Source organism: Oryctolagus cuniculus, chromosome 11 (genome assembly GCF_964237555.1).
Source record: "Oryctolagus cuniculus chromosome 11, mOryCun1.1, whole genome shotgun sequence".
In the NCBI taxonomy this organism is placed as follows: domain Eukaryota; kingdom Metazoa; phylum Chordata; class Mammalia; order Lagomorpha; family Leporidae; genus Oryctolagus; species Oryctolagus cuniculus.
Genome location: NC_091442.1, coordinates 78,544,692 through 78,616,485, shown reverse-complemented (window position 1 = coordinate 78,616,485; position 71,794 = coordinate 78,544,692). Strand labels below are relative to the sequence as shown.

The 71,794-nt window shown below is 40.9% G+C and overlaps 1 protein-coding gene across 20 annotated transcripts; it reads left to right on the top strand.

Annotated features, from left to right (window-relative positions):
* Positions 1-23,991: 23,991 nt before the first annotated feature.
* On the top strand, positions 23,992-62,915 carry NAP1L1 (nucleosome assembly protein 1 like 1). 20 transcript variants are annotated; one of them, XM_070052645.1, is made up of 17 exons: positions 24,330-24,497; positions 27,410-27,578; positions 39,304-39,340; positions 43,314-43,399; positions 44,746-44,848; positions 50,380-50,521; positions 50,758-50,838; positions 51,817-51,942; positions 52,856-52,927; positions 54,301-54,440; positions 54,922-55,067; positions 55,169-55,188; positions 56,621-56,743; positions 57,417-57,446; positions 57,949-57,999; positions 59,466-59,509; positions 60,196-62,915. In XM_070052645.1, exons 3-16 carry the CDS (start codon positions 39,324-39,326, stop codon positions 59,499-59,501), a joined length of 1,173 nt encoding a protein of 390 aa, XP_069908746.1. In that variant the 5' UTR covers positions 24,330-24,497; positions 27,410-27,578; positions 39,304-39,323; the 3' UTR covers positions 59,502-59,509; positions 60,196-62,915. The 20 variants fall into 20 exon arrangements, 17 of the variants coding, with proteins under 17 accessions (XP_069908745.1, XP_051701660.1, XP_051701661.1 ...); XM_070052643.1 differs by having other exon boundaries at positions 51,814-51,942; XM_070052642.1 differs by having other exon boundaries at positions 51,814-51,942; positions 59,466-59,537.
* Positions 62,916-71,794: the final 8,879 nt, after the last annotated feature.

Sequence of the window (71,794 nt, the reverse complement as noted above, 5' to 3'; positions counted from 1 at the left end):
CCGTCAGAGTAGTGTAGAAAAATTAGCCAGAGATAATATACAAACAAATGGATGTGACTGTGTTCCAATAAAGCTTTACTTAACAGAAAAAAATAGGCTGAGTTTGGCCTGTGACCTATATTGTGCCTGTCGTAAACTAGACCAAAGTTGTCCAACAGAAATGTAACGCAAGCCATAAAAGTAATTTTAAAATGTTTAGTAGCCACATGAAATTTAAAAAAAGAGAAATGGACTTTTGACCCAGTGGTTAAGATGCTGATTGGGATGCCTGTGTCCCATTTTGGAGTCCATGGGTTTGATACAGAGCTCTGGTTCCTGACACAGCTTTCTGAACACGTACACCCTTGGAGGCACTGGTTGATGCCTCAAGTGACTGGGTTCCTGCTACCCATATAGGAGATCTGGATTGAGTTTCTGGCTCCCAGCTCTGCCTTCAGGCCAGCTCCAGGCCATTGCAGACATTTGGGAAGTGAACCAGAGGATGGGGGCTCCATCTCCCTCTTTCTTTTCCCCACCTATCTCTCTCTCTCTCTCTCAAATAACTTTTTAAGGGAAAGAGAAATGGGTGAAAGTAGTATTAATATTTTACTTTACCCAATATATAAAAATATTATCATTAACATATAATTAATATTAAAAATATAGATGAAATATCTTAAATTCTTTGTGCTTCTGAAATCCAGTGGGGGTTTGATGCTTACTTCACACTAACAACATTTCACCTGCCCAGTACCACATGTGGGGGGTGGTTGCTGTGTGGGACCAGGTGGTTCAGGACTCCTGGTAGGTGTGTCTAATTCCCCATCTTGTTCCTGTTTCCCTGGGCCTATCCGTCTGCATATTCATGCTCTATCCACAGGCCATCCCAGGATCCTTATTCCTTCCCGTGTCCAAGTTGCTTAGGGGCACTGCCTTGGTGCTGCCAGTGGTAGATCTTCATCATTCTAAATCCCCTAGAACAGTGTGTATGTGTATGCGGAGGGCCTGGGGTGTCTCAGGAGAAATGCCCAGCAATCTTAAAGGCAAGCAGAGTATGTGTGCACACAGCTAAGCCTGGCATCTTCTGAGGTTTCTTTGTCAGAAGGAATTCTAGATCCTCCTTTTTACCCACCCCACCCCTACCCCCCAATTATCCAGAGAATAACTGTTGCTATAGCTTTGCCCTGTGGGATTCCTTCCCTTAGGTTATTCCATTACCTGTGGGGGCATGTCCTCATGTGCCTTGCTGAAGACTGTGAGCCCTGCAGCTAGACCGTACCTAAGGCAGGAAGCACAAGGAAAACATGGAAAATGCCAGCCAGTGTCTTAAAACCCAAACCCAGCGGTGAGCGTTTGGTGCAGAGGTTGAGACACCACTTGGGACAACTGCATGCCATATTGGAGTGCCTGATTTGAATCCTAACTCCTCTAGTTCTAATCCAGCTTCCTGGAAATGCAAACCCTGGGATGCAACAATGATGACTCAAGTACTTGTGTCCTTGCAACCCACCATGGGAGACCAGATGGAATTCTGGACTACTGTTTTAAGCCTGGCCCAACCTTGGCTGTTGCAGGCATCTGGGGCAGTGAACCAGTGGATGGGAGATTTCCTGCTGTTTGTCTTTCTGTGTCACTCTGCCTTTTAAATAAAGTGAAAATAAATTTAAAAATAAGAAAAACGGGGCTGGTGCCGTGGCATAGCGGGTAAAGCCGCCGCCTGCAGTGCCAGCATCCCCTATGGACTCTGGTTCAAGCCCTGGTTGTTCCACTTCTGATCCAGCTCTCTGCTATGGCCTGGGAAAGCAGTACAAGATGGCCCAAGTCCTTGGGTCCCTGTACCCACATGGAAGACCAGGAAGAAGCTCCTGGCTTCCGGCTTCAGACTGGCACAGCTCCAGCCGTTGCAGCCAATTGGGGAGTGAACCATCAGATGGAAGACTTCTCTCTCTCTCTTTCTGCCTCTCCTCCTCTCTCTGTGTAACTCTGACTTTCAAATAAATAAACAAATATTTTTTAAAAATAAAAAAGTAAGTAAAACAAGTCCAGGCACATCACATATTGTTTCTCTTCATGCTCTATTGTCAAGATCTTAGTAACACAGCCACACCTCCGTGTGCTTGAGAAAGCTGGGGAAGTAGTTCAGGAAGGCAGCTGTACACCCAGGAAGGCCAGAAGAATGAATTTTCATAGCAAATAATGCCTGCCAAGAGATATTCTCCTTCCAAGGTTGTCTGGGCTGTGACTGTGTGGCAGTCAGTCTTCTAATTCCAACTTCATTATCTTTCTTAATGATTTTAATCGTCTAATGAATAGGAATTATTTCTGTTTCACAGATGAGGACATTGAGGCCTTAGGTTATGTAACAACATTCATAGTATTTTTACAGAACGTTTTCCTTTTGTTATGTTTACTTGGGATTATCTTCAACTAGATCATAAACTATGTTCCCGGCCGGCGCCGCAGCTCACTAGGCTAATCCTCCGCCTTGCGGCGCTGGCACACCGGGTTCTAGTCCCGGTCGGGACGCCGGATTCTGTCCTGGTTGCCCCTCTTCCAGGCCAGCTCTCTACTGTGGCCAGGGAGTGCAGTGGAGGATGGCCCAAGTCCTTGGGCCCTGCACCCCATGGGAGACCAGGAGAAGTACCTGGCTCCTGCCATCGGATCAGCGCGGTGCGCCGGCCATAGCGCGCCGGCCGCAGCGGCCATTGGAGGGTGAACCAGTGGCCAAGGAAGACCTTTCTCTCTGTCTCTCTCTCTCACTGTCCACTCTGCCTGTCAAAAAACAAACAAACAAAAAAACTATGTTCCCAACATTACAAAATTCATCATCTAAATATTGCTGTGGTTTAACAAAATTTTGGCAAGAAAATAAATGAATTAACAACGAACATATATTTATGTGCTGATGCCAGAAACTGATAGAAGCAGATTTCTTACTACCTTCAGGTAAATTCATGAGAACTAATGTTTTAAAAGCTACTGGGGCCGGCTTTGTGGCATAGCAGGTAAAGCCACCACCTGTGATTCTGGCTTCCCAAATGGGTGCTGGTTTGTATTCTGGGTGTTCCGCTTCCGATCCAATTCTTAGCTAATGGCCTAGGAAGGCAGCTGAGGATTGCCCAAGTGCTTGGGCCCTTGTGCAGGGTAAACTGTGTGATAGGTCCCTTAAGAAATCCTCACAAAATGCTTAGGTAAACAGCATGTAATTATTCACTTATTCAGAAGGTTATTCAGAAAGATTAAGTTACTTGTCCAGGTTTACTGAGGTAGGGAAGGCAGGACTCTGGAATTTCAAGTCACCGTCTGTTGGCTTCCACAGTTTCTTCTTTTAAAATGTAAACATTCAGAAAAGCTGTCTGGTTTCCCTATTTATTTACAATTCATACAAATGTTTCATCCAAAAGAATAATTGCTTCTTTTAGAGTAGCATGGTTAGCATGATGCTGGTTCAAAATTATTTTATGAAATATCTCGTTTGATCCTCTAGGACTAGCTGGTAGAAAAAGCAGGACTTGCTAAACTGGTTTCACTGATGAGGCAACTGAGATAAAAGAATTTGTTGACTTGACCATGGCCATGCAATCAGTTTATAACGTTGTTGCAGCCATGATGTGAGCTTTCTGAATCCAAGAATCAGCCTTTTGGAGGGTACTTCATTATTGTTTCTTCCCTTTCTGATCAATTCATTTAAATGGAATTATTTCATTTAACCAAAGACCTCTGGGGCGTAGCCTCCCAGGTTAGTATGAGGGTCACTGCTCTCAGGTCACAAGGCCTGGATTTGAGTACAGATTTAGTCCCTTACTAGCTGATGTGGTTGAAGTGTGTCCCCTAATAGTTCACATGTTGGAAGTTTGGTCCCCAGTGTGGCAACATTAAGAGCTGGTGGAACCTTTAGGAAGTGGCATGTAGCGTAAGGTGTTTAAATCTTTGGGAGCTCTGCCCTTGGAAGGTGTTAATGTAATTCTCAGAAAACCTTGGTTTTTCTCACAAGAATAGGTGGTTATAAAGACACACACACACACACACACACACACACACACTTGAGTCTTCTGCACATGGCCAAATTCCTTTTCTCCTTATCTACCACAGTGAGATGCAGCTAAGAAGGCCCTTCTCAGAGCCCAGACAGACAGACATCCAATCTTGCACTTTTCAGCCCCTAAAACCATGAGGTAAGTAAACCTCTTTTCTTTACAAAATACCCAACCTGGGGCCGGCGCTGTGGCATAGCAAGTAAAGCCACCACCTGCAGTGCCAGCATCCCATATGGGTGCTGGTTCAAGTCCTGGCTACTCCACGGCCAACCCAGCTCTCTGCTATGGCCTGGGAAAGCAGTAGAAGATGGCCCAAGCCCTTGGGCCCCTGCATCCACATGGGAGACCCAGAAGAAGCTCCTGGCTCCTGGCTTCGAATCAGCACAGCTCTAGCTGTTGGGGACAACTGGGAGTGAACTGGCAGATGGAAGACACCTCTCTCTCTGCCTCTCCTCTCTCTATGTAACTCTGACTTTTTTTTTTTTTTCAAAAATTTATTTATTTTACTTGAAGGCAGAGTTACACAGAGAGAGAGAGGCAGAGAGAGAGCTCTTCCATCCGCTGGTTCACTCCCCAATATCCGGCGCTGTGCCCATCCGAAGCCAGCAGCCAGGAGCCTCTTCCAGTCTCCCATGCAGGTGCAGGGGCCCAAGAGCTTGGGCCATCTCCCACTGCTTTCCCAGGCCACAGCAGAGAGCTGCATCAGAAGTGGAGCAGCGGCAACTCGATGCCGGCACTGCAAGTGGCAGCTTTACCTGCTACGCCACCGTGCTGGCCACATAAATAAATCTTTAAAAAAGAAAAAGAAATACCCAACCAAGATATTTTGTTATAGCAACAAAAAAAGGTCTAAAACAAGGGTCCTTTACAAACTTTGTAGGGGCCACTGTTGTGGCGCAATTGCTGCTTGCATTGCCAGCATCCTATATTGGAGTGCTGGTTCTAGTCCCAGTCCAGTTCGGCTCCCTGCTAATGCACCTGGGAAGGTAGTGGAAGCAGGCCCAAGTACTTAACCCTCTGCCACCCATGTGGGAGACCCAGGAGTTTCTGGCTCCTGGTTTGTCCTGGGCTAGCCGTGGCCGTTGTGGCCATTTAGAGAGTGAACCAGTGGATGATCAATCTCTCTCTCTCTCTCTCTCTCTGGGATTGTGTATATGTCTCCCTCTTTCTCTCTTTCAAATAATTAAATAAATTCATCCTTTTTGGAAAGTTTGTTGGAAATGGAATTGAGATATAAGGTTAATTTTGTATAAAAACAAAATCAAAATATATCCATGCATAATTTTTTCACAGTATGCATTTCCAAGGACTTTGTGAAGGCCCCTCACACGCTACATGTGAGAACGTGACCACGGGGATAAAGAACCACCCTGTGGGGTGAGCGTGAAAGGAGTTAAGGTGACGGGGAGTGTGACAGAGCTTCCTCATTTTCTCGGGCCTCAAGGACCTCCTCCACCAGTAGAACCTGCATTACTCTTCCTCTTTCAGTTGCTTATCCTGAGGGCAGGAGGAGAGATGTATTTGACTCAAGAGTTTGGAAAGAACATCTTGTGTTCCTTTTCTTCAGAACTTATCTCTCCAACTCTGTATTCTGCCTTGCTGTAGGATAAGGAGAGGCCTGCGCTTGCTGTTAGTCAGAGGTAAAGAATTAGCAAAGCCAATCCACTGCAGACACAAAGCCATACTCTCTAACCTACCTTATCTCTAAGAAAGGTGATTTTTTTTTTATCTCTACTTGTCTACTTCCTGAATCTCCCTTTCAATTGGTTCCAAACTCAGGCAAGGAAAATGAGTTTTATTTACTGGCTTCCTGGAATCCATTTTCCTTGCTCAGAGAAATGTCCTAACTTCACCATTAAATTGTGTCTGAGCTAAGTTTCAAATAAATTTTGAAGTGTGAACCAAATTTGAACTTGTATATGTGAAGAATTCGTCTGTGTAATTATAAACCTAAATGAATACTGCTTTTCCACAAAAATCACAGTTTTTGTTATTGGTTCTTATGAAATTTGGCATTTCAGAAGTTTCAAAATGTCCTAAGAGCAAACTGAATACAAAAAAGAACACCAAAGAAATGAAATAATCATTATTATGCTAATAAAATGCCACAAAAATACTTCTACTTTTAAAATTAGAGTCATCAGAGTGATTGACAGAAGAAAAATGCCTACATTCTTCACCAGTGCTGAATTTTTGGCTCAAGAAGCTCATTAACAATTATGCTTTCAACTCTACTATCTCTTCTTCCTGAGGTCCAGGGAGCAGCACCTTGACTGTCACCATGATGAGGCTGATGGATGTTGCCTGGGTCTTCTCCCTTCTTCGCCATTCCAGACACCGTTCTCCTGCCCCTTTCGTCCTACTCCAGGTCTTCTTTACTGACTTTTTGTGTTGTCAGCACGCTAAGTGCTGGGGTTCCTAGTCTGTGTACTGTTATTTTTTTTATTCTCTACTTTTTCATGGGCAGTGCTATGGATTTGGGTGTTGTTTGTACTCTTTGAAGTTCATGTGTTGTAAGCTTGGTCCCTTGGGTGGTGGTACTGGGAGGTGAGAGAACCTATTGGGAAGACCTAGGTCAATTAGGGGCCCTAGAAAGAGATAAAGGTATCCCTCATGGGACCATATTAGTTCTTGTGAGAGAATTCTCATAAAAGCCTGAGCCTGGGCACACTCAGCTCTCTGGCTTCCAATTTCATAATATGATTTCTTCCTCACTCAAGCGCTCCTGCCGCTCAGGAAGGAACCATCGCAAGAGCCTGAGCCATGCCATTTGGGCTTTCAGCACCCAGAACTGTGAGCTTGGACAGATGGTGTGCTCAGAGGTTAAATTGCCTCATGGCGCAGTAGGTTAATCCTCCACCTGCGGCACCGGCATCCCACATGGGTGCCGGTTCAAGACTCGGCTGCTCCTCTTCCAATCCAGCTCTCTGCTATGGCCTGGGAAAGCAGTGGAAGAAGGCCAAAGTGCTTGGTCCCCTGCACCCACATGGGAGACAAGGAAGAGGCTCCTGACTTCAGATCGGTGTAGCTCCAGCTGTTGCGGCCATTTGGGGAGTGAACCAACGGAAAGAAGACCTTTCTCTCTGTCTCTTCCTCTCACTGTCTGTAACTCTACTTCCCAAATAAATAATATTAAAAAAATTGCCTCATGGGATGCCTGCATCCTAGCTCTACTCTCCATTCCAGCTTTCTGCTAATGCGCACCCTGAGAGGCAGCAAGTGATGGAACCAGTTCTTGGGGACCTGCCACCCACGTGGAAGCTTCATCCTGGCCCAGCCCTGGCTGTTGAAGACATTTGAGGAGTGAACCAGTGGATGGGAGATCTTTGTCTATCTTTGTCTCTCTGTCTGCCTTGCTCTCTGCCTCTGCTTTCCAAATAAATAAAAGAAAATACATAAAAAATTTTAAAAACCCTGTGAGCTAAATAAATCTCTTTTCTTAGTAAGGAGCTTGCCTCATAAATTTCATTATAGTGCCAAAAAGCTGACTAATACAGACAGCCTCATTGACACTCCTTTCTACCTACATCCTGAAGAGTTCTAAATCTGTTCTTGCCCCCAAAATTATTTTCATGAATCATACATTCAATTTTCTAACTGTTGGAGGCTCCACAGTTATTGCAAATACAGCATGCCTAAAACTGAACTCATTTTATGCACTGTTTCTCCCAAATTGGAGGATTTCACATAAAAAAGTTTCTCCAGCTTCTCTTGAAAAATTGAAAATGTGATAACACTGAACCACAACTGAGGTTGGAAGTGAGCAGAAGCTATCTTCTTTCATTAAAGTCTATATTCTTCCATTGCTCATAATCCCTACACCGTCCTACTGTAATACACCTGGCTGAATTCACACAATGTTTTTCGACTGGCTGTTATAGATGTTCACGTTTGTGATCATTGAGCTAGACCATATAGATCATCTGTTGAATTAAGAACTGAATTAAAGAATAAACGACCTCACCCTTTTCTGTTCAAACTGAAATTACTGGATTTTATTGAATCCTGACTTTACCAGTAATTAAACTGGTTGAAGTTATATAAGTTATCAATTTTTTAAAATGTGTTATTTATTAAAGGCACACAAACTTTTTTTTTTTTTGACAGGCAGAGTGGACAGTGAGAGAGAGAGATAGAGAGAAAGGTCTTCCTTTGCCGTTGGTTCACCCTCCAATGGCCGCCGCTGCCAGTGCGCTGCGGCTGGCGCACCGCACTGATCTAATGGCAGGAGCCAGGTGCTTCTCCTGGTCTCCCATGGGGTGCAGGGCCCAAGCACTTGGGCCATCCTCCACTGCCTTCCCGGGCCACAGCAGAGAGCTGGCCTGGAAGAGGGGCAACCTGGACAGAATCCAGCGCCCCGACCGGGACTAGAACCCGGTGTGCCAGTGCCCCAAGGCGGAGGATTAGCCTAGTGAGCCGTGGCGCCGGCCATATAAGTTATCAATTAAGTAACTCTGTTACTTCATCCATGAAACAGGGATAGTTGGGGCCGGTGCTGTGGCATAGCAGGTAAAGCTGCTGCCTGCAGTGCTGGCATCCCCTATGGGCACTGGTTCGAGTCCCAGCTGCTCCACTTCTGATCCAGCTCTCTACTGTGGCCTGGGAAAGCAGTAGAAGATGGCCCAAGTCCTTGGGCCCCTGCACCCACGTGGGAGACCTGGAAGAAGCTCCTGGCTCCTGCAACCAATTGCAGAGTGAACTCTGACTTTAAAATAAAATAAAAGTAAATATTTAAAAAGAATAAAGCAGGGATAGCAATAGTAGCTGTCTCTCAGGGTTGTTGTGAGAGTTAAATAAGCCTAAACATATAGGCAACTTAGAACAATGCCTATCACATAGAAAACTATAGTTCTTGCTGTGTTAACCTCCACTGTTTCAGTTACTCTTTTCAGGATTTATGTAACATATTTTCAAAAATATTTAGGAGCAGCATTTAGTCTAATGGTTAAGACATTAGTTAAAATGTCTAGGTCTCATATCAGAGTGCACAAGTTCAATTCCTGGCTCTGGTTCCTGGCTCCAGGTTCCTGCTAATGCAGACCCTTGAAGGCAGCAGGTAATGGCTAAGTAATTGGGTTCTAGGCACCTATATGGGAGACCTGGATTGAGTTTTTGGTTCCCAGCTTCAGCCTTGGCCATTATGGGCATTTGGGGAGTGAACTAGCAGATGGAACACACTCTCTGTCTCTCAAATAAATAAATATTTTTAAAATGATTACAAGAAATTGATTTGTGATCCATAAAGAATATAACCCTATTATGTGGAGCTATGTTAATGCATTTTTTATGATTAAGTAATATTTCTAATAGAGGTTCAGTTTTGGCGCATGAGACAAGTGTTAGCAGTAGGCTGGCCATCATGTTCTTTTAGGAACTTTGATGATGTCAAAGTAGGCTCCAGTCATTTGGTAGTTGTGTACAGGTGATAGTTTACTCATGGCCTGGGAATCTTGGAAAAAACCGCAAAGCCCAACTTCAGATGTTACCTATAGAGCAGAGAAATGACCTTGTGAATCTTGTAGACCTGGGACCCCCTGGGGACCAGCTGGTCCTAATACACCACTCCCTCAATGTAGTGAGTTAATTTGAGTAAGAAGTTATTTGCAATCACTAAAGTAGGTCAAACAAACTTTAAGCTAAGAGAAGGAGACAGACAGACGGTGGGAGGCTAGGGCCCAATAGTATCCAGTGCCTATATCAAAGGCACTCTCTATGGGTTTGATTTCTATTACAACTAGTAAAAAATTTAATTTTACTATTCTTCATTTCTTCTAGATTCAAGAAATAACCCTTCAAAAATAAAATTACAATTTGATACTGCAGAGATAGAATGTTGACAAGTGAGGTGTTGAAGTCTGGTATGGAAAATGTACATAGCTATATTCTACTTTTTTTTTTTTTTTTGACAGGCAGAGTGGACAGTGAGAGAGAGAGACAGAGAGAAAGGTCTTCCTTTTGCCATTGGTTCACCCTCCAATGGCCACCGCTGCCGGTGCGCTGCGGCCGGCGCACCGCGCTGATCCGATGGCAGGAGCCAGGAGCCAGGTGCTTTTCCTGGTCTCCCATGGGGTGCAGGGCCCAAGCACCTGGGCCATCCTCCACTGCACTCCCTGGCCACAGCAGAGGGCTGGCCTGGAAGAGGGGCAACCGGGACAGAATCCGGCGCCCCGACCGGGACTAGAACCCGGTGTGCCGGCGCCGCTAGGCGGAGGATTAGCCTAGTGAGCCACGGAGCCGGCCCTATATTCTACTTTTTTAAAAAAATTATCATATAACTACTGCTTACTCCCATTTAGAATCTTTTTTTTTTTTTTTTTTGACAGGCAGAGTTAGACAGTGAGAGAGAGAGAGAGAGAGACAGAGAGAGAGACAGGGAGAAAGGTCTTCCTTCCATTGGTTCACCCCCCAAATGCCCGCTACGGCCGGTGCACTGTGCTGATCCGAAGCCAGGAGCTAGGTGCTTCCTCCTGGTCTCCCATGTGGGTGCAGGGCCCAAGCACCTGGGCCATCCTCCACTGCCTTCCCGGGCCACAGCAGAGAACTGGACTGGAAGAGGAGCAACTGGGACTAGAACCTGGTGCCCATATGGGATGCTGGCACCGCAGGCAGAGGATTAACCAAGTGAGCCACGGCGCCGGCCCCAGGATCATTTTTGATCAATAAATTGACACTCTTTCATTTCTGAACTCTACTCCCATTCCCTTCTAACCCCCATTATCATATATCTGTTTATATTTAATTAGCAAAAATACTTTTCTCACTTCATCACATCCTGGGGAACTTGATATTAACATAGTTGGTAACCCATGATGTTAACTTAAGGTGGAATTTTCAGATTTCTCCAGTATAAGGCTAATATTTTCCCCACTGCAAACTCTGTTTTAAAAATGAGTCATTAAGGCTGGCGCCGCGGCTCAATAGGCTAATCCTCCACCTTGCGGCACCGGCACACCAGGTTCTAGTCCCAGTCGGGGCGCCGGATTCTGTCCCGGTTGCCCTTCTTCCAGGACAGCTCTCTGCTGTGGCCAGGGAAGTGCAGTGGAGGATGGCTCAAGTACTTGGGCCCTGCACCCCATGGGAGACCAGGATAAGTACCTGGCTCCTGGCTTCGGATCAGCGCAGCGTGCCGGCCGTGGTGGCTATTGGAGGGTGAACCAACGGCAAAGGAAGACCTTTCTCTCTGTCTCTCTCTCTCACTGTCCACTCTGCCTGTCAAAAAAAAAAAAAAAAAAACAAACAAACAAACAAACAAACAAACAAAAAAGAGTCATTAAGTCCGGCCCACAAACAAGTGGAAAAAACTAATCACCACCCATAGAAGGAAATATCTATATTTATTCTTTAGATTTCTTCCATAAGGAAGTTTTCTCCTTTCTCTATCATTTACTTATTGATTCAGTAATTTTTTTTTTTTTGAGATTGTATTTTGTTTATTTGAGGAGTAGAGTTACAGACAAAGAAAGGGAGAAACAGAGACAAAGGTCTTCTATCAGCTGCTTCACTCTCCAGTGATCGCAACTGCCAGAGCTGAGCCGATCCAAAGCCAGATGTCAGGAGCTTCCTCTCAGTCTCCCATGCGGGGCAGGGGCCCAAGCACTTAGGCCATCCTACACTGCTTTACCAGGCCATAACACAGAGAGCTGGATAGGAAGAGGAGCAGCCGGGACATAAACTGATGCTCATATGAGATGCTGGTGCCACAGGCAAAGGCTTAGCCTACTAAGTCACAGTGCCAGCCCCCTGATTCAATAATTTTTTGAGATGTATTTATTATTTATTTGAAAGGTAGAGTTACAGAGAGAGAGACAAAGAGAGAGGGAGAGAAATATCTTCCATCTGCTTGTTCACTCCCCAAATGGCCTCAACGCAACGGTGGAGGCTGGGCCAGGACAAAGCCAGTAGCCAGGAGCTTCATCTATGTCTCCCATGAGGGTGGCACTGGCCCAAGCTCTTGGGTCATCTTCCACTGCCTTCCCAAGCACATTGGCAGGAAGCTGAATCAGAAGTGGAGCAGCTGGGACTGGAATTGATGCCCATTTGGGATGCCAGCATCACATGGGGCAGCTTAACTAGCTATGCCACAGTGCCAGCCTCTGAGTCAATAGTTTTATGTCATTATGGGCTCATGGATATGTATTTCATTCTTTGGTTATAATCCAGTAGTGTACTATTTTGTTTCTAAAATTGGCCCAACTCTTTCAGATTGCCTCCTGCATCCTTTTGACATGCCTCCATCTCTCTCTTCTACTTTTATTTTTTTCCTTTCTGGCACTATAAGTTGTTCTAGAATTATCTTTTATTTTCCTCCCTTTAACTGGAAATTGGTATTTAGATAGCTAAATTTGTGTGCTGGTATGCTTGTTTGTACCGGGATGTCAGCACTTCTAGGTCCCCTCGGTGGACAGAACTAGAAAATGTATGTATGTATAATAACCTAGGTATACGTACATTTCTTTCCATCTTTCTATTTACCTATTAATCATCCATCTGTCTGTCCTTGGACTTGAATTTGTACTGATATCCCTGACCCTAATCTAGCACCATAAATTTCATTCTAACCTTTTCCCCTTGCTTATTTTTAACTTTTTCTCTGATAGTGAGATATTTGGCTCATGTTATCTATAACTATTCACTAATTTTCTCAACCCTAGTATTCTTTTTAAGATTTTATTTATTTGAGATGTAGAGTTACAGACAGAGAGAGGGAGAGACAGAGATAAAGGTCTTCCATCTGCTGGTTCACTCCCCAGGTGGCCACCACAGCCAGAGCTGCACCCATCCGAAGCCAGGAGCCAGGAGCTTCTTCGGGGTTTCCCACACGGGTGCAGGGGCCCAAGGACTTGGGCCATCTTCTACTGCTTTCCCAGGCCATAGCAGAGAGCTGGATCAGAAGTGGAGCAGACAAGAATGGTCTGTAACTGACCAGAATGTACCTGGACTTTCTCAAGAAACATTAACATTCAAAAGAGACATTCCAGGTGTCAGATAAGAGACATTCCAGGCAACAGATAAGAATAGTAGATTATCTTAATGACTTTGTACCACTGGGTTTAGGATGACTGCCGGTCATTTAGAGGGCAAAATGGTGGTTACAACCAAGAAGACAGTAGCTATGTCAAGCTGGATCCCTACTGGTGTCTTTGTCAAAAAGGGAAATTTGGGGGTTGGCGTCTGCAGTGCCAGCATCCCATATGGGTGCTGGTTCGAGACCCAGCCGCTCTACTTCTGATCCAGCTCTCTACTACGGCCTGGGAAAGCAGTGGAAGATGGCCCAAGTCCTTGGGCCCCTACACCCGCCTGGAAAACCGGAAGAGGCTCCTGGCTCCAGATCGTCTCAGTTCCAGCCATTGTGGCCAATTTGGGAGTGAACCAGCAAATGGAAGACATCTCTCTCTCTCTCTTTCTTTGTCTCTCTTTCTCTGCCTCTCCTTCTCTCTGTGTATAACTCTGACTTTCAAATAAATAAATAAGTCTTAAAAAAAAAAAAAACACACAGGGAAATTTGGACACAGGCACATACGTAGAAGAGCCACACAGGGAGAAGAGGGTCATCTGTGAGCCAAGGACAGAGCTGGGAGCTGGGAATTCATTCTTCCTACAGCAAGCGCTCAAAAGGGACCAATCTGCTGACAAATGATTTTGGATTTCTACCCTCCAGAACACTGAGAAAAATGGTTATTTAAGTAGCCAGTTTGATACTTTGTTATGATAGCTCTAGCAACTAGTGCAGATTTCTTAGTATAGAGGTAAGTTGGTTTCAGAATTTCTAATACCCCTATAAGAAACAAATCCACTAACTATAGCATGAAGTTTTTGTATAAATCTTTTTGCATTTTGTCTTATGTAAGTATTCTTTCAAAACATTGTGTCACAAAGTCAACTCTTTGTTTTAAAACTTACCTCTTTTAAGATTATATTGTATGTTTGTAATACAGTTTTATTAATTTGTCATAGTCCATATTCCATCCTAGGAACTCCCAAAATCAGGTGCGTTTTCTAAAATTTTAATATAACAAATGAATTTTGATAAATTTTTGAATCCATATATCTCCTTACCTATACATTACAGAACAATTCCTTTACTTAAGAAAAAACTCTCTTGGGGCCAGAGCTGTGGCATAGCTGGTAAAGCCACCACCTGCAGTGCTGGCATCACATATGGGCGCCAGTTCGAGACCCAGCTGCTCCACTTCCAATCCAGCTCTCTGCTGTGGCCTGGGAAAGCAGTAGAAGATGGCCCAAGCTCTTGGGCCCCTGCACCTGTGTGGGAGACCCAGAAGAAGCTCCTGGCTTCTGGCTTTGGATTGCTGCAGCTCCAGCCTTTGTGGCCAGTTGGGGAGTGAACCAGGAGATGGAAGAACTCTCTCTCTGCTTCTCCTTCTATCTCTGTGTAACTCTTTCAAATAAACAAAAAGAAATCTTAAAAAAAAAAAAAAGAAAGAAAGAAAGCGAGAGAGAGAAGAAAAAACTCTCTATAACCCCCCCCCCTTTTTTTTCTTGAGTTTTCACATCTTTTGTTACAAACAGCAGCGTCCACGCATCCGCAAGCCGCCATCCGGCACAGGACGTCGGCCGGCGTGCATGGAGCCGAAGCTGGAGCCGGAGGGCCGCTGGCCGGGCGCTGCCCGCCTCACTTTCCCGGCCACGTGATGATGCATGTGCAGAAGTGGAAGAGGTCACGGCTGATCTTGCGCAGGCTCCGCACCTCGTCCTCCAGCGTGGACACACGCACGCGCAGCCAGTCCTGGCCGCCTAGCACGCTCTTCTCCATTCTGCAATCCCTATGAAGTCAGCTCTTCATGTGTTCTCCAACCCCTGGAAACCGCTGATGCCTCCCGTCCCTACAGTTTTGCCTTTTCCAAATGCTGTGCTATGATTAAGAAGTGGTTAGTCCTCAAAAGTCTATATATGTTTGACCTCTAGTGTGATAGTGCGAGAGGTGGTAGAACCTTTGAGGGTTAGAGCCTAGCAGGGGATGATTAGGTTATTGGTGGTGCTGCCTTCAGAAGGAATTAGTGCTTGTCTCATGGAATGAGTTAATGCTCATGAGAGCGAGTTGTCATAAACAGAGCTAGCCTGACCCCTCCCACTCTTTGGCTTCCTGTCTTTCCCTCATGCTCATGTTCTTGTCATCTTGCCAGCTGCCGTAATGTGACACATCCAGGGGAGCCCTCAAGAGGCAGAAGCACCATGCTGTTTGGATTTCCAGCCTCCAAAACTGAGTTCAATAAACTTCTTTTGTTTATAATGTCTTCAGCCTCAGGTTTTTTGTTGTAGGAATAGGAACAAAACCAATGCACATTGTATAAATGCAATTAAAGTATACATGCTATTGAGTCTTGCTTCTCTCATCTTGAAAATGCATTTTAGATTCATCCATGTTATTGAGTGAGTCAGTAACTCACTCCTTTTTTGTGCTGACTTAGTTTCCATTGTATGGATGCACAACTGCTTAGCCATTTACCTATGAGGAAAAAAATCTCAGTTGTTTCCTGTTTTGGGCAATGAGGAATAAAATTGCTACAAATATTCACATATAGATTTTTTTTTGTTATTGTTGTTGTTTTAGTTTTGTTTGTGTCTATGTGTGTGAACATAATTTTCAATTGATTTTGGAAAATACTGAACACTAAGATTGCTGGGTCACATGGCAAATATATATTAGCCTTTATAAAAAAAACTACTGTACTGTCTTCTGATGTGAAAGGACCATTTTGCATTTCTACCAGTAATGACTTACAAACTCCCTGTTATTCTACATCTTAGCATTTTGTGTCATTAAGCTTTTTTTAAATTATAATTTGAGCTATTCTAGTATGTGTGTCATGGTTATTGTGCAAGCCTTGCATTTGTAAAAGATTGATCGATTCTTGCCAACTAACATCCAATCTTCTACCAAAAATATCCCATGATGTGGACTGCTATGGCTTGGATATGTTTTGTCCCAAAAGGGTTTATGTGTTGGAGGCTTGGTCCTCAGTGTCTTGTTAAGGTGGTGGAAACTTTAAGAGGTGGGGCCTAGTAGGGGCGGGCCTTAAACCACGGAGGGTGCTGCCCTCGGAAGGGATTAAGGTAGATCTCATGGCAACTTTGAGTTAGCTCTCAAGAAGACACGTTGTTATAAAAGCCTGAGCCTGACCCCTGAATCCCTATTTGGCTGTCTGCCTGGTGATCTGATCTGTTCCTTTCACATCACTCCTGCCTTGAGATTCTCACCAGAATGGGGCTCATGCTACCACTATGTCCTTGAACCCCAGAGCAGCGAGCTGAATAAATCTCTTTTCTTTATAAGACTTCTTGACCTCAGATATTTCCTTAAAATAACAGAAAACTGGTTAATAATTGTATCCACCACATTTAACTATCAGTTCTCTCAGTAATCAGCATTCTATCTCTGAATTATACCATGTAACTTGTTTTCCTTATTATTATGATCTCAAATATGTCAATTTTTCTTTATTTCTTTTTGCCAGCAACTTTTTTCAGTAATAGGAGAAATTAAATACCAAAATAGACTAGATTACCAAATTTGTCTCATATAGACCATGTAAATGTAGAACTGGAGTATTTATCTTCAATAAATGATTATTTATGAAGTACTATGACTTTCTGTTTATTTCCTTTGATCTCTTTATTTACTTCCTCCCTGCTTCCTCCCTGCTTCCTTCCTTCCTTTCATTTACTCCTTTCAAGCTTATAAATATTTACTGATGACCTTTCCCCTGCACTGTCAAAGCAAGGCTATACAAAAGCAAGGTCACTGTCCTGTAGCAATTAACACTCTAGTATAGTATGTGTTGTGGGAGAAGGAAATGTGGACTTATGAATGCATTAACTACCTCTGCGGTGTTTTCAAAAAAGTTCATTGAAAATGAAATTAATGGGGCCGCTGTTGTGGCTTACTGGGTAAAACTGCCACTTGCAGAGCTGGCTCCCATATGGGTACCTGTTCAAGTCCCAGCTGCTCCACTTCTGATCCACCTCCTTGCTAATGTGCCTTGGAAAGCAGTAGAAGATGGCCCAAGTACTTGGGATCCTGCACCGATGTGGGAGACCTGGAAGAAGTTCTTGGCTCCACCCAGCTCTGGCTATTGTGGCCATTTCGGGAGTGAAACAGCAGATGGAAGACCTTTTTCTCTCTTCCTCTCTCTCTGTAATTCCCTTTCAAATAAATAAATAAATCTTAAAAAAGAAAATGAAATTAAAAGATGAGTTTATCTGGTGCAAAAATTTTAGAAGTCAGAGCAGGCATAAGACACTACTTGATTTGCCCACATCCCATACTGGCAATGTCTGGGTTCTGGTCCAGGCTTTGCTTCTAATTCTAGCCTCTTGCTCATGTGTACCCTGGGAGACAGCAGGTTATGGCTCAGATAGTTGGGTCCCTGCCATCTATAGGGAAGGTTCAGATTGAGTTCCCAAGCTCTTGGCTTTGGCCTGGCCCAGACCCTGCTGTTGCAGGCACTTGGTGAACCAGTGGATGGAAGATCTCTATCTCTTTCTGTCTCTCTGGCTTTCAAAAAAATGTTTTAGAAGTCCATGCATACTTTTCATAGCACATATGTTCTATGAAGTTTCATTTTTAAAAAAAATTTTTTTGAATGTTTATTTATTTATTTGAAAGAGCGAGAAGGAGAGGCAGAGAGAGAGAGGTCTTCCGTCCACTGGTTTACTCTCCAATTGGCCTCAACAGCCAGAGCTGGGCCAATCCGAAGCCAGCAGCCAGGAGCCTCTTCCAGTCTCCCATGTGGGTGCAGGGGCCCAAGGACTTGGGCCATTTTCTACTGCTTTCTCAGGCCATAGCAGAGAGCTGGATGAGAAGTGGAACAGCAGGGAATTAAACTGGTATCCACGTGGGACACCGGCACTGCAGGCAGTGGCTTTTACCTACTATACCACTGTGCTGGCCCCTCTATGAAGTTTCTTAGGTTCCATGTATGCCTGGATTTCAAAATTTTGTTGAACTGGCCGGCGCCATGGCTCACTAGGCTAATCCTCTGCCTTGTGGCGCCGGCACACCGGGTTCTAGTCCCGGTCGGGGCACCGGTTCTGTCCCGGTTGCCCCTCTTCCAGGCCAGCTCTCTGCTGTGGCCAGGGAGTGCAGTGGAGGATGGCCTAAGTGCTTGGACCCTGCACCCCATGGGAGACCAGGATAAGTACCTGGCTCCTGTCATTGGATCAGTGCAGTGCACCGGCTGTGACGGCCATTGGAGGGTGAACCAACGGCAAAGGAAGACCCTTTCTCTCTGTCTCTCTCTCTCACTGTCCACTCTGCCTGTCCAAAAAAAAATTTTTTTTTGTTGAACCAAAATAAACTTATTTATTTATTTTTTATTTTTTGACTGGCAGAGTTAGACAGTGAGAGAAGACAGAGAGAAAGGTCTTCCTTTTGCCATTGGTTCACCCCCCCAAGTGGCCGCTATGGTGGCGCGCTGCGGCCGAAGCCAGGAGCCAGGTGCTTCCTCCTGGTCTCTCATGCGGGTGCAGGGCCCAAGGACCGGGGCCATCCTCCACTGCACTCCCGGGCCACAGCAGAGAGCTGGACTGGAAGAGGAGTAACTGGGACAGAATCCAGCGCCCCAACCGGGACTAGAACCCAGTGTGCCGGCGCCGCAGGCGGAGGATTAGCCTAATGAGCTGCGGCACCGGCCTTTAACTCATTTTTCACAACTTTCTGAACTACCCTCTTACATAAATACATGTATCAATTGTCTGGGGTCAGCGCTGTAGCATAGTAGGTAGGTTAAGCCTGTGCTGGATACATGCTGTTTGGTGTCCCTGCTGCTCCTCTTCTAATCCAGTTCTCTGTTTATGGCCTGGGAAAGCAGTGGAGGGTGGCCCAAGTACGTGGGCCCCTGCACCTGTGAGGGAGACCCAGAGGGAGTTCCTGGCTCCTTGCTTTGGATCAGCTGAGCTCCGGCCATTGTGACTATTTGAGGAGTAAACCATTGGATAGAAGATCTTTTTTCTGCCTCTCCCTCTGTCTAGAACTCTGCCTCTCAAAAAAATAAATAACATCTTGAAAAAAATAAAAAGGATTGTCTGAAGAAGAGAAGAAAATGAAGGCCACTTTGCCTTGATGAGTTAGGGAAGGGTCCTCAATGAAGATAAGATTTGAGTTAGATGTCGAAGGGTGAGTAGGAGGGGAGAACAGAGGATGTAAATACACCTGCCATGGTGAGAGTCTGGTGAGTGGTCCCAAGTCATAAAGTATGATGTTTATGGCAGGCAGGCAGTGGAAGGTATGACTAGGAAAACAGAATGGATTCGAATTACAATGTCTTTGCAGTCCTTATTTTGTCATGTAGACATGAAGGAATCATTGAAGCTTTTATGGCAAAGTAGGCTTGATTAAGGTTGTATTTGAGAACAATAATTTTGGCTATGTAGAACAGAGTGGAATGAGAGATTGGTATTAAGGAAACCAACTGTGAGGCTACTGCAAATAGTTTAAGTATTATTAAGGCCCATAAAAAGGGATGGCCTATATTATGCCTAAGTGGTCTATTTGTGAGAAACAAGGAAAAAAAAATCTGGGGAAGGTAGAAACATATTTGGCAAGTGAAAAACAAACACAAGAAACCCAACCGTACAAATAACAGTAGCAAAAGGGATTTTTATAGTGAAACAAATGTCTGTATCTTGACTGTGGTAATAGCTATACAACTCACACATGTGATAACACAGTACAAAAGTAAACACATGGCCGGCGCCGTGGCTCACTAGGCTAATCCTCCGCCTTGCGGCACCAGCACACCGGGTTCTAGTCCCGGTTTGGGCGCCGGATTCTGTCCCAGTTGCCCCTCTTCCAGGCCAGCTCTCTGCTATGGCCCGGGAGTGCAGTGGAGGATGGCCCAAGTCCTGGGGCCCTGTACCTGCATGGGAGACCAGGAGAAGCACCTGGCTCCTGGCTTCGGATCAGTGCAGCACGCCAGCCGCCCTTTCTCTCTGTCTCTCTCTCTCACTGTCCACTCTGCCTGTCCAAAAAAAAAAAAAAAAGGAAACACATAAGCACATACAAATGGATCTAAAGGAACCTCAGGAAATCTGGATAAGATCATTATTGTTGTTATCATTTTGGTAAATTTGGTAAAGGTTAAGAGATCTTTGTGTGTTGCTTATTATAACTGCATGTGAATATATAACAATAAGAAAATAAAGATATATTAAAACAGGAAAATTATTAATCTGTTTTTGAATATACAGGGTGAAAGTTAAGGCATCATTTCTATCATTCCCCATTGGAATTTGATTACTTTTGTGCTATAGTTATAATTGGTTGAAAAACAAAACCAATCATACCTAAAACTAAGATGTTATTTATTTATATCTTGTCCAGTTTTTAGTTTCCTTTAGACATTTTACATACAGATTAATTGGGGAGGAAGAAAATAAATATTTACTAAATACTTAAATTGCAAGTCATTGCTCTGGGATTTACATGCATTTCTCTAGTTCATGCTAATAAGGAAGGCTTTGAAAAATTTATTTACTTTTATTTATTTAAAAGACAGAGACATTGACAGATATCTTCCATCTGCGAGTTCATTCCCCAAATGCCCGTATCAGCTGGACTTGGCCAGGCCTGTCAGAAGCCGGGAACTCAATCCAGGTTTCCTATGTGAGTCCAGGGACTCAAGTATTTGGACTGTCCCTTGCTGTCTCTCAGATGTGCATTAGTAGCATGCTGGATCAGAAGACTACAGTAGCCCGGATTTGAACCAGGAACTCTGATACGGGATTCAGGTTCCCAAGCAACATCTTAAGCATTCTGCCAAGCATCTGCCCTAAAGAGGGTGGCTTTATTAGAATTATTAATGCATTTTTCAGGTGGGAAAGCTTGAGGATCAGAATGGGTAAATTCTTTTGTGGTTCACAGAGTGTTGGACAGAAACTATGCCAGTGTGATTCTCAAAGCATAAGCTTTTTCCTATTCCTTAGAGGCTGCAGTACAGCCATAGCACATTTAAGATGCTGTCTCTGTTTTTAGCTTTCTTTTTTAATCTCTACAGTGTCTGTATATAGTATTTAGAAATACTGAATATATATAATATTCTTGTGGCAACTGGTATGGATTATTTCAGCTCAGCAAAACATCTTTTAAAATTTGTGACTAGACAGCTTTTAATCAAATATTAATCAGATACTATCAGAAGACTTCAGAAGAGTTAGTTCCTTCAACTTTTAAATAAGATAAAAACAAGTCCTCAGTAAAAGGTTGATAATGGTTAACTTCTATTGAGTGTTTGGTATTTACATGCACCATGTTGAACAACTTATTTAAGATCTCACAATGGGTGCTGGCATTTTTGTTAGGGACTAGAATGCAGCTTTGGCCACTTGCATCCCATGCTGGTGTGCCTGAGTTGGAAGCCTAGTTCTGCTTCTGATTTTAAGTCCTTGCTAACATGTACCCTGGAAGGTAACAGGTGATGGTTCAAATATATTGGTCCCTGCCACCCTTGTGGGAGACCCAGAAAATCTGTTTGTGGCGCAGCAGGTTAGGCTTCTGCTTGCATTGCTGGCATCCCATATTGGAGCACTGGTTCAAGTCCCAGCTGTTCCATGCAACCCGTGTGGGAGACCTGATGGAGTTCTGGGCTTTTGGCTTTGGCCTGACCCATCCCTGGCTGTGTGGCCACTTGGGCAATGAACCAGTGGATGGAAGATCTATTTCTCTGTCTCTCCCCCTCTTTCTTACTCTTTCAAATAAGCAAATCTTTAAAACAAACAAAAAAGATAGCTACCTGTCTCTTTCTTCTGAGTCTCTCAGCCTTTCAAATAAAATAAATTTAAACTCTTTTTAAAAAGTAACTATTTAAAAAAATACAAAGTAAAATCTCATAATGATCCAATGAGGAATGTATACTTATTGCCCTCATTTTACAGATTTGGAAACTAAAATTTGGGGTGGCTAACCTTATTCCAGGGTACATAGTTGTCAAGTGGTAGAACAGGAACAAAACAGACTATTCAACTCTAAAGCCACACCTCTAAGCCACTAGAAAACAATGTTATAAAAATCTGCAGGATACAAACCATGGAAAATGAAGAGTTTGATATGGTCCAAGACCAGTAATGAGGGCCATCATTTATGTAACAAAATTAAATGATTTAAATACATTGTGTGATTAGGGGTCAAAGAGAAGTCAATGTGAGAAGCTCAACGGTACCTTTGGGTGAGCCACCTTCTGCTTTGTCTCATTTTATTTTCTTCATAGCTCTTTCACTTACCAGTATCAGAAATTATTTTGTTATTTATTTATCATCTGCCCTACCTTTGTTCAATAAATTCAAGAATCTTGTCTTTCTTGTTTAGTGCTGAATTTCCAGTGTCCTAGGTTGTGCATGATTATTTGTTGAATGACTCATAAATGGCCTTCCTTGGACTTGAACTGCAAAGATTTAGATTTACAAGCTGTGGTGGTTCAAAAGACCACATTAAAAAGACATGTATTAGTAGCAAGTTTTTGAAATAAAGATATATTTATTTGACAGGCAGAGTCACGAACAGATAGAGGGGAGACAGAGAGAAAGGTCTTCCATCCACTGGTTCACTCCCCAAATGGCCACAGTGGCTGGAGCCAGGAATATCCAAAGCAAGGCAGATCTGAAGCCAAGAGCCAGGAGCTTCTTCCAGGTCTCCCATGTGGGTTCACTTGGTCCATCTGCTTTCCCAGGCCCATTAGCAGGGAGCTGGATCAGAAGCAGAGCAGTGGAACTTGAATGGGTGTCCATATGGGATGCTGGCACAGCAAGCCGGGGCTTTAACCTGCTGCACCACAGCGTTGGCCCCCAACTTGTGAAATTGTAAGACTACTCATCTTATTTAAAAGAAAAATAAAGCAATCAAATATTAAAACAACCTGCTTGAGGGAACACTGCCAGCTTCCCTTTCAGGCATTTGGACAGTGACCCAGTTAACAGGGAGCTCTCTCTGTGTCTTTGTTGCCTCTTAATCAATCAATAAAAAAACAAGATTTATTTATTTATGTGAAAGAGTGACACAGAGATACCTTCCACCCATTGGTTCACTCCCCGAACGGCAGACACAGCTGGGAACCAGGGGCCAGGAACTCCATCATGGTGCTCTCCCATGTGGGTGGCAGGGGCCCAGGTACCTGCCTCATCTTCTGCTGCTTTTCCAGGCACCTTAGCAGGGAGCTGGGTTGGAAGTGAAGCAGCTGGGACTAGAACCTACATTGCAGATTGCAGCTCAGCTTGCTGTGCCACAGATCGGCCCAGAAATAACTTTTTATATGAACAATAACTACTTCCTCCTCCCCCCACCTCAAAATCCGAGTGGAGTGGCCCAGTTTTATGCTTGCAAATGTCTTTATGTCTGCTTCAACAACAGATGACTGGGTTCTCCTGTCTGCTCCTATCTTTCAGTCTGTTTCCCAGTCACATGTCTTGTAGCCTCTGGAAAACGCAAAGGCACACTTGTGGGAGAGTAAGAGCCCCAAAGGCAAACAATGTCTCAGTATTACAGTGCCAGTGGTTTCACTCTTCCCCTTGAAAGGCTCTGGGGACATTCAGCTCACACTTTGAGGATGACCATCCTAACAGTGAATTTTAGACAACCCAGCATCAATTGAAAAATTGCTGAGGTTTCACAAAGCCTGAGGATTTGCACAGGATTTGCTTTGTCAGAAAGACAAAAGCATTGAAAAGCATCCTGAGTACGCGTAAACATGCCTTTTTCACCAGTCAAAAGGACGAAAGCAGCAAAGAGGCACTGTTTGTCATGTAAAGGGACGGAGGCATAGTATATGGGGTCCCCTGAAGACAAATCTGCAGAAGATGCCGCCAAGGTGGGGGGGGGGGGTCACGAGGAAAGCACTGTTGTTCTCAGGCGGCGAGGGAAAATGGTTACCGGGGGCCTGGGAGTTGCAGGAATTGGGACAGGGATGTGGAAGCTAGAGATCTCGAGGTCCAGGGTGTGGCGAGTCCAGAACCGGGTGGCTCGGTCTCCATCCTCACTCACGACGCCGAGGGCGAGGCGCGCTGCGGAGGAGGCTCGTGGGTCAGCGCCCTTCCCAGTAACTGATGGGGTTGGGATTTCCCTTCCAGCGCAGCGGGGAGAAAAAGAGATGGCGGGGTGCGTGCGTAATCAAGGGAGGAAGACAGTAACTGGCGGGAACCGAAGAGCCCAACCGCGGCGCTGGTGCAGCGAGGGCAGGAAGAGATCACAGCGAGCTTACGGAGGTCGCCGGGGAAGAAGGACGGTTCTGTTACTTGGCAACCCGGCCTGGGCCCGCCTCTAGCCCGCGTTGCTAGGAGACGGCGAGGCCAGGGGGAGGGCGGCGGAGCGGGCCCTACGTGCTGACGCTAATTGTATATGAGCGCGAGCGGCGGGCTCTCGGGTCTTTTTTAGCGCCATCTGCTCGCGGCGCCGCCTCCCGCTCCTCCCGCCGCCGCTGCCGCCCTGAGTCACTGCCTGCGCAGCTCCGGTCGCCTGGCTCTCCCTACTAGCCGCCGGTAACGGATGGGGGCCTGGAAGGGCAGGGGGAATGAGGAGCCGGGCCGGGCGGCCTGCGCGGAGGGAAGGGACACAGGGACGTAGGGACGGGGAACCGCGGGCGGAGGCCGCTGGCTGCTTGGGGCCCCTCCGGGTCGCGCTGTGAGGCCGGAGCCGCTCGCGGAGTCTCGACCGCGTAACCTGAGAGGGACCCTGGGACCGGCCTGGGGGCGGCCGAGGGGACGCGGGGGTCGGCGCGGCCTGTGTGTGTGGGGGGGTGGTGAGGTTCCTCGAGCCCTACCGGCTTCTCCGCGCGGAGGGGGAAGAGAGGCCGCGGCGCGCCCGGGTGTCCCGAGGGCTCGCAGGCCACGCCGCGAGGGACGGGAGGCGCCCGGAATGCGGGTCGGGCCCGCGCGGCAGTGTCCGCGCCACCGCCTCGCCGCCCCTGCTTCCCCCTCACAACTACTGCCCGGCGGGAGGCCGCTGGGGGGGGGGGATGGAAAGAGCGGCGGAGGCTGCGAATTCCGACGGGAGGGAGGGGCTGCGCAGGGCCGAGTCCCCGAGGCGGGGAGGGGGCGGGGGCGGCCTCGAGGCTCCGGGGTTCTCCGCCCACTGGAGGCGGCGGCCGCGCTGGGAGGGGAAGCCCCCGCGGCTCCGCTCGACACGTGGTGATGGGCTGCGTGGCCGCCTCCTGGGCCCGGCGGGAGACCCTCGTCCTTGCCTAACCTTACTCAAGTTGTGGAGGGGTGGGATGTGCCAAGCCACAGTGAGTGAATAAGCTGGCCCGGGGCATCCCTCCCTCCCCTTGGTTTTTTTTTTTTTTTTTTTGCTCATAATCTTTTTATTGGTACGGGAGGAAAGTGTGAATGTTAGTCGGAGGCTGGTGGGGCAGGTCCCCACCGCTGGGTTTTCGAGTAAGTCCCGCTTATAAAGCGCTCACGTGAGCTGTTAGAACAAAAGATTGGTTTACGTATCCCAGGTACAGTTGGCGTTTAGATGAGTGTCTTGTGCAGGGCTTTCTTTAGGGAAGGTTGGTCCTCAGCGGTTCTGAGATGCAAAGAAAGGGCCTGTAATGTAGCAAACTGGCTCCTTGATTGAAGTTTCTCAAACAAGATGCTTGACGATCTGGTTTCTTTTTAAGATGGAGGGGTGTGGGGTGGAATGAGGTGTTAATGAGTGAGCCTAGTTGTACGCTGCCGCCTTGTCAGTGTGCCCCACTCCCTTAAACATCTTGGGATTGCAGTAGAGGGCGGTGGCACTGAGGTCCTTTCTCATAGAGCTAGGCTTTCGGAGTATTAGGAAAGATGCCCAGAGCCCCTCTGTGAGACTACCCCTGGTCTAATCAGTTCTGAACACAGCTATCCTTTATATTCTCAACTTAAACTGCTTACCCGGTTTCAGGAGAGCTGCAGGATTTTGTCATCTTTGAAAAAGAGATAGCATCAAAACATCTTTTGAAGCCAGTATTGAGTCCTATTTTCTTGTCAATTTAAATAATACATAGTACCTTTGATTGGACAAGGGAAAAGCTAGTGTATAGAATAAAGTGGAGAGAGGTTAAATGAGGTTTTCGGTGATTGTTAGGGACTCATGTGACTAAAGCATGTTTGAAGTTACCTAAATTCAAGTAATTGGCCTAAATCTAAACTATAGTTCTGAGAATATTGGTCCTTTGGAGGAAAGATGGAACTAATCAGTAGGTAGACTTGGATATCTGAGGTTATCAAACCTTGACTTAATAGATGCTCTTTTCAAGCCAACATTGTTTTTAAATTTCTATTTATTAAATTGACAGTTTCACCATACTAATTTGAAAATTTTGTGAATTTTATCTGTTGAATGGTACCTTCTTTTTATATTAGGCTCATTAATTGGCAAGCTAATAGTAAAATGGCACATAACTGCTTTTCCTTTCATGATGACCCCCCCCAAATCTTAATTGAATCAAAATGCTTTCACTTGTTTTTCTACTTGCCCATATGAGCTTCAGGCTTTTATTCTAAACTCCCTAAAATATATTCAGAACAACGTTTTTACAGGAGCAGGGGCTAAAAGAGGCAAGAGTTCTATTGGACTTCAAGGTCTGAAGATGTTGAAATAGAATGTTTTATTTTTTGCTTGGTTGGATATTTGAAGTATAGTGAAAGAATGAATCCTCATTCTAATGCGGAAATACTAATGATGGATTACTTCAGATCTTCAGTTGTAATCAAAACTGTAATTACTTTAGTTCTAAGTTTTAAGTATTTTAGCACCTGTTTGGCGATGTATCTGAATTGAGCAAAACAGGCAAATGATGGCTGCTGGGATATAAAATGTTGAATTATGATGAGTGCTCTGAATGGAAAAGAAAGGAAGGGGCAGAGTAATATTAAAGAACCTCCTTTACACGAAGGAACCTAGAAAAATTACTTAAGATACTCGATACTAAGTTCCCTTTCAAAATAGTTTCATCTGATTAAGTCCTTTTCTTTGTTGGGCAGTGTGGGGATTAGGTGTTTCACACTTAGCTTGTAAGTAGTGCAGTATGTTGGTAGCTGCTAGAGCACATTACTGAGCTCGACATAGAAAGTGGCCTTTATACTTCTGGTTACCAGCTCTGCCTTTTGTGCTGTGTGCATCTTAGTAAGGTTTTCCTGGTTTGAAGATTTTGTACATTTTTTTTGAGTAAGGGGGTATTCTGAAATAAATAGAGTACAGAAGAATATAACAGGTGTAAATCAAATGGCATTTACATGGTGGTTATTTACTATTGTAACTTTTCCACATGTATTACTAACTAATACTGTCAGAGGTTGGTAGTATTAGCATTTTAACAAGGAAAATGAGTTAATATTGTTAAAGAATTTACCCACAGTTACATAACTGAGCAGTAACTTAATAATGAGATGGTTTTGTACTGGCTTTTATTATTTTCCATTTTATTTGAAAGGCAGAGACATGGAGACAGAGATCTTCTATCCTGCTGGTTTACTCGCCACATGCCTGTGATAGCCAGGGGTAGGCCTGTTGAATCCAGGAGCTCCATCTGGATTTCCCACATGGGTGACAAGGACCCAAATACTGGAATCATCATCTAGGAACCTGAACTAGGCACTCTGGTATGAGATGTGGATATTCCAAGTGGAGTCTTAACTGCTGCACTGAACGCCTGCTCCATACTGGTTTTTAGAGGGTGATTCCTTGACTTAAACTTTTCTGCTATACCTCGGTATGGATTTCTGAAGCACTCTATCTTGGATTCCACTGTGCACCAGGAAAAAGCTACAAAGCTCTCAGGGTAGTGAGAACATGGAATTTGTTTATATGTAATGACTATTTTAAAAACTTCATGAAGGGGCTGGTGCCACAGCTCACTAGGTTAATCCTCCGCCTGCAGCGCCGGCATCCCATAATAGAGCGCCGGTTCTAGTCCCGGTTGTCCCTCTTCCAGTCCAGCTCTCTGCTGTGGCCTGGGAAGGCAGTGGAGGATGGCCCAGGTGCTTGGGCCCCTGCACCCCCATGGAAGATCAGGAAAAAGCACTTGGCTCCAGATCAATGCAACACCTGCTGTAGCGGCCATTTGGAGAGTGAACCAACAGAAAGATGACCTTTCTCTGACTGTCTATAACTACCTGTTAAAAAAAAAACTTCATGAAAAAGTGGAATAAATAGATTAAAATTTTTGTTTCGCCATGAACTTCATGAGGTACTCTCATATAGTTGGGCAATAATCTTATGTATATATGGTTATACATAAGTTATATGTATGCAGGGTCCGGCGCTGTGGAGCAGCAGGTTAACGCCCTGGCTTGAAGCGGCGGCATCCCATATAGGTGCCGGTTCGAGACCCGGCTGCTCCACTTGTGATCCAGCTCTCTGCTATGGCCTGGGAAAGCAGTAGAAGATGGCCCAAGTCCTTGGGCACCTGCACCCACTTGGGAGACCCGGAAGAAGCTCCTGGCTCCCCGCTTCAGATCGGCGCAGCTTTGGTCGTTGTAGCCAATTGGGGAGTGAACCATCGAATGGAAGTGTCAATCTGTCTGTCTGTCTGTCTGTCTCTCTCTCTCTCTCTCTCTCTCTCCTTTCTCTGTGTAACTCTGACTTTCAAATACATAAATAAATCTTTTTTTAAAAAGTTACGTATGTAATCCATATATACATAATTTGGGAAGTTATATATGGACAAGTAGTTAGGTTAATGCTGCGTGAATTTTTACCAAATAGCATACAAACCTGGGTAAATTTCTTTGCTATTGGATCAGGTGATATTCTAGGTGTTAAGATAGCTTGGATGTCTAATAGAAGTTCAGTTCTAAACTGACTGTAGATATCGCTGCAAATAAGTGTAAAGATTGTGTTGTTCCAATGATGAGGCTTTGTGGCATCCAAATTAGATACTGAATACCTGGACTACTGAAGGTGTTTTTAAAAACAATGTCTGAAATATAATTTGTTTAAAGAATGTTTGGAATGAGATGAGGTCTGAGGTAAAGGGGAGTCATTATTCTTAGATATAAATGATGCTCTGGAGGATGGCCCAAGTGCTTGGGCCCTGCACCCCATGGTAGACCAGGAGAAGCACCTGGCTCCTGCCTTCAGATCAGTATGGTGCACCGGCCACGGCAGCCATTGGAGGGTGAACCATCCGCAAAAGGAAGACCCTTCTTATTTATTTATTTATTTATTTATTTTTATTTATTTATTTTTTGACAGGCAGAGTGGACAGTGAGAGAGAGAGACAGAGAGAAAGGTCTTCCTTTGCCGTTGGTTCACCCTCCAATGGCCGCCGCGGCTGGCGCGTTGCGACCGGTGCACCGCGCTGATCCGATGGCAGGAGCCAGGAGCCAGGTGCTTTTCCTGGTCTCCCATGGGGTGCAGGGCCCAAGCACCTGGGCCATCCTCCACTGCACTCCCTGGCCACAGCAGAGAGCTGGCCTGGAAGAGGGGCAACCGGGACAGAATCCGGCACCCCAACCGGGACTAGAACCCGGTGTGCCGGCGCTGCTAGGCGGAGGATTAGCCTAGTGAGCCGCGGCGCCGGCCAAAAGGAAGACCCTTCTCTCTGTCTCTCTCACTGTCCACTCTGCCTGTCAAAAAAATAAAAAATTTTTAAAAATTACCATTTTTTTTAAAAATTGAAGTGATTGTCTTCTGTAAAGGAGTAGTTTAGCTGCTCCGTATTATCCATATAATCCATGTTATCAGGCTGATTTTTGAGATGGTGGACTGGGCATCAGTTTCAGAAGTCAGACTTGGGTTCTTGTTTCTTTGTTGCTGCCCAGGGTGCTTAATATTTTATCTGAATACAAGGAAAGCCTATAGTCTTCTATAATCATCCCTCCCAAAATAGACTACATTAATTTTAGCTTTCTTCCTTTTCATTGGAAATAAGGGGAATATTCAAAGTAAGGTTCACCAGAATAAGAAGGTAGCAGCTGTATGGATATCTACAGGAGCACAAAATGATTAGTTTTTGTGGTCTTCGTTTGATCCTTTCCATCTAAAAGGTTAAAATTTGCCTTCAGGCATGTTTAGGAACCAGTGTGTCTCTTTGGTATCTTAGATACCATAACACATTCGGTTGTAAGTTGAATCTTTTATTAAAAAGTCACCTTTTTATCTCTAGTAATGCTGTTCTTTTAGAGTATATTTTTTCTGACATTAGTGTAGTGACATACAATCCTAATCGAGGCAAGTTGGTTTTACTTTGAAACTCTGTACCCTTGTAGAGGTGTTCCTCATCAAGAAAATGTAGTTGTATTCTTAAAGGCCAGACTCAAAATCTTTAGTGGAGAACCTTTAGTTGATTTACATTTGATAGAGTTTAGGTTTAAATATGATCGTTTGGTGCTTTTTGTTTTTAGCCTGTTTTTCTCATAGGTTTACTTTAAAAGTATTTGTTTTTATTTTTCTTTATGTTGGAGTTAACATGTTCTATTTCTAATCTCGGAGGTCATCCTTCAGGACATTAGAATATTTTAATCCATTTCTTCCGCTGTCCACACTACTGACTTAAAAGTTAAGTTAGTTTTAATATACTACACAATGATATTTTTTACATTAATACCTTTGTGTATATGCAGATAACTTCTTTCCCCCTCATTCTTTTACCTTAGACTTTCTGTCTAGGATCACTTCTGTCTGGAGAATATGCTTATAGAATATTTTACTGAGAATGCTTGGAGATGTTTTTGCTTAAAAGTGTCTATTTCACCTTCATTCTTACATAAGACTGTTTTTGTTGGGTATAGTGTCTTCTTTTTTTTTTGAAGATTTATTTTATTTATTTGAAAGGCAGAGTTAGAGAGGAAGAAGTAGAAGGATAGAGAGATCTTCCATCTGCTGCTTCACTCCCCAGATGACTGCAACGGCCAGGGCTGGGCCAGGAGTCAGAAGCCAGGAATCAAACTTCTTCCAGATCTCCCACATGGGTAAAGGAGTCCAAGGACCCAGGCAATCCTCTGCTGCTTTCCCAGCGCATTAGAAGGGAGCTGAATTGCAAGTAGAGCAGCTGGGACTCAAACCAGCGCCCATATGGGATGCCAACATTACAGGCAGTGGCTTAACCCCTTATACCTCAGTGCCAGCCCCAAGTATAGTGTCTTAAGATACCTAGTTATTTTGAGAACTAACCTTGTCTTGATATGTTAATCCTTTTGTGCTTTTGAAGTTACTTTTTCTTTTCTTTTTTTTTCTTTTTGGACAGGCAGAGTTAGACAGTAAGAGACAGAGAGAAAGGTCTTCCTTTTGCCATTGGTTCACCCCCTAAGTGGCCGCTGCAGCCGGCGCGCTGCTGCGTTGATCAGGAGCCAGGTGCTTCTTCCTGGTCTCCCATGTGGGTGCAGGGCCTAAGGACCTGGGCCATCCTCCACTGCCCTCCCGGGCCACAGCAGAGAGCTGGACTGGAAGAGGAGTAACCGGGACAGAACCCGGCACCCCGACTGGGACTAGAACCCGGTGTGCCAGCGCCACAGGCAGAGGATTAGCTTAGCGAGCCACGGCGCCGGCCTAGAAGTTACTTTTTTCTCTGTGTACTTTTGGGGTGACTTCTTTTGTCTTTGGCATCATGCCTTTCTACTGATATATCTAGGCATAGTTTTCTTTTTTTAGTTATCCTGATTGGGGTTTGTAGGGCTACCTAAATTCTTAGCTATTAATTTCTCCAAATAATCTGCCTTACTCTTCTACTTCTGGAACTTGTATAAGGTCTTTGTTAGACTTTCTTGAATCCTACAGTGTTTTTTCTTTTTGGTGTTTTCTGTATTTTGCCTGTGCCATATTTTGGAAGGTTTTGTCTAAGCTTGCTTTCAATCAACTTGATATTCTCTCTCTCTCTCTCTCTCTCTTTTTATTTTTAAAGATTCATTTATTTGAAAGGCAGAGAGAGAGAGAAAGGTCTTCTGTCTGCTGATTCACTCCCCAGATGGCCACAAAGGCTGGAGCTGTGCTGATCTGAAGCCAGGAGCTTTTGGGTCTTCCATGCAGGTGCAGGGCCCAAGGACTTGGGCCATCTTCTATTGCTTTCCCAGGCCATAGCGGAGTGCTGGATCAGAAGTGCAGCAGCCGGGACTTACCTGGTGGTCATATGGGATGCCGGCACTGCAGGCAGCAGCTTTACCACCTATGCCACTGTGCTGGCCCCAACTTGATTCTCTCTTCAGCTGTGTCTAACTATTGTTAAGCCTGATAATAGTTATTTTTACATTTGGAGAAGTTCTACTTAATTCTTTTGCAGATTTTATGTATAACTATATATGTCACCTTAGTAGAAGACTTCCTCTTGCAGAAACTGCAAACCAGATGGTTATCTTTTGGTTTATGTCCATAGTTTATTTCTAGTCTAATTAAGCCTCTGTAAAAGAACTAGTTTCTGTTGTATTCATTTACATTGATCCTGTTGCCCTTGAAAAAAAGTATTTGTATGAATTATTTGAGATCTAGCTCACATATATTTAGGTATACAGCTACCAGGGCATAAGCTCATAGGTGGGGTTCAAGGACAACACAGATGAGGAGAGTTTGTTATTTGTTCTGGAGTACTGATTTACTATTTCTGAGGATGTAACACTTCGGGATTCCTGCTTAATTTGGGAGATAGGATTTTGATTTCACCACAAGATGGCTAAAACCAAGTGTACATTTGCTGCTAAAGTCTGACAGTTCCCCTCAGGGCAAAAGTGACTTCCTGTTTTTTTGGTTTGAGACTAGTAATTTCTTACTATTCCTATTAGCTTTTCAGTCCTTTTAAGATCTTGACGGATTTTATTTATTTTTAATTGCTTTTCATTTGTAGAGTTAATCTGTATAATCCTGCTGTGACTATCATCAGGAGTGGATTTTTCATAGATTTTTTTTTTAAAGATTTATTTATTTGAAAGGCAGAGTTACATAGAAAGAGGGGAGGGAGGGGCCACAAGAGATCTTCATCCGTTGGTTCACAGCCCAAATGGCTACAATGGTGGAGCTGGGCCGATCTGAAACCTGGTGCCCCAGGATCTTCTTCTGGATCTCCCCTGTGGGTGCAGGGCCCCAAGCACTTGGACTATCTTCTGCTGTTTTTCCAGGCACATTAGCAGGGAGCAGGATTCAAAGTGGAGCAGCCAGGACTCGAACTGGTGCCCATATATATAGGATGCTGGTGTTGGAGGTGGTGGCTTTACCTCTATACCACAGCACAATGCAGATGCTAACCTAAACCTGTGTTTCATTGTAATTTGATGTCTTAGAAGCTGGGTACTTGTTTAAAATGCTGATTTTTGGCCCTGTTCTCTAGGACCTGGTGGTTCATGATCTGGACTTAAAGCCCAAGGGATCTTTGCTTTTTTTAAATTTGTTTTTAATTTTAGATTTACAAACAATTCTGAGTTTCCACCACCCCTTACCCAGTTTCTCTTGTCGTTGTTGACATCTTAAATTGCCATTGTTCATTTGTCAGAACTAATGAAGAATCTGTTGTTAACCTTTATTCCAGGGTTGGTCATTGGGTACAGCTGGTTAAGACACCATTTCCCAAGACCAGTATCCAAGTGCTTGGATTTGAGTTCTGTCTCCACTTCTGTTAATTCTTGTACCCTGAGAAGGCAGCAGGTGATGATGGATCAGGTGGTTGGGTCCCTGACATCATGGGGGAAATCTAGATTGCATTTTGGGCTCTGACTTGGGCTTTGCTCAGTGCCAGCTGTTGCAGGTGTTTGGGGATTAGCAGATGGACAGTCCCTCTCTGTTTTTGTTGCCCTGCCTTTGTAGTAAGTTAAAGATGAAGAATAATCAGGGCCGGCGCCGTGGCTCACTTGGTTAATCCTCCGCCTGTGGCGCTGGCATCCCATATGGGCGCTGGGTCTAGTCCCAGCTGCTGCTCTTCCAGTCCAGCTCTCTGCTGTGGCTCTGGAGGGCAGTGGAGGATGGCCCAGGTGCTTTGGGCCCCTGCACCTGCATGGGAGACCAGGAGGAAGCACCTGGCTCCGATCCGTGCAGCGCCGGCCGTGGCAGCCATTTGGGGACTGAACCAACAGAAGGAAGACCTTTCTCTCTGTCTCTCTCACTGTCTGTAACTACCTGTCAAAGAAATAAACTTTTTTTTTTTTTTTTTTTTTTTTGACAGGCAGAGTGGACAGTGAGAGAGACAGAAAGGTCTTCCTTTGCCGTTGGTTCACCCTCCAATGTCCGCCGTGGCCGGTGCACTGCACTGATCCGATGGCAGGAGCCAGATACTTATCCTGGTCTCCCATGGGGTGCAGGGCCCAAGCACTTGGGCCATCTTCCACTGCACTCCCTGGCCACAGCAGAGAGCTGGCCTGGAAGAGGGGCAGCCGGGACAGAATCCGGCACCCCGACCAGGACTAGAACCCAGTGTGCCGGCGCTGCAAGGTGGAGGATTAGCCTAGTGAGCCGCGGCGCCGACCGTAATAAAATCTTAAAAAAAAAAAAAAGAAAAATAATCATCATCTCAGCTAATTATCCTATAGAATCACTTGCCTTTGTATTAGGATAATTCAAAATAGGCCAAATGAAAACAGAGCTTACATTTATTGAGTGCTTACTGAATGTCAACCACTGGTCAGGTGCTTTACATAAAATTTGTTCCTTGGGTCTTTTTTTTTTTTTTTTTTTTTTTGACAGGCAGAGTGGATAGTGAGAGAGACAGAGAGAAAGGTCTTCCTTTTGCTGATGGTTCACCCTCCAATGGCCGCCGCAGCCGGCGTGCTGCGACCGGCACACCGCACTGATCCGAAGGCAGGAGCCAGGTGCTTTTCCTGGTCTCCCATGGGGTGCAGGGCCCAAGCACTTGGGCCATCCTCCACTGCCTTCCTGGGCCACAGCAGAGAGCTAGCCTGGAACACGGGCAACCGGGAAAGAATCCGTCGCCCCGACCGGGACTAGAACCCCGTGTGCCGGCGCCGCTAGGTGGAGGATTAGCCTATTGAGCTGCAGCGCCAGCCGTTCCTTGGGTCTTAAGTGCAAGCTAGTGAGGGGGAAAGTTTTTGGAAAGTATGTACAACCAAGAAATCTAATTTAACTTAGGTAGCAGGTTTGAGTCAGCATCCTGCTTTGTGTTGGATCCTCTTTAATAAAGAAAAAATTTGCATTCTAAAAGTTTTAACTACAAATAATGCTGCAAAATGGACACTGAAAGTAGCAGTGTAACCTTTTGTCTATGAACTTGTTAAAATGTTAGAAAAGTTGAATATAAAAATTTTGGGATTTCTTTTTCCTTAGTATTTTGACAATTGATGTTGTTTATGAGATACCATTTGCTTAACCCAGCAAATTTCAAAATGTTGTTAAGTAAGTTTCTGCATGTTAGAAAACCAAATAATGCAGAGTGAAAAGTAGTTCCCATTTTCCCCATCTCTTCCTTCTTACAGGTGACTTTTAGGTTTTTGATCTGGCTTCATGTTATTTTTCCTTTTAACTTAATTTGAGAGACACAGCTCCTGTTTGGTTCACTTCCTAATACTCACCCTGGGGCAATAGCAGGGAGCCCATAACTTAATTCAAGACCCCCACAAGGGTGGTAGAAATCCAACTACTTTGACCATCATTTGCTGTCTCTAAAAGGAAACTTGGGAGTGGAGCTAGAACTCAAACCTAGGTACTAAAATAAGGGATGTGGGCATCAGTTTTGTAACTGTCAGACCAAATGCACACTCCAGGGAGGTTTGCTTTATAAAGTGTGTTCGTGCATTTTTTTCATATATCCAAATGAGACCTGTCATATAACCTATATGTTGCTTTAATGCTATTTATTTATTTATTTATTTATTTGACAGGCAGAGTTAGTAAGAGAGAGAGAAAGACAGAAAGGTCTTCCTTTACCGTTGGTTCACCCTCCAATGGCTGCTGCGGCTGGCACACCGCGACATCCGAAACCGGAGCCAGGTGCCTCTCCTGGTCTACCACGTGGGTTTAGGGCCCAAGCACTTGGGCCATCCTCCACTGCACACCCAGGCCACATCAGAGAGCTGGACTGGAACAGGGGCAACCAGGACAGAATCTGGTGCCCCCACCGGGATTAGAACCCAGGGTGCCAGCGCTGCAGGTGGAAGATTAGCCTAGTGAGCCGTGGTGCCGGCCAACTTTAATGCTTTTTATATATCAGCTCAGATCTGCATTTTTTATTGTAAAACATTTTGTTGTATGCATGTTCAGTGCTAATTCTAAGTTTATAACATAACAGTGAAGTGATTGGTAAATGCAGAGAAAATGTGATGAATCTTATGATCTGGTCAGTAGGGAGAGAAATCTTAGATACTAATTTGTAGTTGCAAAGATGAGACATTTTGTGAAGGAAGGTAGTAGTGCTTTGAGGCCAGCGTTCTGGCACACTGGGTGAAGCCTAACTGCCACCTGTAGTGCTGGAATCCTCTATGGGTACTGATTTGAGTCCCAGCTGCTCCACTTCTGAAAAAGCTCCCTGCTGATGAACTTGGGACAAAAAGCAAAAGATGGCCCAAATACTTGGGCCCTTGCACCTGCTTGGGAGATCCAGATCAAACTCCTGGCTTCAGCCTGGCCCAGCTGCAGCTGTTGGGTGGCCATTTGGGGAGTGAACCAGCATTTGGAATCTCTTGAGAAAAAATAATAGTACTTCATAGGAGAACATAAAATCAGTCTTACTAAACCATAATGTGCAAATTGAAAAAAATGTACCTGAAGAAGTAAAACTTTGAGGAGAGAGCCATATAATGTGCAGGGATGTGTTCACCAGAATTTTGTAGGTATCTTGTAGGTGAACAGAGAAATGCAAAGGCCTTAGATTCTTCATAATTTTTTTAATGATATATACTCATAAGTAATTAAGTTTGGAGGGAGATCTGAAATCTTTTGATATCCTTGTGCCCAAATTACTCTCAAAGGCAATGATGTACAGGAACACCACCCAAGTTTCAGAATGCATTTTCACCACTCTTTTTTCCCTGTATTAAAAGAAAATGCTTTGGTAGACAGTTTTGAACTTAATTAGTAAGATTCAGTTTTTTCTTACTTTTGAATTAGTATTCATAATTGTTAACCATTTTGTAAATTGCGTAATTACCCAGTATCACTTAGAGAAATTTATTGGCTCTATTAGGAATTACTTAAAGCAAGTAGAAAATATTTTATAGATATATTAGGAAGAAATAGTTCCTTTATACCCCTAAATATTAACCACTTGAGAAATCAGTATCTTTTCTACTGAATCTTTGTTAACTTATAAGCATATGTAATAATCACACATTGGTATGAGAATAATAATAATAATCTTGTAAAATTTTTGTTGTGTGAAAATACTGTTTTTCTAATTACTGTTTTGCTTTTAAGATTTATTTATTTGAAAGGCAGAGTTCCAGAGAGAGAATCTTCCATTTGTGGGTTTACTCCCCAGATGGCCACAGTGGCCAGGGCTAGACTAGACAGAAGCCAGGAGCTTCTTTTGTGTCTTGGACCTCCCGTGCACTTGGGCCATCCTTAGCTGCTTTCCCAGGCATATTAGCAGTAAAGAGCTGGATCAGAAGTGGAACATCCAGGACTCAAACCTGTGCCCATATGGGGTGCTTTACCTGCTAGGCCACAATGCTCTTCCTAAGATTTTAATTTTTAGTTTGGGATTCTATTTATACACTGCAGTCAGATATTTTTAAGTAGTCTTGGATTATCTAAGTCATTTAACCATTTTCTGCCTGAATACACATGTTTTACTTTATTTTACTTAATCTGAATGAGATCTTCCATTCACTGGTTCACCTCTCAAATGACCATGACAGCTGGGAATGGGCCAAGATAAAGCCAGAAGCCAGAAACTCAAGCTTGGGCCACTGTCTGCTGGCTTCAGGCATGATAACGAGGAGCTGGATCAGAGTGCTCTGATTGATAGATACGGGATGCCAAAGATAGGCTATGGTCTAACCTGAGCCACCATGCCAGCCCTAGGTTTTGCTTTTTTTGTGTGTAGGAAGGAGCTTGGGGATGCTGTGATCAATCCAAACAATAAATCTGTTCAGGTCTGGTAATCAGGAGCTGACAATGTGTGTGTCAGCATACTTTGGGGAGGCTGGCAGATGGTTGGTTTTTAGTGATGTGACATGAGGTACATTTGAAGACTCAGGATTTATCTGGCATAGATTTAGATCCAGAATTGTATATAAATGTCATCAAGTAGTTATAAAGAGTTGGCATTTGATCCAGTAGTTACTAAATTTTTTTAAAGATTTCCATAAATAGATAATGGATTTTTTTTTAACATGAGTTTGAAAATTAATACTTTTGAAAATATAGTGGATTTATTCTGAATGCTGACTGGCTTAAAAATTTAAATAAAAATTGCCATTCTTTTTTTTTTTTTTTTAAGATTTATTTAATTATTTGAAAGAGTTACACAGAGAGGTGGAGAGGCAGAGAGAGAGGTCTTCCATCTACTCCCCATTTGGCAGCAACAGCCCAGAGCTACGCTGATCCAAAGCCAAGAGCCAGGAACATCTTCCAGGTCTTCCCAGGTGAGTGCAGGAGCCTAAGGACCTGGGCCATCCTCTACTGTCTTCCTAGACCATAGCAGAGAGCTGGATAGGAAGTGGAGCAGCCGGGACTCAAACTGACGCCCATATGGGATGCCAGCACTGCAGGCGGCACCTTTACCTGCTATGCCACAGCTTTACCCAACCATTATTTAAAAGAACGTAAATAAATACTCTTGTCCTTTTCTATGATTTCTGGCAAATACCAGATATTTACCGTCTGTGCCATTGTAACAGTCCATATATATTATTTTCTAAAAGCCTATTGGTAGCTTGCTTGTTTTAAGAACAATTGTCTGGGGCTGGCACAGCAGGTTAACACTCTGGCCTGAAGTGCCAGCATATGGGCGCTGGTTTGAGACCCGGCTGCTCCGCTTCCGATCCAGTTCTCTGCTTGGCTTGGGAAAGCAGTACAAGATGGTCCAGGTCCGTGGACCCCTGTACCCACGTGGGAGACCCGGAAGAATTTCCTGACTCCTGGCTTCGGATTGGCGCAGCTCCGGCCGTTGCGGCCAGTTGGGGAGTGAGCCAGCGGATGGAAGACTTCTTTCTCTGTCTCTGCCTCTCCTCTCTCTGTGTAACTCTAACTTTCAAATAAATAAATAAATCTTTAAATAAAAACTATTGTCTGAAAACTTATTTTTGGCGACTATTAAGAAAATATGCTCTTTGTATGTTCCCTGATTTTTATTTTTTAACACTGATGCTATTTTAAAGGAAATATGTACTTATTCCTGTAATAGTTTTCAATATTGTATTGATTTAAGGGGCTTGACCTTTGGCTTCAAATGTTTTTATTGGTTTCAAGTAAATTGTATGTATTTTTTTTTAACACTGATGTTTCTCTCCATAGATATTTGGAGTTCTTACAACATGGCAGACATTGACAAGTAAGTGGCAGATAGTTGGCTCTTCTTCAGACATTTGTACTGTGACAAATTTAATGTATTGTTAAAATATATGATAATGACTAATGTCAGGTTCTATTTATGAAAGATACAATGTAGTCAAGAAACTACAATATAATCACTGTCACATAGTAAATTAAGCATTTGTCAGTGTTTATTCTTAGGAAAGTGCTGAGCATAATGGATCATTAATGTGCAAAATTCATTTTTACCATCTGTATCCCAAAGAGCTCATTACTTACATTATAATATATCCACATACAAGATGTGTATAAATGATTGTGTAACATTTAATCAATATGACACATGTGCAAGTTAAAATATGGTGTTATTGGAGTCCCTGTGTGCTTTTTCTCAATTACATTGTTCACCTTTCTTCAGAGATGTGAGAACTATCCTGGCTTTTGTCTATTTCATTTTAGAGTTTTACTACCTATAATTTCTTAACCAATGTTTAATTTTGAAGATCTTAATAGCAATCATAAACTTAGCTGTATAAAATACGTAACACTGCTAGTTGAAGGCTCCAAGATAGGACAGTAAAAGCAAAAGAGACTATCTGGGTCAGACATCAACTTTCTTGAGGCTTCACAGGGATCTATTTTGGGGAATTCATTGGGCAGGGTCTTGGGAAGGATTTAATCAAGTTGGCGTGTGATAGTGTTCTATGTGGATGGATGTCTTGTAGAAATATCAAGGAGATGAGTTTGAGCTGCATAATACTTTATGCCTGCCAACTCAGAGACTCAAGAGTAGATGAAAACAGAACACTTGGGGATCGGGGGAGCGGATAAGATTATTCCTGACTCTTGTAGGCATCAGGGAATGGAGGTGGGAGGTCAGAAAACGTTAGCACAGGTCAGCACATAGATAAATGTTTAAAAATTTAGGCTAGTCTTTTCATTCCAGGTCATTACCTTCTGAGTTGTGTTGCTCTAATCTGGATAACTTAACTTTAGTTACAAGATTCATTGTGATCTATTTTACTGTCTTCCTGAGGTTTCTTCTCTTTGGTGTGCTGTTGGCTATATCCGTGGTGTTTTCTCTTTTCAAGAGTACAAAGGAAGTGAATTATTTTGAAATGTTGTATGACTGAAAGTGAGTATTCTACCCTTAGTTTGGGTGTAGAATTCTAAAGGGAATCATTTTTCTTTAGAATTTTGAAGACGTTGCTCTATTGGTGCTATGTTGAAGTTCAGAGTCATAATTCTTGATCGTTTTTATTTGATGATTTATATGTATATGTCTTTCTGAAAGCTACTCTGGCTTTGAGGGTGTGAAAATTTTTTCATCTACTTGTTGGCGGGGAGAGGGATAAAAGAGAATCTTCCATTCACTGATTGACTCCCTAAATAACCACCACAGCCACTGCTAGGCCAGGCCGGAGCCAGGAGCTGGAAACTCCTTTGTGGTCTCCTATGTGAACAAGCACTTGAACCATCATCCACTGCCTCCCAGGATGCTTCAGCAGGAATCTAAATTGGAAGCAGAGGAGGCAGGACTAAAACTCCTCTCCCCGTCCCCCATATGGGATATGGATGTCCCAAGTGACAAGCTTAATCTGCTGCACATTTGCCTCATCTAGGGAAAATCTGTGACTTATTTTGTTCATTGCCTTATTTCTGTTTTCTCTTTCTGAAGCTTTTACTAGATGTCATATATTGAATTGATCTTCTCATTATCTTTTGTCCTATTTTCCATCTTTGTCTCTTTGCTGTTCATTTCTGGGCAGATCTGAAGAAACTTTTTTACTCTTCTGTTACTGTTTTTAAATCTTTAGATTTCAAGTGTTCACTTTGTTCTGTTTTGTTCTTGTTTCATTGATTTGTTTATTCTGTGGATGTTCCTTCCCTCTCTATATTCTATTTGCTCTTAAATTTTCTTTCTCCCCTTTGTGTTAGTTTGATTTCTGAGATTTTTCCTCAAATATGAAGTGATACTTGGTTGCCTGCTAATTAAGGTTGGTTGGGTTGGGTGTTGGAGCAGTTGAGGTCCCCTCTCCCCCCAAGTTGGTTAGAAGGGGGCTGGTCAATTTGGGATTTTAGTGTTGGGTCAGCATAGTGGGCATTTGTCATGGGAACCCCTGATGTCAGTGGTTTCTTTCTTTTTTTTTTTTTTTTTCTCCTGAGCTGGTCAGATTTCCAAGTGAACAATGTCTGGGTAAAGATCAAGCTTCAGTGTTGTGGGTAAAGGTGCCTAGGGGAGGGATCCCTACATGCAGCATTTTTTTCTGTATAAATTTTCTTAATTAGTTGAGAATTTTTACCTAACCATGTCTGGGTAAGTGGAACTGGTGCTGTGGATTCTTGCCATTTTGAAAACTGTGTTTGTAATGGTCCCCAGCTTTTGCACTGCCAAGTTAGATTTCAGTTCTGTCACTGAAGATGATTTTAGCTTGCCCTGTTGACTCAATTTGAAGTTTTTGTTCTTACCTCCTTGTATCTTTAGTGTTTTGTGGTGTTTTTTTTTTTTTAACCTATCATAGTTTTAGTTGAGATTTTTGGAAAGGTTATAATTAGATGACGTGTACAGTCTGCAAGCGTAATTTTGGAACCCTCATTTTGTTTTAAACTTTTTAAAAAAGAATAAATTGTTTATAACAGGTTGATTTCCTCCTTCCGTATTTAATTTTAGATGCCTGTTAGCCTTTGGAGGATGGATTTAAGAGTCAGCAAACTTTCTCTTAAGGGCTTGATAGTAAATATCTTTGGCTCTTTAGTCTATAGGATCTCTTATAACCCCATTCAACTCTGCTGGTGTAATGTAAAAGCTGCCATAGATAGATAAACTGCGTTCCAATAAATTTTTGTATACAAAAAAATGAAATGGACCAGAATTGGTCACATTGACATTGTTTGTGGACACCTGTTTTAAAGTCTTGTGATGTCTCCATTTGATAGATGATTGAAGAAACTGGAAGAAGAGCTGCTCCATCTTATTTTTAGTCAGTGGCCTTATCACTGAGTGTACACACTTTAATTTGTACCAAATCAAAGATTCCTTTTGCCCATACAGAAATTCGTTAACTTGTCACTTTATGAAAAATAATTTAGACAAAAATGCAGTTAAATCTCTAGCACAAATGTTGAAATATAAAATCACAAGGAATTGTATGAAGACCCTTTATAAATAAGTATCCTTAGTGCCCCCCCCCTTATAATGTTAGATGTAATCTCATGTTCAAAAAATAAATTTTGACTTATTAAGATGAAATAGAAAAGATGCCATCCTAGTACTTTTACAACATCTTCCTGGCTTTGCTCTAAGTAAGAGGTTGGCCCAGAGGTCTTCTTAACTATTCTTCCCCATCTCCACTGTGAAGTAAAAAGAAGAAAGTCTAGAAAATGAGTACAAGTTGTTTCAAAGCCATGAGGGATTTAGGATCCACTCTATGATCCTTAACTGGTGACTTCTGTTTTCTTGAATGCCCTGAAGATTCATATTCTAGATGAGAAGAAGCAAGGGGGCAAGACCCTAAAGGCTTCCCCACTCTTTAACATTCTTACAGGATGCCTCCTTAACATTCTGTACTACTGCTTTTTAAACGTTTTACTGCCAAAATTTATTCATAGCCACAAAAGGCAGGCTAGGAAGTAAAGACTTCAGCTTGATGTGTTGCCATTCTGTGTAAAATGAGGATGGTTTTACTAAGAAGGAAGAGTGGAATCAATGGGTATTAGGTGGAGAGCACATACTTCTGGTCATCACATTCTCCAAAAGCCTACCAAACCACATTTTTAAAGCTTGGAGTGTAAACTTTATATTTCATCAGATTCTTTTAAGTGAAAGTGTAACTACTTCAATTTTGTACTTGTTTACATATGAAGTTAGACCTTTTGAATTTCCTGTCTATCTTTGAAATAAGCTTATTGATTTAGAAAATGAATTTAAGTTTTCTATAATTTTTTCTATAATGGGTACATTTGAACCATGGTGTGATACTATGATATTGTAGCAAAGAACAGTCTGAACTTGATCAAGATTTGGATGATGTTGAAGAAGTAGAAGAAGAAGAAACTGGTGAAGAAACAAAAATCAAAGGTATTATTTTAAATTACTTCAGGTGCCAGTGGTTGGCACATGTCTTCTAGAGGATAGTAATAAGTACCATTCCCCTTCTGGGGGGGCCTTTGTTGTCCACATGTCCTCCAGTTCAGTAAGAGTTTGTGTATTGGGGGAGGGTATAGTGTAAGGAAGGACGTTTGTGGATATAGTGACTCATCAGACATCACTGTTTACAACTTCTTCTGCTGGAATGACATGGTATAACTGCCGTTAGTTTCATCTAAATTTAGAAATTTTAATAGGTAGTCATGGCTGTGATTTTTAGTGGTGCTTCTAAACAGCATTTTCCATGTTTAATATATAGAAAATATATAGCATCTAAAAATAGATTCTTCTAATCAAAAAATGTATTAAGTATAGGCAAAAATCATTCAGAATTTATCTTAGATAATTTTTTAAAGAGTAGTGGCCAAGAATTATATTGTTTTTGTTATGCCCTGTAGATCTGGGCCAAGAATGTTAAGTTCCAGGTGACCTGAGACTTTTCATTTTGGAGCTACATGGAGGTTAATTGTGAAAAGACTCTGAACTTAAAGCTTTCATCTTGTAGCATTTTCTTACCAGATACAGGACTGTATCTTCAGTGTCCAATATTGATGTTTCTAAATGCATGTTGACTGTCACAGTTGAATATCATCCATTAATTGAATTAGTATCAGAAGTAAGTTGACCTCCAAGAACCAAATTGGGAAGAGTAATAGCAGTTTTGTGTATTATCTAAATTGATGAAGAGAAGATAGCATTTGTTTTGCATAAATCTGGCTCTTATTTGGATTGAATATGATTTTTAGAAGCCATTAGCAAGCAAGTTTTGTTTGGCTTCAGTCATAACCTTTATCTCAACCATTAGCTTTATTCATATATACACAGGTACACTACACAATCATCAAACATAAACATTCATTCAGATCACTCATTCCGTCTTGCTCCCAGGCTTAAAATTGTCACTGTCTTTGCAATTTTCTGGTATGTGTTGCTTACCATCTAAGGAATGTCAAGAGTCATAGATAGGCATCTGGATGAAGCTTTGAGCTTCCCAAAATGCAAGGTGGGTGAGACACAAGGCACTAGGAAGAGAAAACATACTGTTAATAGTTGTGGCAATGGCCTTGAGAAATGTCATGCATTAGAGATCATTAGAATCTCAACATTTCCTAAACATTGGGTTTTCTAAGAGTGTATTTTCTTAAGCTTGTTCTGCTCATCTCTACTCACCAGTTTTTGGGTGAGTCAGGAAAATTTTCATGATTGGATTGACCTATTTTATAAAGCATAATATATTTTCATAAAATCCTTCTTTCAATACCCCTTTTTTTTTAAAGCGCGTCAACTGACTGTTCAGATGATGCAAAATCCTCAGATTCTTGCAGCCCTTCAAGAAAGACTTGATGGTTTGGTAGAAACACCAACAGGATACATTGAAAGGTACAAGTTCTTTTCTGTAGCCCTTTCCTTATTTATCTTTCTGTGATCAACATTGCCAGTTGTATCTATTTTTAAGGCCACCTAGGATTTATGTATGTAATAGTGGAAACCTTAATGTCTGTTAGTACCCAGGATGATGAGGATTCTTGGAAGTTTGGAATTTTTGCTCAGTACTACCTGTTTAGAGTTGGATTTAAAATTTATTTTAAGTCCACAGGAAACAAACTGATCTTAACCATTTCTGAGATATATTTAGGTTTATTAGAAGAGCACAAAATTAGAAATGTAGATTTCTTACTCTTTTGTGACCTAAATTGTTAACAATAGCCTGTGTATCTTCCATGATTTTAAGGCTGTTCAGGCTGCTATCTTTGTGTGTCTCCAGTTAGTAGTTTCTGAATGTTGCCAACTTCTCTGTAGTGTGTGTCCACTATTCGTTATCTTCTTTTTCTTTAAAAGATTCCTGTCCCCATCAATGAAAATTTTATTGTGATGGACATCCTAGCGCATGTCCTCTTAAGGAACTATGTAAGAATTTCTTTGAGATACGTATTCAGCTATGGGATTATTTAGTTAAATGGCATATGCAAGGCTTGAGGACTTCTGGCATGATTTCCAAAAGTTCTATATCTAGTACATGAAGGGTGCTTTATCTTTATGTCTGCAAAAAATTGGCATCATCCAACTTTGTAGTTTTTTAGGTACTTTTTTTTACTTTTAAGATTTTTACGTATTTGAAACTAAATGACAGAGAGAAAGGGAAGGAGGAAGAGAGGGAAAGATATCTGCTGGTTCACTTCCCAAATGCCTGCAACAGCCAGGTCCAGGCCAGGCTGAAGCCAGGAGCCAGGAACTCCATCTGTGTCTCCTATGTGGTTGGCAGGGGCCCAAGAAATTGTGCCATCATTTGCTGCCTTCCCAGACACAATGGAAGGGAGCTGTAATGGAAGTGGAGCAGCTGGGACTTGAACTGGCACTTCATTAGTGCTGGGGTTGGAAGTAGCGGCTTAACTTGCTGTGCCACAATGCTAGCTCCTACGCATTTATTTTTAAGCCACAAGAAGAAAGAAGTGGGGGCTGATTTTGTTTCATTTGTATTTTTCTTATTTCTAATGACTTCATAAAGCTGGTGAGCCTTTTAGGTTACTCATGCATCCTTTGTTTTGCTATTAGAGTTACTGTCTTTTGTTTTTGTTTTTGTTTTTGTTTTTTGCAGAAATCTTTTTTGTATTCTGTATGTTTCCTTGTCAGATTTAGATTTTGTAAGTAATGCATTGTGTCAGTTCTACCAATTTGTTTCCTCAGTTAAAGAGAAATTTTTAATTTTTGTAAAATGTTTTGCCCTATGGTTTGTGCTTTTGAAGTTAAGAACTCCTTTCTAGTTCCTTCTGCATTCGGTATTGACTAGTTTAGTTTTACCTTTCATATTTAGGCCTTTAGTCTCTAGAGGCTATCCTTGTATTTGGTGTTAAGTAAGCATCCATTCCCTTTCCCTGCGTCCTTCATTTTCAGTGAATTAACTAAATCTGTCCTTCCCTCATGCATTTGTGTACTGCCTTTTATTACAAATCCAGTTCTTATAAATACTTGTGTTTGTCTTTGAGCAGCGCTCTTCTGTTCCATTGTCTTTGGTTCTTTTATCATCATCACAATCCATTTGACTCCATAGTGTGTGTCTTTTTAACATTTGGCAAGGCAGGCTGCTTCCTTCCATGTCTCTCCACTATCCAACATAATCTTAAAGCTGATCTAACCCGATCTTTGTTCTGGATAGAGTTGACAGTTAAATTTGTCAGGGCTCTCAAAACAAACAAAAAACTTCAAAAATTTGGTAAAAATTACCTTGAGTTTATAGATTCATTAGAGAATTACATTTTAAAATATTGTTTCGTCTGTATACTTGTATTTATTTAGATCACATGTGTCTTAAATAGTTCCAGTTTTCTTTACAGTCTGGTTCATATCCATATGTTTTAGTTGTGTTGCTTTTGTGAATATGGTCTCTTTTTTTAATTGTATTACTCGATTGACTATTCCTGATGTACAGAGTGCTATTGATTTGTATAAAATTGACCTTGTAACCAGTAACTTGGTAAATTTGCTTACCAATTTGTTTTGTGCTTTTTTCCCTCTGCCTGGCAGATCTTAGCTGCAAATAATGGCAGTTTTAGCTCTAATTTTCCATGTTTCAAATTATTTTCTTTGTTTATAACAGCATTAGGATTAAAATGGGCATCTTTATCTTATTTCCACTTTTATTGGGAATGAGTATCTCCATTATATTCAGTGCCTGTTTTTTTTTTTTAATCCAAATTCAGTGCCTATTTTTTAAAAGTACAACTGTCTGTATCAATTCAGATGATCTTTTGAATCTGTTAAATACATATTTTGGAAATACACTGGCTTTGCATTCCTGGAATAAACTTAATCATGATGTGTTGTTACATTGTTAATTAGTTAATCTAATGTGTATTCGTGTGTGTGTGTGTGTGTGTGTGTGTGCGCGCACATGTGCATGGGGATAAAGAAACTTTCAAGCTATGGTAGTACCTTAATCAGCTTTGGAGTTAATTTCAACTGCTCAATGAAATGAATGGGACTGCTTTTACCTTTTTGGTCTGTTTTTCTCTAACAACTTGTATAAGGTAGAAATGAAGTTTTCCTATATGGTTAGGTAGAACTCTGCTAAAAATTTACTTGGGCTTCTGGAGTTTGAGGCTGACTATCTTTGTTTTAATTGATACAGTCAAGGTCTCTTGATTTTGGAGTTCTAGATTCTCAATAGGTATGCATTTTGTATAGGTTTTAAACCTATTAGTATTGTGATTTATGGTATTTTTAAGTATCTGATTTTTATTTTCCATTTCATATTCAATATTTGAATCTTAATTAGTTTTGCCAATTGTCTTGACCTTGCTGGTGTTACTCAGGACAGTTTTGCTTTAGATTTTCCTTTTCCATACTGTTTTTGTTTATTGCTGCTTTCTTTTACTAATTTCAGGCTGTACTGTTATTATTTCTTAGGTTTCTTCTATACCTCTTTCCAGTTTCTTTAATGACATGCTTAATTCATGTAATTTTTTTTTCAATCTATCTTTATGGCTTTAATACCTTTCTTTAAAGTAAATGTTAAATATAAAGATATGTGCTAGAATCAATAGCTCATGACTTATAACTTGTCTGCCTGATCTAAGTTTTTGACAAAGATGGGTTAAAAATCTCCTGATTTATCTTTCTCTAGTTTTATCAGTTGCAGATTGATACATTTTGAAGCCATATTATTAGGTTGATGGTGTTTGTGATATATGTATCTTGTTTTCTTCTGTTTTACTGATAGTGTCCTCCTTTGTATTTTATGATTTTCTTTTTTGTTGCTGTAAGTTCTGTAAATACCTACTCCTGCTTTCTTTTTTCTTCCTCCAGTAAGGATGTTTGCTTCTTATTAGTAAGTTCAACTTTGTTTCTTGGAGGTTATATTATTTTGGACTTAACACTTGCCATCTTTCCCTGTATCTTCGTTTGTTGTGCTTTCTTTTTTCTTTATTTTCCACTTTTCATTGAGTAAGATTGTCTTCTTGTTTTGAAGCTAAAATTTTTCAGTATCTGTATTGTTTAAAAATAGTACTTATTATATTTTCCTTCAAGGCAACAGTGGAATTTACCAAGATATTTGACCACCCATTCCTTATATGGAATCTCCTGTGTGTTTTTCTTTTTCTTTTTTTTTTTGTAAATCTGTGGCAGACCTCTTGAAGCCTGATATGTGTGATACAGTTTTTATCTTGCTTTCATATCTGAATAACAGTTTGGTCATGAAGTTGTAAATTTAGAGTTCTCAAAATATCTTTTAACATTATAATTCATTTTCTTTTTGTACACAGTTTCTTTTGAAGCCTGGTGTTAGTCTGATTCCTTTTCCTTTTAGGTTAATTGCTGTTCTCATTAAATGGTTTTAGATTTTCAATGATCGCACTAAGCATGTTTGGTAGAGAAGGATTTTCATATTGCTTTAACTATGAAAAATGTAGCATTCTCATATCTGAAGGTCCACCACCCCACTCACGACTCAGCTTACCATCAGTATCTAAGAGTTTTTTTGTCTTTTATGCTGCCTTCTGGAAGAGCTTTTCAATCTTTTTTCTTCCTTTGAGCCTATCCTATTTGTTCCTTAACTTCTTGGACAAATGATGCTTTAGATGATAACTAATTAGTTCTGTCGTAGATATTGTACTCCTCAAGTGTCAAGGCATCTTGACCTTTGAGTCTTGGAAACACTTTGAATTGAGCACTTTGAATTACTCTGATAATGACTTCTATGGGAGCAATGAAGGTCAGAATGTAGTCTGACAATCTCATTTGCCTTTAAGGAATAGGGTTTAGTATGGAGCCTATGTGGGGCACCTTTTCCCTTTTATTTAAAGTTTGTTTCTGATTCTGGGCAATTTTCTCTTTTTTGGCGGGTGGGGAGGGCTATTAGTGGGGGTCAGAATGCAGCCAACCTCCTTTGGTTTTCTAATCCATTACACCTAGGTCTGACAAGGTGGAGGAGTAAGCAAGTTTAGCTTTCATAAACTTTTCATGTTATCTTAGGAACCTTGGTACTGGGCCTCTGCCAGGTATGAAGGGGACAGGGACAGACAGTGATTATCCCAAAGCAAGAACTTTAAAAAGAAAGATTAATTGTAAAAATGCTTTCTTCTAACCTATGCTAATCAATGTGGACCAACTCCTCTCTGCTCCCCAGTTAGCAGCTTACCTTCTACCAGTTAAAGACAGTTTTCAGTCCTACTCAGAAATTGTTTGTAATGTGAATGCCTGAAATAGTTCTTAACTGAAGTAGTGGTTAAGTGAAAAAATTATTTGGTTTACAAAAGTCTGTCTGTGGCAAGAAATTTTAGCCTGGATTCTGGATCTTTTGCTCAGATTGCCTGAAATTAGGTAAATGTTTAGTGAACATTTTTTGGGTGGCCAAGAAGTTCCTAAATTTAATCATTCTGCAAGGGTCTCACAGTCTAGGTGTATATACCCTTTTAAACATCAGTACCACACATTGGTGGTGAAAGAACTTTATCTCAGTAAAGCTGTTAATTTAAAAATTCATATCCCCTCTTCACTATACATTGCATTCTTAGATAATGTAATGTTAAGTTCTACGTTGAATATGGAGACTAAAATGTAAAAGAATATGTAGTTTATCATCCTTTTCTCTGGTATAAGTATGTTCCCTTCATTTTCTCTAACTAGTGCAGATGAAATATAGCTTAAAAAAGAAAAAAGTGCGAGTAATCATTCTTTGTTACAATATATATGATTTATTACATTTCATAGATAATGCTTTTTACAGATGGGTTAAATTTCCACATTTGAAATGTTTTATAATCATGGGGTCTATATTTATGTCTTCTTGAATTTTAATTTTGCTTCAAATAGAAAACCTCTCATTCACTTACTTTTATATTTCAATTTCAATGTGATGAAAGTGTGGCTTGTGTTTTACTCTGATGCTATGTAACTGGTTTCTAACCTTTCAGCTTGCCTAGGGTAGTTAAAAGACGAGTGAATGCTCTCAAAAACCTGCAAGTTAAATGTGCACAGATAGAAGCCAAATTCTATGAGGAAGTTCATGATCTTGAAAGGAAGTATGCTGTTCTCTATCAGCCTCTATTTGATAAGGTAATGTTTTTTTATTACTACAATTTATCTAACATTCTAGAAGACAAGCTCTGGAAATATAAACACACTTGCAGGTGGTTTAGTCTTTATTTCTCTTCATTGAAATAGTTACTAGAGGTACTTGGAAGTTAAGGTTGTGGTATGCATTGATGAAATTTCTAAGATTCCTTAATGAGAAACCACTAGTATTTAGCTTGGATGCTAAGTGTTTTATGCTTTTTTTAAAATCATTTCAGCGATTTGAGATTATAAATGCAATTTATGAACCTACGGAAGAAGAATGTGAATGGAAACCAGATGAGGAAGATGAAATTTCAGTGAGTACAAACTACTTCAGTGTGTTTTTAGATGATAAAATCCTATGACTTCTCAGCATTATTAGCATTTGGTGATGAGGTACAATATGACACAATCAGTGGTGTTTGTACCTAGCAGATGTTTTCTTTTTATAAGAGCGCAGGTGAGTCAGTACTGTTCAGCCTGGTGCCAGATGTGCCAATATTTTTTTTTTTTTTTTGGTCTTTTTTTTTTTGAAGATCTATTTCTTTATTTGAGAGGCAGAGAGAGAGAGAGAGAGAGAGAGATCTTCCATGCACTAGTTCACTCCTCAAATGGCTGTGGTGGGCAGAGCTGGATAGATCCGAAACCAGGAGCTTCCGGTTCTCCCACTCGGATGCAGGAGCTCAAGGACATGGACCAACTCCTGCTGCTTTCCCAGGCCATAGCAGGGAGCTGGATCAGAAGTGGAGCAGCCGGGACTTGAACTGGCGTCTATATGGGATGCCGCCACTGCAGGAAGTTTTTCCTTTGAACTTCATGAGATAAAGAATTTTTCAAGTGAACAAATAATCTTTTAAGTGACTTACTGGCAAGAGAGAATTTCAGAGTTGTGATAGAAATCTGGTGCTGTGTTACCTGACCCTGCTTCTATACCTTCTTATGTAAAGAATGTACAATAATGTGATTAGGAACACCGTGGGTAAGACATTGAACAAAGTTGTTGCTTTTAATTGTGTACTGTGATTCAGGGTCCCCCCCCCCCCCCCCCCATAAACTTTTCATTCTTCTCTAAAATGCTTTTTCTACAGCTTTGGGACCTAGTGGTTGTTATTGGAAGGGTGTGGTAGCAATAGTTTTGATGGAATTAGGATTTGGTATGGACAGTAACAGTTTAGATTTGATGATTGTGGGTTTTTTGTTCCTGTGTGCTTCTGCTGATGCCTATTAAGGGAATAAAACAATTTGAGAGGTCTAATCCAGATATTCAATAATATATGCTGTCACTTGTCAAGGAGGAGTTGAAAGAAAAAGCCAAGATTGAAGATGAGAAAAAAGATGAAGAAAAAGAAGACCCCAAAGGAATTCCTGAATTTTGGTTGACTGTTTTTAAGAATGTTGACTTGCTCAGTGATATGGTGCAGGTAATGTTAACCTTGAGTAAACCTTTAAAAGTTGAAGAACACAATGATCTTCACTGTTGATCTTTATAGGATAGTTATTTGTTTTGAAACCACTGTTAAATGTAAAAGGAAAATTATAGCTTTGATTATTGTGATCAAAGAAATTACAATTCATTGTCAAAAATTAGATAATGAAAGGGTCCCGTTGCTAATGGTTTACTGATTGGTGTTTTCCAAGCCTTGTGCCACCTTTACATGTTTTGTATAGAGATAGGATAAGGATGAGAATGTTAATTTGAGTTCTGTTGATACTTTCATTTGAAATAACTGTTTCAGGGGAAATTTGCATTTTAGAATAATACCATAAATATGTTTAACTCATTGACAATTGCCATGTTCTCTGAGAAATCAACACAGATGTCGCTTTGGAAAACTTTTCTTTTCTTCCAAGCGTTTCCTGAGCCACTACCATCTGCATTGTGTACTTACTGGCCCTGTCATAAGATTTGAAAAAGAAATGCTCTCAACACAATGATTACTTATTGCATTTCTAGTTTAGCAAAAGATCAAGCAGAAGGAGAGGAATGAGCATATGGAAAAAGCAGCAGTTATAATCAGAAAATAATTTTTAAAGCAAATATGTCTTTTTTAAGACTTGATTTTGTATTTTTCAGTCTATTCGGCCTGTAATGATGTAATTCTCTATTTTGTGGCTTTTTTTCTACCAGTGGAAGTAGAAGCACAGTATAAACTAGCTTTAATATAAGCCATAATCTGGAGTTTTAAGGCTTGTAATTGTTACATAAAATTTTACTTTAAAATATATTATATCCCAGTCAGCTAATGCTTGTGTAGTAACAGACCCCTAACTCTAAGCCATGTTAAATACTCAGTTTTATTATTTTCTTTTTCTTTCTTTTTTTTTTTTTTCAAGGAACATGATGAACCTATTCTAAAGCACTTGAAAGATATTAAAGTGAAGTTCTCTGATGCTGGCCAGCCTATGGTAAAAGAACTTTGAAATATTCATAGTTTTATATATATATGTTCATAGTAACAAACGCTTATAAGTAGATACATGGTAATTTTTAAAAATAAATGACATTCAAGGGCTAGGATGAAGGTGAGAAGGAGTTGAGATTTGATATGATATCTTGTACTATGATACATAAATACTTAAGTAGAACTAGTTGTGATGCTGTGTTTATTCCTTTTCTTCCCTCTGAACATAAAACTGATTTTGAAATTTAGATAATTCTTGATTATTCATGGAAACATGAATAAGTACTGATTCTGTTAAAATGTACGTGCCTGGGAATTACAACAAAAATAGGGGTAGGTGTGGTGCAGCAGTTAAGATGCTTGCATCTCCTTTTGGGGAGTACATGGGTTGAAGTCCCACCTCCTCTGATTCCAGCTTCCTGCCAGTGCACATCCTGTGAAGTAGTAGGTGCTGGTTCAAGTAATTGACTTCCTGTCATGTGGGAAACCCAAATTGAGTTCTGGGTTTCTGGCTTCTGCCTTGCCGAGTCCCAGCTGTTGTGGTCATTTGGTGAGTGAACAGTAGGTGTGAGCATTTTCTTGCTCTCCCACTTCTCTCTGCCTCTCCAATATATAAAAATTTAAAAGATAAAAGTAAAAAGCAAGTGATATCACAGGACCCCTATTCCTGCATCAGGAAACATGATCAGCTATCTACTGTTCTCCAAAACCATGAATAGTTACAATAGGTATATTGGATGTGGATTTTTAAAGCTGGGCTCTAGTCTAATACTTAAAAAAAAATCCTTTATTGAGAGATGTGCCTAGCCTGTTGTGTAAATATGTTAACAAATGATAGTTGTAAATTGAAACTGCACTTGTTTTACTCCATTTTATCTGTACCTCATTTTGCCTTAATGTTCCTATCATTAAGATTGCATTTGAGGGCCAGTGCCATGGCTCACTTGGTTAATCCTCCACCTGCAGCACTGGCATCCCATGTGGGTGCCGGGTTCTAGTCCTGGTTGCTCCTCTTCCAGTCCAGCTCTCTGCTGTGGCCCAGGAAAGCAATGGAGGATGGCCAAAGTGCTTGGGCGCCTGCACTCGCGTCAGAGACCAGGAAGAGGTACCTGGCTTCTGGCTTCGGATTGGCGTAGCTCTGGCTGTGGCGGCCATTTGGGAGATGAACCAATGGAAGAAAGACCTTTTTCTCTGTCTCTCACTGTATCACTCTATCTGTCAAATAAATAAATTAAAAAAGATTGCATTTGAAAGCATAAACCATTCAGAATTTTATATATCCTTAGAAAAACCACAGGTAAAGCTTTATGTACTAATGGATTGAAATGTGTGATAATAAGAATTTTAACTCAAATTTTTTCTGCTTTTTTCTTTAAGAGTTTTGTCTTAGAATTTCACTTTGAACCCAATGAATATTTCACAAATGAAGTGCTAACAAAGACATATAGGATGAGATCAGAACCAGATGATTCCGATCCCTTTTCATTTGACGGACCAGAAATTATGGGTTGTACGGGGTGAGTTTAGTTTCACTACTGTTAATAGAGTGTTTGGGGGCTTATGGCTTATAATAATTGGTATTTCCAGTGTGTGAGCTGAGTATATTACAAATTTCAAGGAGAATACGTTTTATGAAAAAAAGTATGTTAATTTTAGTTCCCCTTTTGCACCAAAATAGTTATTCTTCTAATTCCATTTTTCCATTACCTTTTTGAATTTGTCTTGTACGTACACACATAGTCTGAAAAGAAGGTGTTCATTTTCCTCATTTTTCCTTGTGCCCATGATTTATAACATGTTGTTTTAAAGGAATATACTCTTAATTTTATTAATATATCCTGAAATTTTGTTTAGAAATAAGATTTTCCCCTTTAGCTGCTACAGAAAACATTTGTACCAATTTTCTTTTCTAAAATTTGAAATCAAAATACTACATTTACTTCTAAAATCTAGCAATTTAAAATGCTAAATGTGATTTTTTTTTCTTTATTTTGTAAGGTGCCAGATAGATTGGAAAAAAGGAAAGAATGTCACTTTGAAAACCATTAAGAAGAAGCAGAAACACAAGGGACGTGGGACAGTTCGTACTGTGACTAAAACAGTTTCCAATGACTCTTTCTTTAATTTTTTTGCCCCTCCTGAAGGTAAATAGTGTTTTAGCTTGAATATTGATGATTGTTTATTGTTATACTAAGCTTTATTTACTCTTAATAATTTGATGTTTTTTGTTTTCCTCATTTTACAGTTCCTGAGAGCGGAGATTTGGTAAGCTGACTTGTTCTTTATTGACTTGTTTACTGTATTTGAAATTATCTCAAAGGTGGAGAGTTAGTGATTCTTACTAGCATTGTGGTTCTGAGACCTCGTGGAAGAAACTTGTAGAGATCTAAAAAATTGTTCCATCCAAAAAAGGTTTCCATGGAAAAACAATGAAATGAAAAGCTGAAAATTTCTTTAGAAACATGAAAATACTTTTATGAGGGTTTTAATTTTTCAAAATTACTGTGTGTGTGTGTGTGTGTGTGTGTGTGTGTGTTTTAAAGATTTATTTATTTGAAGGCAGAATTACTGAGAGACAGGGAGAGAGAGGTCTTCCATCTACTGATTCACTCCTGAGATGGCCACAACGGCCAGAGCTGGGCCAATCTGATGCCAGGAGTTTCTTCTTAGTCTCCTACGCAGGTGCAGGGGCCCAAGGACTTGGGCCATCTTTTACTGCTTTCCCAGTCCATAGCAGAGAGCTGGATCAGAAGTGGAGCAGCCGGGATTTGAACTGGCAACCGTATGGAATGTCAGCTCTGCAGGCAGCAGCTTTACCCACTACAACACAGCGCCAGCCCCTAATTACTGTATTCTTAATGAGACAAAGATTAATTAGGTCCTTGGTATCATTTGTTACATTTCTTTGGCCATATTATTAGAGCTTTATCCTGTTTCTTATCACAATGAAAATATGGTTTTATATCATGACCATATACTAAGGTGTTCAAATATGTGGCATATAGCCAAGAATTAAGCCTACTGTAGAACTTGAACCACAACCTCAAAGAAGTATATAGAGGAAGATAACTATTTGAATGCCTGTCCATAGATGGATTGGAGTTTTTATTGGATTGCTTGTTTCCTATATTGTGAATATTGATGGTTGACAAAGTTTCTCAGTTATGGATAGGAAATCTGTATTTGCAATCCCTTTCTTCAGTCGTCTTCCCTCCCTCTCTGTTAGTGTGCATTATGTTGATGACTCAGTAAACATTCCTCGAATGTGTACTGATGAATGTCAGAAGCATTTCTGTGCATTGTTTAGCCATTAAATAAAAATTCCAGATCGACTTAGTTGATTGATTTTGTCAAGGACTCTGTCTCATTTGCATTTAAGTAGACTTAAAACTGTACAGCTGCTTGCTAACTCTTTTTAGGAAGTGTGAAGAAGTGATTTTCTGTGGTCTCTTACTGTGATTTTCTGTGTTTCATATACTTAGTTATTTATAAAAGCCTGTTTTTTTCTTAGTATTCAGATTAGTGTTCTCATTTTTCAAAAATTAGTATGTAGTAAAATTATATATTGTTTTATTTCCCCAATCTTCTTAACATATACACAGCCTGCTAACTTGTTTTCTTTTTATTAAAAAGTATAAATTTATCACATGAAGTTATTCTTAAATGTTGTGCTTTTGTTTCCCTTTTCAAAAAATAGGATGATGATGCTGAAGCTATCCTTGCTGCAGACTTTGAAATTGGTCACTTTTTACGTGAACGTATAATCCCAAGATCAGTGTTATACTTTACTGGAGAAGCTATTGAAGATGATGACGATGATGTGAGTGAATTTGTATTTTGTAATGAAATAATTTGGTTGCGGGTAAGATAGAATTGATAAGAAGTTAGGTTTTAGACATTTAGAACTTACACTATATCTAGATTTAGGACATGGAATAATTCAAAGTTGGTCTAGTTACAGATAATCCTGTAGATAGCTTGCTTAATATTAAGTAGGTTTTCTTAGCCTCTTTACATTCATTTATCTTATTTTTGCTTTTGCTACCAATGGAAACATCATTCTGATCAAGTGAAAAGTTTTACATTTGGCTAGCATTATAGAGGTATTAGGCTTTTGCCTATGATCACAAAAAACAGAACTAGGAATTTTTCTGTAGGTAAGATAGTATTTATTAGACAGCATAAAATTTTATCTAAGAGAATTTTAAATAATGATTTAGTTTGAATTAGGCTGCCCTTTCTTGGATACCTTTATTGCTAATAGGTATTGAGTCTTTGTTGTGCAATATGTTCCACAGATAAATTCAGGCAAGTAATTGTGTGATAATGATTCATTCATATGATTATACTAAATTGCCTGGTTATTTAGTTAATAACTGAGCCGAATGCTTGCTGTAGCTAACATATTTTGGAGAAAATGTTTTGTATTTTTCATTTAAGTGTATACATATCAGATGTTACTAATGTTGGCACTTCACTGTTTTCCTTTTCAGTATGATGAAGAAGGTGAAGAAGCGGATGAGGTAATGTTTACCAAATGAACAAATAGTTCTCTGTTTAACACAATGTGAAGCAAATTGAGTGACTTATGTATTCCTTTGCTATAATCATTATTCTGTGATTTGGGATACATTTTGGAATATATGATTTTAGAACTCTACAGCCAAACAATGTATGTATAAGGTTTCAATAAATAAATTGCAAAACTCAGCAACTTTTTTTTTTATTTCAAATAATTTTGTTCTGCTGCAGGGTTATCAGCTCTTTGAAGAAGTCAAAAGCTGCAGTAAACTTTTTCAACGTTGGCTGCAGTAATCTTTTCAATAAAGGCTGTCTGGATGTCTCGAGTTGTGTTGGGAAATTTTTCATATTAAAAGCTTTCAGATTAAATTGTACTGTCAACAACTCTGTAATCATGAAAATCTGTTGACTCATAGAGTAACTTGTATTAAATTTTCCCTACATTATGAGTCAGTATTTCCCATTTGTACCTACTTCATGGATGCATTTTGAACTTTAATATAGGAAGGGGAAGAAGAAGGAGATGAGGAAAATGATCCAGACTATGACCCAAAGGTGAGCAAAATTAGTACTGCTTTATCTTAAATTTGAGGCAGGCTAAAGTAACAGTTGATTTATTTTTTCTATTAAAAACTTATAATAAAGCAAATTTTTTCTTTTTCTGATCCTCACTGGCATTACACATGATTTCAGTGCACCTTTACTAAAAAAAACATTGGTTTTGGTTCTGACTTTATATTTTTCTGATTCAGGCTAAGTGTAAACCTTAGCAGTCTGTTTTTTTTTGTTTTTAAAGATTTATTTATTTACTTGAAAGTTATACAGAGAAGGAGAGGCAGAGAGAGAGGTCTTCCATCCGCTGGTTCACTCCCTAATTGGCCACAAATGGCCAGAGCTGTGCCAGCCCAGAGCCAGGAGCCTCCTCCTGGTCTTCCCATGCGGGCGCAGGGTCCAAGGACTTGGGCCATCTTCTGCTTTCCTAGGCCATAGCAATGAACCTGATCGGAAAGTGGAGCAGCCGGGCCTTGAACCAGCGCCCATATGAGATGGCTGGCTCTGCAGGGGTCAGCCCTACTTGCTATGCCATGGTGCCAGCCCCAGCAGTCTGTTTTAATAATAATGACACTGGGCATTTTTTTTTTTTTTTCAGTATGTAAGCATTAAAAATCATCAATGCTGCTGTTCTTGGATTGCTTTCCCTCTAAAAGAAAGCTTGTAAATTAAGATGGGTTTTTGAAATATCTGACTGCAGGAGTGCTTGGAAACTGCAAAGCAGTGTTAGCAGATTTTCCCAACCACCTGAGAATCCCAGGCTGTATAATTCCTAAGGGTTGGTAAAAACCCTTTATCTCCCACACAATACATAGTAAGTTATCAAGATTCATTTTTGTTAGTTAATTTATTTGTTTAATGCTGTAAATATCCAGAAGATACTTTAACCTGCTGAGCAAGTATGAGGAAATACAAGAGTACTTCGAGAAGTTGATGGAAAAACTGAGTTAAAAGAAATTTACTTTGGTACAAAAAATTTTTGAAACCCATGCCTATGATGGGGGGGTCTTCAAAAAGTTCATGAAAAATGCATGGCATGAAAAAATTATGCATGAATTTCAATTTTTTTGGTCCAAGATAAATGCATCTTTTAATTCCCTTTTCCTCAACTCTTAAGGTAATTTGAATTAAAAATTTTAAATAGGTAGTAAGTTAATATCTAAATATGAAGTGGAATTAGCATCTTTAAGTAACTGAGTTATAGAAAAGTTAAAAATAATTGATAATATGACCAAGAAATTGCTCAGTTTTATCTTTCAGGTGTATATACAATGTAAAATTTGAGCTTTATTTTAGTATATCAGGGCTTGCTAATTGAGTAAACAGTTTACCTTCAGTGTCTTATTGTTCATTTAGTTTGGCAAAAATTTGGACAAAACAATGAAATACTGTGATAATTAAGGTGCTACTGAAAAATTCACTGAAGCAGGTAGAAGAAGATAGATTGACTTGTTGTTTTCCTTTAACAGAAGGATCAAAACCCAGCAGAGTGCAAGCAGCAGTGAAGCAGGATGTATGTGGCCTTGAGGATAACCTGCACTGTAATAGCCTAAACACAACTATTATTTACTTACAGCCTTATGTTTTTGTATTTCCTTGGTAGATTCAGTAATTTTTTTTAAGGGAAAGGAATTCATACTTTAAAGATCAATTTGTTCTACCTAGCATTTTAACAATAGTTTTCCTGCCAGATATGTTGAATGCTCAAATTCTTTCATGCATGTTCATTCATTGCTACATAGTTTGGTTCTCCTGGAAGTTTTTCAAAGTGTAGCTTTTGGAGTACAATTCTGAATTGCAGCTGTTTTTGTTTTGCTCATTTTTTTTCCTGAAGAACCAAAGTATTTTTCAGTTGGTAGTTGAATGAATTTGTCTGCTTGCATTAGCTGTGCCTTTCATTAATTTGTTACAGAAATACAATGATTTATACTAAAACAATTCATATTTAAGAAAAAAAGAGACCAGATTTGTGGTTAAGAATTTCCAGTATGACCACAACCAATAGCTGTTAGATCGTTAATGAACTTTTCTATTTTTAGGCGGCATATAACTTTTAACAAAAACCTCTAATTCATAGTGGTTATTGGTTGCCCATATGGAGGTCAACAAAATGTAGGATTTTCAAGTTAGCCTGATATCTAACTGTACTTTTAAATGTAACCTCCATTAAATTAACTAAGCATCTTTTCTTTGTGGTAGGGTCTACCTTCTGCTTCTCTGGAAAGGATGAATTTACATCATTTGACGAGCCTATTTCAAGTTTTTTGTTATTGTTTGTTTTGCTTGTTTTTGTTTTTGCAGCCTAAAATAAAAATGTCAAATACAATTTTAGTTTTCTAAGATAATGTCTTAATTTTGTACTAATTTAGGTTAGAAGCAAGGCTTAGCTTGAATTAAGGGTTGTGCCCAGTTAATCATATTGAAGAAAAGGGTGCCAACTTCAGAAAAGTATACTACCAGAAAACAAGTGTTTAAAAAAAAACTTAAATGATGTAATACTTTTTTAAAAAGAAAAATTAAAAAGTTAAATTCCATTTCCTCATGTTTGGGACTAGAGAGTAGACCCCAAGCTTCTATGATTTATCTAATTCTTAAGCTTTTGTTTAGTATGTATTAAAATGGGTAGTACTGTTTACCTAACTACCTCACCTATGTGTTAAAGCATATTAAATCTCATGAAATGTTTCAGTCTGATTAAAACCTTGAAAAATCTGAGTGTTTGTACCACAAGTGTGATGATTCAGCATCTTATTCATACCAAGTTTTGATAATTAAACTGGAAAACAAAGGTTAAGTAGCTCTTGTGGATCAGGGCAGACAGCACTCTTCCAGATCTTTCTGTGGCTTCTATTTTAATGAAACTAGATGGGGTAGATGACTATTTCAAAAGGGTCCGAGGTTTTTTTTCCCATGTGTTTCAGACAAATATAGTTAATACTGTAGAGATCATGGAACTAAAGTTGACCATTGGGGGTGGGAGTGTAGAGCCACATTTAAAATACCTCAGGCTAATTACTGTTAATTTTGGGGGGGGTGATCTTTATTTTGACAGCGAGGATAGATTAACTTAGATTCTAATTACAGGAGGGTCTAGAGTTCCTATTAATAAAATTACATTTGAGTTCAGTTTTAGAAGTATTAAGAGCTTATCGTTTGAAAATTTAATATTAAGGTTTTAGAATATGAACACATTTTGTTTGTAGTACTATTCATACCTCTTGAAATTTTTCACTACTGGAAATCCTTAACCAATTACAATAGCTCTTTTCCCTTGGATTTTGGTTGCTTTGAGTTGACATTTTGCAATTTTTTTGTAAGCATAGTTCATTTAAACATAGCTTATTCTGAACCTTAAATCTTTTAATCTAATGATAGAATCCCATTTTTAATGAACTTAAGTAGTAAGTCAGGGTTTTTTTTTCATTGCTTTAAGAAATCAACTATTGCCAAAGTGAAGGGGTAGATAATATTTCAGCTTGTGTAATGCGGATGAGGTTTGCAGAGGAATTGTTTTCTTTAAAAAATGTAGTTTTGAGGGATGTCAGTTTAGATTTATGCCATTTCTCCAGTTTCTAAATGGTTCTATTCCATTCTAGAAATTTGAAATAATGTAATTTGAAATCCTTAATAAAATTTGAATTTTAATTTTTTAAAATGTATGGGTGATATTTGAGGTGTTTTTTTTTTAATACAAGTATATGAGTATTTACATTTTTGTGGAAAGAAGGGATATCCAGGGTGAGCTATTTTGCTTGGGGTAACTGTAAATCTAGTTTTAAGAGCAACCTCCATTCTAAGCAGTTTGTTTTCTATCAGTTTGTTTCACTGACTACCATTTTCTTCCCTAGATACGGTAAAATCTCATAGTTAAAAGTGAAACTTGTAAAAAAAAAATTGCCATTTAAGTATGGCACTGAGTAGAGAGCAACAGTTTCAAGAACTGATTGGTTTTAAGTGGGATTTCTGAAAGTTACGTCTGTGTAATTTCTTAATTCTTTTTATCTTGTTTGCTGAAACAAAATTAATACTGTAGATCTTGAAAAATCTCAATTGTGTGGAATTGGCTTATGGATGCTACTAAGAAAAATGGGATTCTACCTATTTCCTTTTAAAAATTTATGTTAATAACCACAAACACAAAAAGGGAACTAGCTTTGGTAGAAATGCTTTTGTTTATTCTGTGAGCCAGTTAACGATAGTGGTTGGTGTATAAGACCCCAATATAACTGGAATAACAGTGTTTATATTACTGCTGCTTGTAAGAAAGTATCAATTTACGGGTTTATCTGAGTTGTAGGCTGTTCCCTTTATTACGAATAAAGACAAAACTTTGAGGTGCATGTGAAAACCTTATTGTACCATGCAAAAATATAAGCTAATATTCAAATATTCTTTTTAATGCTTTGAGTTCAGGGCTTGATTTAACGTTTGAATATTTTTAGTTAGTCTTATAAAAATTTTAGCCTTTATATTTTTTACTTTAAATCAAGCCAGATATTATTTTAAATGTACAAAACAGATTGCTAGGAACTTTAGAAAAGAGAAATATATGCTAATTCAATTTTAAAACATCTGTACTGTGTATATACTTGGTAATTGTGGACTTTGGAAAATAAGTACTCATAGTTTAGATAATTTGCTAATAGCACTAATAGCACTCAAAAAGTAAATGTAAATGATAATGGTGATATACTGAAATTAACTTGATAGATGTGTACTAGTGATTTATATACTGGTTTAGAAATCCAGCTATTACAGTATAACCTGGATAAAAAGCCAAGTTCTTGGACTGATTAAGAGTCACATATGTGACTTCAGAGAAATTGAAACATCTTTGTTGGTGTATGGAATTAATGATAAGTGTTTATCCATAAGAAATTTTAATTGATGTATTCAATTATATTTTCAAAAATACAGTATACTTTGTATCTTGTGTTTCTTCTATATCACATCCTGCTGTACTTTCAGGTTTTTCAGTTAAAAGTAAACTATTGACAAACATGAAAGGAGAAATGGGGGCATAATAATTTAGAAGTAAATTGCTGGCAGGAAACAGTAATCCAATATAATTATCATATTGGCAGTTTATCTCTTTATCTGTGGATCTCTTAAAATTTTGAAGCTCAGGATAAAGAAATTTACTTAACAACATTACTTTGGAATTTCTCATGCATTAGACTGAAAAGTAGGAACAACTGGGAAGAAATAATCAGAAGTGCAAGTACTGGAGGTCAAATCTCTCCTCCTGTGTTAATGGTATTACAGAAAAGTTAGGATATTGTGGCTCTGATAAACTTAATGGAGTTGTAAGAGTTTCTATTAAGTGTACTCAGAACTTGGGTTAGAGTTGGTAATTTCAAGGATGAATAGGAATTGATGAAGTGTGCACTTCAGTTAGAAGGTAATATGAGGTAAAAATGCTAAAAACAAAAATCCAGAGCATGTAAATGGAGTTGAAATAATGGATGGGGATACAAATCCATAGAAGCATGTAAAACACCATAAACCACTTTAAGAGTATTTCTAGTGAAGATGGCTTTCCTTTTTTTTTTTTTTGCCAGAGTTAGACAGAAAGTAAGGTCTTCCTTTTTCCGTTGGTTCACCCCACAAATGGCTGCCATGGCCGGCGCACTGCGCTGATCTGAAGCCAGGAGGCAGGTGCTTCCTCCTGGTCTCCCATGCGGGTTCAGGGCCCAAGCACTTGGGCCATCCTCCACTGCCCTCCTGGGCCACAGCAAAGAGCTGGACTGGAAGAGGAGCAACCAGGACTAGAACCTGGAGTGCTGGCACCGAAGGCGGAGGATTAGCCTAGTGACCGATGGCTTTCCATTAAAAATAAATTTGAAACCATGACATGATCAAACAGACCTTGTCCATTTCAATGAAGGAAAGAACATTCTGGGCCCCAGGGCTAGTCTGAGGCTTACAGCTTTCCCTCATCTGGGTCATATGAAGGAAAAGACAAATAGCTAAGTGACTAAAAGGGGTGGAGAAAATGTGAACAAGATGGGGTTTTAGAGAATTAGGAGAAACGTGTCTTGTTGGGAGCTGGAACTTAGAAAATAATCCAAGTTTATCAGGTGTCTTACAGTGCTAGACCAAATGGCCACACTTTTAAAAATTCTTTTCAAATGCTGATTTATTTTGTTTGAACTTTGGCAGAATACAGAAAGGGTTTCTCATGCTGTGGAGTACCGAAGCCGCCATTGCTCAGCCCATGCTTTTCATCTAATGTTGACCTGGAACCTTGAGCTTTGGGGATATTTTCTGAGATGGATATCACAGATGTGATTCCTGACTTGGATTAGGCCATATACGTTTCCAAACTAATAGATCTGTTGTCTTTGGGGTTCGTTGCCCTGTCAGTAGACCTAGAACCTTTAGACCAACTTTATAACCTGCTTTTCTACTGTTTTAGTTCTGCTTAGCTGCCTTTTTCATTTCCTCTCCCACTGGGCTTTTGTACTTATGTTTTGTTAGTTCAATATAGACTCTTCTCAGAAATTAATGCCTACTGTTTGGTTCTTCAGTTCTGAACTGGCTCTGCCATTCCAGATATACTTCAGGGATGCTTGCTCACTAATGAATTTTTCAACTGCCAGGCACTAAACTTGGAACATGGTAGATGCAGTGGTAGATTTTTATGTATGTAGATCAATTGGGGTTTATCTGGACTCTTTGCACTATACCATCTTTAGTCCTACGTGGAATTGGGTGGCAGTTTAAATGATACTCAGTAGTTCAGTCGAAGTTAGGATATTCTGAGGCCCTTTTTAGTCATTCCCAGGTACTGGGTTGCATATACAAGAAAATTTGAAGGTAAAATTATCTTAATGCAAAAAGTGAAATCCATGTGCAGTTAATAGGGATTTTTTATTTATTTTTTGGGACAGGCAGAGTTAGTGAGAGAGACAGAAAGGTCTTCCTTTTTCCATTGATTTACCCCCCAAGTGGCTGCTACAGCCGGCGTGCTGTGCCGATTCAAAGCCAGGAGCCAGGTGCTTCCTCCTCGTCTCTCTTGTGGGTACAAGGGCCCAAGGACATGGGCCATCCTCCACTGCACTCCTGGGCCACAGCAGAGAGCTGGACTGGAAGAGGAGCAACCGGGACTAGAACCCAGGGTGCCCGGCCAGTTAATGGGCATTTTTTAAAAAGATTTATTTATTTTTATTTGAAAGAGTTACACAGAAGAGAGAGAGAGTGATCGATCGTTCATTCCCAGTTGGCTGTAACAGCTGGCACTGTGCCGATCAGAAGCCAGGAGCTTTCTCCGGGTCTCCCACAAGGGTTCAGGGGCCCAAGGACTTGGGCCATCTTCTGCTTTCCCAGGCCATAGCAGAGAGCTGGTTTAGAAGTGGAGCCGTCGGCTCTCAAACCGGCGCCAATATAGGACGCTGGCACTTCAGTCCAGGGTGTTAATCTGCTGCACCACAGCACTGGCCCCAGTTAATAGGCATTTTACAGAAACTGAATTACTCTCCCCAATGAGGAAACTAACCATGCTATTTTTCTGTATATTCTATAAACTAATGGAGCTATGAGAATGTGAAAGGAGCATATGATTTTGTGATACTGCATTAAAAAACCACCTTAAACTTCATCCTTTAAAACAGCAAAATTTGGGCTTAGTTCTTACTGTATTGATGAGCATCAGCTAGGACACCTTTTAAAGCTATGGAAGGAATCATGCAGAGATCTGGTGATTAAAGCTGCTGAAACTTCAGCTGGGATGTGGCCAGACTTGTTGTTTGCACATGATTTCACAGAAGGTGCTGGGTTCCAAGAGCTAGCCAGCCACGCAGTTTCCCCATTTTTGTCCCTGTGGGGCAAGTTGTGTCGCTTCTGAGTTCTCTTGGTTTAGTGTACTTGGCTGGAGAATGGGTACAGTTTTGGAAATGTGAGAGAAGCTAGAATCTTGGGGCTACAAATTTTTGGGGGGGGGGTGTTGGTGAAGCAAAAGTTACCATAGTTTCCCAAATGATCATAGGCATCGTAAAAGGTTTAAAAACACCTATTGAAAGAGGAAAAGTCTACTCTTCATCAAACTGGTTTTATTTGAACTGCTGCACCTGAACAATGAGGCATTCCTGAAACCACGATGGTAAGTATTGGATGACAGAGGCTTGTTTTCAAAGGTTGGGCATAATACACTAAAGCGAGGAGTTGGAAAAAAAAAAAAAAAAACACCACTACTGTTCCATGTGCTTAAACTAGGTGGAACTTAGTTTTTATAGCATTAAAAATCTTAAATCAGGAACTTCTGTAATTGAAAATGAAGGGCGGGGTAGGAGAGGGCAGGGCCGCGGGAGGGAGGGAGGGAGGTTGGGGGGGAGCCACAACAATACAAAAGTTGCACTTTGTAAATTCACATTTATTAAATAAAAAAAACCAGGAACTTCTGAGATACCTAATTGCTTACTGTCTTAACCATGTAAGATAGTAATAATGCCTTACTCATATTTGCCTGAGGATGATAGCTATTATGTTGCGTTGATGTGTGTTGGGGCTAGCATTTTTTTTTCCTTCTGTCTGCTCTGATAATGGCTTAGGCATCCTTGCAGATACTTTATGCACAACATTGGCTAGAATTCTTTGAATGTAAAACGTGTTGGAGATGAGAGCTAATCTATATAGTCTTTCCCTCTTCTCTCCAGAGCTTGCACATAAATGTTGTATAACACAAGACATACAATATGGCTTAAGTAGGATTTTCTAGGCTTGCACAGACTAATAGGGGAACTTTACTTCCTTGTGCTTGGCAAAGTACCTTATCCCAGATGGCCCTCAGGCTCTAAGTATAGTATCTGGGTCCTAGGTAGCAGCTGAGGCCAAAAGTTACTGGCCTCCAACCTGCTTCAAAGGTGAGCCTGTGATAAATAATCCTAGGGGCACGTGTTCTACCTAGAGCTAAGTGTCAGTTTGTAAGGAATTGGGAGGCTGGAGGTTAGCCTGATGGCCACATCTCCCACATAGATTGGAGAAAGAGTTATAGGATTCTTTGATCAAGGATATCCTGGAACAAATTAAGTAAGTAACGTTTCAGAAATAAGAAGGCTCAAGAAGGCTAATTTAAGAATAAAGCCCAAAAAGATGAATTAAGGCTGAAATGCTATCCTTCAACCAAGGCTTTTCACTCACAAATGAGGTTGAGAGGATTTAATTAGAATGTGAGAGATCTGCAATGTTTTCTGATTTCTGACCTTTTAGGGCATGCTAATTGAAATTAAATTAATGATTTACTTAGATGTCTAGATTGTGGGTGTGAGTTCTGTCTTGTTCACTTTTGCCTTTCTCTGGCATCTGCAGTGCAGTGTAGAGACTTGTCATAAAATAATTTCCTACGTCTGGTTATTGTTCCTTCACCTCTCTGCACTGGGTTACCCTCACAGAATTCTTTAATCCCTTTCACTTTTGCATCCATCATTTATCCTGTTACCTTCTGTTCCTTGGCCTACATGCCTAAGATCTTTGAGGAGTGACCTTGTCATTTACCCACCCAACCAAAGTGTCATAATTTCTTTCATCCTCACATGTTTGTTAAGACTTAAAAGCACTGCTGCTTATCCACTTGCCTACAAAAGGGTATTTACCCATTTGCTGAAATTTTCTCTTAAATCAATAGTGACCAAATTGAGTACCCTGTGCTCCCAAGATTCGTATTGTATTGTAAAGAGGAATCACCTACTCAATGTAATCCATTGGAGGAGATTTGTCCATGTGGGTACAAACAAGCACCTACCTGGTTTAAAAGGAAGCAGACTTGGGGAAAAAAACAGATAATCATGGTCTCCTAATGGAAGGCAGAGGATTGAGTGCAATTCAGTAAGGGCAATGCTCAAAATAAGTTCACTGGTGCAGTGCTTGTACCACAGTCTGGAGTATTTGATGCTTTTCTCCTGGCCAACCTAGAAGCCTGAATATTGGTACTCTGGAGCTTTTTTGTTTGTTTTTAAAGATGTATTTACTTTATTTGAAAAAATTACAGATAGGGAGAGACCTCTTCTATCCACTCGTTCAACACTACCACCCCCATGCCCCCACACAAACAAATGTCTGCAAAGGCTGGACCTGGGCCAGTCTGTTCTCCCAGGTCTCACGTGGTATAGGGGCCCAAGCCTTTGGGCCATCTTCCAGTGCTCTCCCAGGTGCACTAGCAGGGAACTGGATGGGAAGTGGAGCAGTCACAACTTGAAATGCCACCCATATGGAATGCCAGCATTGCAGGCAGTGGCTTTACCCACCATGCTGTGTCACCGGCCCCACTGCTACTACTAATCTTTTATCATTAGATTGCCTTCCTTTCCCTGAATTTCAGATGTGTTTGTATCTCACATCGTTTAAAATTGGGGTAAAAAGAGCTAAACCTCTGCTCCATTTCACCCACTTGTCACTTCCAAGGTAATATGGTATCACTGTAATAAGTAATACATAAGGAGACTCCCGTTAACTAAAAATTTGCAACAAAGTATTCACCAAGCCTACCCTGTTTGAAAAATATCTATTTCCAGTCAGAAAACATTTAGTCGACTTTTAGCTTAAATGCTGTCGATCAGCTGTCTCCATTATAACACTGTGCCACTAGGCACAAAGATGAAAACTCATCCACTGTGTTAGTCTAGTGAAGCAGACATACATTAAAGTGTGATCAGGTTTTGGCATGTAGTATGATTAGGAAGAAATTGGAATGAAACCGGTGGAATGTGAGTTGCACTTTGAAGAATAAAGATTACAGAGAACCTGGGGATGCAAAAAGAAACTGCAAAGTAGATTGGTGACTGGACACCTCGCAAATGAGTGGTAAATTGTAAAGGTAAATAGGGCTCATTTGGAGGGTTTTCCATGCCAGGGTAAGGAATTCCAGTGTTAAAATGCAATTGAGAGGCAGTTCAAAGTTTTGCAGTGTTAATTAAGGAATACAACTGGTGGCCATGTATATGATAGTGTGAACTAAGTGGTTGGATGATTTCAGAGCCTAGGTGAGAGAAGTGAGAACTGGCTTAGGCTACCAGCAGAATTGACATTGACCCACAAAAAAGTAATACCATAATTAAAATCAAGCACCCTTGTTTTGGTTTGCTTTAAGTTCTGTTACACAAGGTGGTCACTAGGGGGCATCCACTCATCAGCTAGTAAGGCAGAAAGGGCTGCCAGACACCTGAGAAATAGGAATGGTTCTGTGTTGACAAGACAGTTAATATTCAACCATTTCAACTCAAGGTCTCTTGGAAATTTGAATCTTTGCAAAGTTCTTTTTTTTCTGAATGATACTTTGAATATGCCTTCAGAATGTGGGACCATTTGGTTATCCAGAGGAGGATGACCTAACATTTTTATGGGTTATTGGTTTTTCAGTTGTTTCTTGAAAGGTAGTTGGCCTTTACCCAAGTCAGTTTTCCAAGTTCTGTAAAATGTCTAAGCCAGTATTGATTATGGACATTTTAAGCAAACATTTGGCTTTTAACTGCCAGGTAAAACTTATTTTAGTCCATTGCCGTTTCTCATCCTTTTAATTACTCTTTATTAGGAAAAGATAAAACAAGAGGGTAGTTGTATAAATACCTCATGATGCTAACTTGCATGTTGCTTAAGGAAAAAGTGTTATGCCATCACAGAGCACACCAAACACTGGAGTAAGGGAAAGGGTTTATTGGGGAAAACCCAACGGAGGGGTGGGGCGACGAAGTGGGGAAAAGAGGCCACGTCTCTGGGAAGGGGGTCTAATATACCTTTTCCAGGAGGCGGGCAGGGAGGTAGGAATTAGCCAGTCCCATTAGGTTGGGGGTGGAGCTTGGCACAGGTAGTTGGGCCATGTGGCTACCTGGCTTTCAGCAATGTTGGCGGGAACCAGGGCATAGGAATGTAAATCAAGGTGCAGATCGCACCACAGACAAGACCCACATTTTCCTAACAAAAGGTTTGTGAGTTTTTAAAGATAATTTCTGTGGGATATAATAGTATTTAAGATTCAGAGGGCTGGCGCCATGGCTCACTTGGTTAATCCTCCGCCTGCAGCGCCGGCATCCCCTATGGGTGCCTGGTTCTAGTCCCGGTTGCTCCTCTTCCAGTCCAGCTCTCTGCTGTGGCCTAAGTGCTTGGGCCCTGCACCTGCATGGGAGACCAGGAGGAAGCTCCTGGCTTCGGATCAGCACAGCGCGCAAACCATAGCGGCCATTTGGGGGGTGAACCAACAGAAGGAAGACCTTTCTCTCTGTCTCTCATTGTAGCTCTACCTGTCAAAAAAAATTCAGAAAGGTGTAGCATCTGTAGTAGTCCATTTTTAAAAGATCATACCAAATATATATTGCTATGGAAAATTTTGGAAGTGGGGCCAGAGTTGTGCATAGTGGGTTAAGCTGCCACCTGCAATGCTGGCATCCCAAATGGGTGCTGGTTGGAGTCCCAGCTGCTCCACTTCCAATCAGGCTCCCTGCTAGTGCTTTTGGGAGGGCATCAGAGGATAACCCAAGAGCTTGGACGCCCACACCCACATGGGAGACCTGGATCTGGCTCTTAACTTCAGCCTCCCATTCTGGCTGTTGTGGCCATTTGGGGAGTTAACCAGAAGATGGAAGATTCTGTTTCTTCCTCTCCCTTTCCCTCTGTAATTCTGCCTTTCAAATAAGTAAATCACTTGAAATTTTTTGGAAGTCTTTTCATAAAGTCTCATTACAGTTTCAAATCCTTTATTAGTGCCATCCAGTAATATGAATCAGAAGGTGAAATGTGCTGTGGAAATTGAGTGGTTGTGATATTACTGTGATGAGGATAGACCTCACTGAGGTGACATTTGAACAAAGAAAAGGGAATGATCCTGAGTACCTTGTTGAAAGGGTAAAATTTGTGTGACAAGTTAGGTGGTCATCGCAGTAATGGGGAGGGGTGTGGAGATGATCGTGATTAGGATGAGGGTGGTAGTGCAGTCAGTGCACAGAATCCAGGTGAAGCTTGTAGGAATTAACAGGGAAATTTCCTGACTGTGCAATGGATACTGAGAAAAAAATAGTGCAAGGCAGGCATGTGTAACATGTTTGTAGTCCTGGGGCAAGGGTACAATGAAGATAGTATATGTTTACTTAAAACACATTAGTGTTCGTGTCTTGACAAATATGATTTCATAAGGACCTGGAAAGACAAGTGTTAATTTACGCCAGAACACTTGGCAGAAGAGATGATCCTCGGCCTGTGTTCCACCTTCCTTCTCTTCGCACACCTAGCCCTGAGGTGAGTCCCAAGGGGCCTCCTGCCCAAGTGTGTCAACACAGGAGCCTGCATTCAAAATCTTGTCAGCCCCCCTCATCTATCCGTGTATTCAGTGGTGACATAGTACATTCCCTGGGACAGGCTGAATGTTATTTAGGCAAAGCATTTGGAGTTCTGAGCACCTGGAGTGCAGTCTAGGATCAGTATTTTCCAGATGGACTTGCTATTTTTTTTTTTTTTTCTACAGTGGACGATTCCATAAATGACTGGGGCTGTGGCTAGGAGATTTTTGGCAAGGAGTAATGCGGATACTGACCCAAGGGTTTGGGCCTGAGCAACTCTATGGATGAATTGCCATCAACTGAGAATAGGTAGAATAGGTTAGAATGAGCAGATTGCTTTTGGAGCTCATATGATTGAACTCTATTAGACACCCAAGTAACACTATGGAAAAGTGTGAAAGAAAAATTTTCAAATGATATTAGCACTAGCCTGGAATATATCAAAACAGAAGGCTTTTTTTTTTTTTTTAACTACAGCCATTATACCATTAACAGCTGAAGCTGTTAAAAAAACAAAAGCGAACTATTAACTTTAA

What these genes read in the sequence shown, in the direction of transcription:
- NAP1L1 (XM_051845700.2), top strand. An exon ending in CCAACAGGATACATTGAAAG is followed by an intron (nt 44,849 to 50,379) that starts GTACAAGTTCTT and finishes CTAACCTTTCAG; the next exon opens with CTTGCCTAGGGTAGTTAAAA. An exon ending in ATCCAGACTATGACCCAAAG is followed by an intron (nt 58,000 to 59,465) that starts GTGAGCAAAATT and finishes TTCCTTTAACAG; the next exon opens with AAGGATCAAAACCCAGCAGA.